Source organism: Euphorbia lathyris, chromosome 5, assembly GCF_963576675.1.
Source record: "Euphorbia lathyris chromosome 5, ddEupLath1.1, whole genome shotgun sequence".
Taxonomy (NCBI): domain Eukaryota; kingdom Viridiplantae; phylum Streptophyta; class Magnoliopsida; order Malpighiales; family Euphorbiaceae; genus Euphorbia; species Euphorbia lathyris.
Window position 1 is genome coordinate 22,134,273 of NC_088914.1, and position 71,515 is coordinate 22,205,787.

The 71,515-nt window shown below is 33.8% G+C and overlaps 6 protein-coding genes across 13 annotated transcripts in view; 3 read left to right on the forward strand and 3 right to left on the reverse strand.

Moving 5' to 3' along the window:
* Positions 1-3,500: 3,500 nt before the first annotated feature.
* Positions 3,501-4,457, reverse strand: LOC136230631 (uncharacterized). The gene is made up of 2 exons (XM_066019759.1): positions 4,134-4,457; positions 3,501-4,020 (listed from the first exon to the last, which is right to left on the reverse strand). The coding sequence occupies exons 1-2, from the start codon at positions 4,247-4,249 to the stop codon at positions 3,699-3,701; spliced, it is 438 nt and encodes a 145-aa protein (XP_065875831.1). The 5' UTR covers positions 4,250-4,457; the 3' UTR covers positions 3,501-3,698.
* An 8,741-nt stretch (positions 4,458-13,198) lies between these two features.
* On the reverse strand, positions 13,199-20,033 carry LOC136230556 (disease resistance protein RPV1-like). 4 transcript variants are annotated; one of them, XM_066019659.1, is made up of 9 exons: positions 19,472-20,033; positions 17,976-19,071; positions 17,604-17,876; positions 16,326-17,522; positions 15,648-16,258; positions 15,394-15,532; positions 14,557-14,634; positions 14,032-14,305; positions 13,199-13,941 (listed from the first exon to the last, which is right to left on the reverse strand). In XM_066019659.1, the coding sequence occupies exons 1-6, from the start codon at positions 19,927-19,929 to the stop codon at positions 15,460-15,462; spliced, it is 3,708 nt and encodes a 1,235-aa protein (XP_065875731.1). In that variant the 5' UTR covers positions 19,930-20,033; the 3' UTR covers positions 13,199-13,941; positions 14,032-14,305; positions 14,557-14,634; positions 15,394-15,459. The 4 variants fall into 4 exon arrangements, with proteins under 4 accessions (XP_065875731.1, XP_065875732.1, XP_065875733.1 ...); XM_066019661.1 differs by lacking the exon at positions 14,557-14,634 and having other exon boundaries at positions 13,201-13,941; positions 19,472-19,667; positions 19,761-20,033; XM_066019660.1 differs by lacking the exon at positions 14,557-14,634 and having other exon boundaries at positions 15,449-15,532.
* A 6,676-nt stretch (positions 20,034-26,709) lies between these two features.
* On the forward strand, positions 26,710-36,813 carry LOC136228597 (probable disease resistance protein At4g27220). Of its 4 annotated transcripts, XR_010688759.1 has the most exons (8): positions 26,710-27,137; positions 28,321-28,372; positions 29,317-29,779; positions 29,892-32,107; positions 32,227-32,520; positions 33,086-33,192; positions 33,357-33,429; positions 36,180-36,813. XR_010688759.1 is itself a non-coding variant. In XM_066017026.1 (7 exons), the coding sequence occupies exons 3-6, from the start codon at positions 29,356-29,358 to the stop codon at positions 33,173-33,175; spliced, it is 3,024 nt and encodes a 1,007-aa protein (XP_065873098.1). In that variant the 5' UTR covers positions 26,710-27,137; positions 28,321-28,372; positions 29,317-29,355; the 3' UTR covers positions 33,176-33,192; positions 33,357-36,164. The 4 variants fall into 4 exon arrangements, 2 of the variants coding, with proteins under 2 accessions (XP_065873098.1, XP_065873099.1); XR_010688760.1 differs by lacking the exon at positions 36,180-36,813 and having other exon boundaries at positions 33,086-33,279; positions 33,357-36,165; XM_066017026.1 differs by lacking the exon at positions 36,180-36,813 and having other exon boundaries at positions 33,357-36,164.
* A 3,884-nt stretch (positions 36,814-40,697) lies between these two features.
* On the forward strand, positions 40,698-41,752 carry LOC136230770 (uncharacterized). Of its 2 annotated transcripts, XM_066019945.1 has the most exons (3): positions 40,698-40,791; positions 40,999-41,272; positions 41,375-41,752. In XM_066019945.1, exons 2-3 carry the CDS (start codon positions 41,008-41,010, stop codon positions 41,602-41,604), a joined length of 495 nt encoding a protein of 164 aa, XP_065876017.1. In that variant the 5' UTR covers positions 40,698-40,791; positions 40,999-41,007; the 3' UTR covers positions 41,605-41,752. The 2 variants fall into 2 exon arrangements, with proteins under 2 accessions (XP_065876017.1, XP_065876016.1); XM_066019944.1 differs by lacking the exon at positions 40,698-40,791 and having other exon boundaries at positions 40,821-41,272.
* A 9,470-nt stretch (positions 41,753-51,222) lies between these two features.
* LOC136229712 (11S globulin seed storage protein Ana o 2.0101-like) lies at positions 51,223-53,970 on the reverse strand. The gene is made up of 4 exons (XM_066018617.1): positions 53,700-53,970; positions 53,323-53,525; positions 52,436-52,831; positions 51,223-51,615 (listed from the first exon to the last, which is right to left on the reverse strand). Exons 1-4 carry the CDS (start codon positions 53,968-53,970, stop codon positions 51,223-51,225), a joined length of 1,263 nt encoding a protein of 420 aa, XP_065874689.1.
* A 12,693-nt stretch (positions 53,971-66,663) lies between these two features.
* LOC136230579 (probable LRR receptor-like serine/threonine-protein kinase At3g47570) overlaps positions 66,664-71,515 on the forward strand; it is a 4,915-nt gene continuing 63 nt past the window's right edge. Inside the window, exons 1-3 of the mRNA XM_066019700.1 lie at positions 66,664-66,712; positions 66,848-69,705; positions 71,135-71,515. The exon at positions 71,135-71,515 is cut by the window's right edge and continues 63 nt beyond it. Coding sequence (XP_065875772.1) covers positions 66,855-69,705; positions 71,135-71,493 — 3,210 coding nt within the window. The 5' untranslated portion in view covers positions 66,664-66,712; positions 66,848-66,854 and the 3' untranslated portion in view covers positions 71,494-71,515. The remainder of the gene's footprint in view (positions 66,713-66,847; positions 69,706-71,134) is intronic.

Sequence of the window (71,515 nt, forward strand, 5' to 3'; positions counted from 1 at the left end):
CCAATAAAACTTTTTCCTTAATTTTATCTATTTTACATGCTTCAACAATTTGTTGGGTAAAAACTGTAAGGAATCTCGCTTTGAGCCATGAATTAAAGTTTCTTAAAATAATATTTTACATGTTTTGGAATTTTTTGATAATTTTCTGGATACGTTTTTTTATCCTACTTACGTTGTTCCAAATCAATGTACCATTTGTTCCAACATAATACTTATATTGTTCCAACAGAAAATTGTTTTATTTCTTTTCTTTAAAATACATTTTTTTGATATTTCTAACCTCGTTTTTTGAAAAATTTTATACTATTAGACTCGTCTAAATTAGACAGTCATTTTAAGATCCCTGAACCTCAAGTAAAAAAAAATCCGGTGAATGGAATCCGAGTGGGCGTTTTCTGGCAAGAAAAAAGTGCCCAGAAAATTCTAAAAAAATTCCAAAAAATGTAAAACATTATTCTAAGAAACTTTAATTCTTGGATCGAAGCGGGATTTCTTATGGTTTAGTCCCAATAAAATGTGTTCCTTAATTTTATCCATTTTGCATGCTTCAACAATTTATTGGGTCAAAACTGTAAATTGAGCCAAGAATTAAAGTTTCTTAAAATGATGTTTTACATGTTTTCAATTTTTTTGATAATTTTCTGGGCACATTTTTTATCCTACTTACATTGTTCCAAATCAGTGTACCATTTGTTCCAACATAATACTTGTATTGTTCCAACAGAAAAATGTTTTATTTCTTTTCATTAAAATACATTTTCCTGACATTTCTAACCTTGTTTTTCGAAAATTTTTATACTATTAGACTCGTCTAAATTAGACGGTCATTTTAAGATCCCTGAAGTTCAAGTAAAAAAAAATCCGGTGAACGGAATCCGGGTGGGCGTTTTCTGGCGAGAAACAAAATGCCCAGAAAATTCTCACAAAATTCCAAAAAATGTAAAACATTATTCTAAGAAACTTTAATTCTTGGGTCGAAGCGGGATTTCTTACGGTATAGTCCCAACAAATTGTTGAAGCATGTAAAATGGATAAAATTAAGAAAAAAGTTTTATTGGGACTAAACCGTAAGAACTCCTGTTTCGACCCAAGAATTAAAGTTTCTTAGAATAATATTTTACAGTTTTTGGAATCTTTTGAGAATTTTCTGGGCACTTTTGTTCTCACCGGAAAACGCCCACCCGGATTCCGTTCACTGGAAATTTTTTTACTTGAGCTTCAGGGATCTTAAAATGACCGTCTAATTTAGACGAGTCTAATAGTATAAAAATTTTCGAAAAACGATGTTAGAGATGTCGGGAAAATGTATTTTAAAGAAAAGAAATAAAACAATTTTCTCTATCATCTCTTTCATTTTATTTACCAATTTGCCATCTTGCCCTTTTTAATTATTATCAAAACTACGTAGTTTTGTTATGTCACACAATAAGCTCATTGTCAAAACTTAAGCTCTTGTCACGCTGGATCTCACCCCTATATATATATATATATATATATATATATATATATATATGACAACTTAGAAATTTCTTACTCTTTCTTCTTTTTCTCTTCGTTTCTTTCTTCGTTTGCGAACTTGACACTCCATTTTTAAATATTGAGTCATATATACGTAAAATCTTTCTTCTTACAACTTGGCACTCTGTTTTTTAGTATTTTGTACGTTTTCCCAGGATAATACTTTCCGCATATGATTTTACTTCGCATTTTTTTGCAAACTGCAAAACCTACGAAGAGAAATACTACTTCGCATGATGAGTTTGCTTCGCACTTTTCACAAACTGCGAAGCAAATTCATGTACTGGATTAGTATTTCTCTCGCAGTTTTTGCTCAGACTTCGCAGTTTGCAAAAAATGCAAGTAGTATATTTCGTTATTTGCCTAAAATATACAAAAGTAAACAACATGTATAGCCAAATGATATCAAAACATAACATTATCAAAATCTACAACAAGATTGCAATAACAATTCAACAATAATCATTGTCGTTTGAAATACAACTAAACCCTAAACGCCCTATATAATTAAACGGCATCAAAGAAAAACATTATCAAAATTTACAACAAGATTACAACAATAATTCGAACGCTAAACCCTAAGCTAAGTACTTCCATGGTTATCAGTTCTTGGATCAGTAAGTACACGAGCCTCATTGAAGGAAGTTTGAAGTTGATTAATGAATGTACCAGGGGTATGCCTTCTAGCAATGGCATGAGCACCAGTATACTACAGTAAATCCTAAGCCCTAAACCCCAAAAGACAATATTTGCTCTCTAGTTAATTTGGTCTTCACTTTCTTCATCACATCCCAATCACCCTCACTATGATTGATGACTTTGTATTCAAGCTAAACATATGCTTGAATTTGATGCATTTGTATTCAACTTCCACAAAAATTAAGTCATTTTAGGGAAATAATGAAAGGAACACTTCGCAAAAAGCGAAACTGCGAAATCTGCGAAAAGAAATACAATCTGACAAAGGATGATTTTGATTTGCATTTTGCGAAACTGCGAAGTCTGCGAAGTTATTTTCTAGAGAAAATACTATTTCAGAGGATGATTTTGCTTCGTATTTTGCGAAAATTGCGAAGCAAACTCAATCTGTGAAGTCCTTTTCGGAGAAAATACTTCAGTGGATGAGTTTGCTTCGTAGGTTTCGTAAAATGTGAAGCAAACTTATTCTGTAAAGTCATTTTCTGAAAAGAGATGAAGATGAACGCAGAAATACAGTAGATACTTACATTCTTTCCGCCTTTTGCTATTGAAATCGACAATAAATATATGACAAACGCAGAATAACGTCGAAAAATGATACATTCGATTCATACAAGAAGAAAGAAACAAAGAGATGAAGAAGAAATGAGAAGATAAAGAACCATGTATTCGATTCACACAATAAAAAGAAAGGAAGAGAGGAATACGAAAGAACTGAGGCATTTTAGAAAGGTCAATTACATGAATATCATAATTAAGTACAAAATTACAACTAAGTCATCACCAAACTTAATTCTTAATATGTCATTATTCTTTATATATTATGATTTTACACCATAATTTAAAAATTCTAAACTCAAATTCATAAATTATAAACCATAGAAAATATATTCTAGACTTCTAATTTATAAATTCTAATCCTTAAAATATATTAAAAGTACTGATTTTACTAGTTTGATATAATCCAAAATTATTACTTGATATAATTTTAAATAATTTTTAAAAATATGAATTTCTATGTAATTTTTTTTTTTAAGAAAATCACAAATAAATAGTCTAGATATGTAAATAATCCTTCCGTTTAACCCAAGTATTTAAAATAATTTGATCAGATCCAATCCCGATTTGAACTGGGCCGGTATTGGTATAACCACCAGTCTCTCAAAATACTATTTGGTGGAATTGATGACAGATTAGATTACCCATTATTTCAAAAAATCAAGATGAACATGTAGAAGCATAATTGCTGCATGAAAATAATGTATAATATATGACCATATTAATTACTGCAACAACAACCTCCAAAATATAAATGTATAGTCAAATATATATCCGTTTGAAAATTGTAATATTTGAATTCATCAAATCACCACCTATAATTCAAACATGATCCAGCAATTAGGCCTCTTTAGCACAAAAAGACTCAGACATAACACAATATTAATTAAGCAAAAAAGAAAATCAATTTTTGGTGATTAATATTAATTACAAGCCTGATTGGCACGAGAGAACTGTTTGGCTTGTTTGGCTGCAGCTTCCTCCGAGACTAATCCTTGAATAAGCAGTGTCTTCACTTCCCAAGCAGAGTAAGGATAATCCTTTCTAGAATAAGAATTCAGAAGCGCTGCAACAGCTTCTTTCAACAACCCAACGAAGGCGTTGTCATCGTCATTCCTAGCCGTTGATTCAAGTAATGTCACACCAGATCTATACCGTTCAAAAATTCCCGATCCAAACACATTCGAAACCGTTGATGTCTGCGGGACCATCCTCGGCCATGCCTCTCTTCGGCTGCTCCAGTACCTGCAACAATACACACATTATCAACAACAGTTCAAATCCACAGTGGCTGAGTCAACTCATCACTTCACCGAGTTTTCACTTAAAGAAGTACGAATGAAAGAGAGAATACTCACTGGGGAGTGCATCTTCCTCTGGTTCTGGTGAAGAGAAAACCAGGTCTGGAAGCTGATATGGTTGAAGCAAGAAGAATGATTAGAAGCAGAGGTGTGAGAAGGAAAGAGCTCCTCATTTTTTTTCGTTGGATTGATTTCCAAATCTAAGCTTCCATTGTAAGTTGTGTGGATTTGATATTGCAATCTGTAGTGAGAAAAGAGAAAAGGGAAAAAAGAATAAACGGGTGTGGAGTTTCAGAAGAAATTAGTAGATAGAGAGCACTCTGGCTTTTTCCTTCTGCATCTTCGGTGACCTGACTTCGTAATTCCAAAACAATTCTTGTTTATTCGTCGTCCTTTACAACATTACCCCTCTCTTTTGACGATATTTATGATTTTCAAATTTCATAGACTAAATTACACTTATGACCACTGAACTTTGTTCATTTTAAGATAGGATCATTTAATTTTAAAATATAACATTCTTAATGCATCATTCATCTTCTAAACTTATTAAAAAAACTTAGATTGATTTGCTTAACTTTCAAAGTATGGTAACGGCCCTTGTGTCAAAGTAGCATCGAGTTGCGCTTGGAAACCAGCAAGTTTATAGCTGCCAGATAAATGGTACCTTTAGAGTCCGGTAGGTCAGTTAAGACTCTGAACTTGCCTAAATCTCTTCCTTATCTGCCGCTTCGCCTTCGCCAGTATAAGTAGCAGAAGAAATAGTTTTTTAAGTCCCAGTAGGGGCATGCCCACCAGTCAACTCAGTGGTCTTATGCCCGTTTTCTATCAACCTGCATAAAATATTCAGTTAGCATCCTAAATTTACATAAAATATAATCAATTAATCATTCGTTTGCAAAAAAGAAAAAAAAAGTAAACTGCATGCAAAAAATGTGTTGCACACGTCTTAAAATGTTATTATATAATTAACAGAATAGATTAAAAAGGAACTTGTTACTTTCTCTAATATTAGAATCGCATACTCCGACCTTGGTCGTTTAACTTTTTTTAAGACGCGTGCGATACATCTTCCGCATTTAACTTACTTTTATTTTACAATTTAGTGATTAATTGATTACATTTAATGCAAGTTGAGAGGACTAATTGGATATTTATGCATTTACATCTTCCGCATTTAACTCTACTTGACAGGTTTGAGATTCAAAATGTGATTTCATGGTAAATATGGTTCTGAACAACTTTAATTTTTAAATACTTTCATTTTGAGGTCTTTAACGGTCATTTTGAGGAGTTAGTTAAAGTTAAGTGGTCACCGATATTAAAATGTGTAAAGTTCAGTGGTTGTATCGTTAAGAATTGAAATTAATAGCTATAATATTAAGTTCACCAAAAGAAAACAAAGGTTCACAAAAAAAAAATAGCAATAATATTAAAATAGATAAAGTTCAATCGCCATGAGTGTAATTTACCCCAATAATTTAGTGATTTACTAAACCCAGCCCTAATTTTACACTTCTAGCTCCGTGAATAGACCGAAATACCCTTTGCACTAAATTTCAAAAAACCCAAAACCTCTCAAGAAGCCGAAACGATTTTTGCTCAAATCCGGACAAATTAGTGAGCCGAATCATGGATGGTGATAGAAACCGTAAAGGAAAAGCTAAAATGGTACGATTTACCGCTTTATTTTGTTGATTTATGCATCGATTTGAATCTGTTATGGTTTTTAAAAATTTCGGCCGGAATCGCAGTCGGGCGTATGAACATCACGCCCGATCTGCGGTTCGGGCGTATGAGTATCACGCCCGACCAGTGGTTCGGGCGTGATAGCCACATGCCCGAACCAATGGTAGGGCGTGATGCTCATACGCCCTAACCACTGATAGGGCGTGATGTGCATACGCCCGATCAATGGTTCGGGCGTGATTCCCTTACGCCCCATTTTTCTTAATAAAAATTAATATTTTTTAAAATTTAGTATAAAAATTAATATTTTTTAAAATTTTAGTAATTTTAGTTTAATTTTAGTAAACATTTAGTATAAATTTTAGTATAAAAATTAATATTTTTTAAAATTTTAGTAATTTAGTGTAATTTTAGTTTAATTATAGTAAACATTTTAGTAATTTAGTGTAATTTTAGTATAATTTAGTATAAATTGAGAATAACTATATTATAATTTTATTAGTTTAGTAGTATTTTAGCATAATTTTATAAATTTAGTATAATTTACATTATTTACAATTTTATTAATTCAGTGTAATTTTTTTTGTAGACGGAGCGACCTACTAGGGGTGGGAAATCCATCCCGTCATTTGCTCGTCGTCTAGATATGGACGACGAGGATGATACACCACGGCATACGAGATTGCGTGGTATAGATATTTCTGGTCGTAGGCGGAGAGGGGCTGCGACGGAGCAGGTGAGGAGGGGGCCGATTGCGGATCAGGCCGATATTCATGGCTCAGAGGGGGCGACTGATTTTGATGACAGAGAGCCCGATAGAGATTCTTTTCAGGACTACCTGGATGTGGCAGCCCGGTCAGTGCGACAGTCTGCTGTTGCACATGATCGCGAGGTTAAAGAGAGCGATAAGCAGCCGACCCCGGGGAGACAGCCGACCCAGCGCGTAGGAGGTCGTTTTGCGAGTACATGTATTTTAGTATTGTTTAGTATTTTTTAATATTATTTAGTATAATTTTAGTATAATTTTAGTATAATTTAGTATAATTTAGTATAACCTAGTATAATTTAGTATAATTTAGTATTTTTTAGTATAATTTTAGTATAATTTAGTATAATTTAGTATAATCTAGTATAATTTTAGTATAATTTTTTAATATTTTTGAGTATAATTTAGTATAATTTAGTATAATCTAGTATAATTTTAGTATAATTTTTTAGTATTTTTTAGTATAATTTTAGTATAATTTAGTATAATCTAGTATAATCTAGTATAATTTTAGTATAATTTTTTAGTATTTTTTAGTATAATTTAGTATAATCTAGTATTTTTTAGTATAATTTAGTATAATTTAGTATAATCTAGTATAATTTAGTATAATTTTATAATTATCAGGGACAAGCAAACGTCCCAAAGGTAGTGAGGACGAGAGCTGGGTAGTTACTGCACCGGTTGATGGTGGTCCCGTTGATGGTTCCGTGATTCCTAGTTTTCTAGGACATGTTGCCTCACGGATGTTGGGAGGAGAGATTCGGTCTTTTCTGACATGCTACAACAGATCATCAGCATGCCGAGATTTGTGTCAGTGGTTTTCTGGTGCGTCACCCGAGGTAAGACTAATATAGTGTGTCAACATTTATTGTAATTCGTATTTTTAACTATAAACATACAAAACATTCAGTAATTGTATAAATTGTATATGTGTCATTTTACAGCTGAGGGAGATGATCGAGAGGACTGGTTTGTCTCACCTTCCACAGGCCATGTTTAAGAACCTCGACACTCCGCTATTGACTGCGTTCGTGGAGCGGTGGCAGCCCGATACGAACTCCTTCCACATGCCGTTCGGGGAGATGACTATCCAACTGCATGATGTGTGGTAGATTCTTCGGATCCCGATCGACGGTTCGATGGTGTCCGAGTCTCCCCTACTGACTCGCTTCATGCCATGTGCATGATGATGTTTGGGGTGAGTCAGGCTGAGCTTCTGTTGCCGACTAGTCATTTATGGGGAGGTGGAGGTGTATTTGTTGGGGCTGTACAGAGGCTACTCGCTGAGGGTAGGGATGACGCTACTCGGGCCACAGCGTGGATGTGGCTTATGCTTGGATCCACTCTGTTTGTTGACAAGAGTGGAGATAGGATTAGGCCGGCCCATCTTCATGAGGTTTACAGCGGTGTCAGCGGGACAGTTGGACTATCATGGGGGTCTGCCACACTAGCCATGTTGTACCGACAGCTGGGGATAGCGAGCAGAGGAGACTGCTCAGGTATATGCGGATGTTTGACCCTACTGCAGGTATGGATATATGAGTATTTTCCGGTTTTCCGGCCGCATAGAGGAGCTCACTTGATCCCAGCTGACCATGCCCGTGCACTGAGATGGGAGGTCGGGGTACCAGGCAAGACGACCGCCCGACTAGATACCTTTCGGGGGTAGCTAGATCGTATGACGGCGGCAGAGGTATTTTATAAAATTTTAGAATTTATTTAATTATTATTTATAGTATATTATTTTTTTTATTGAGTATTACTTTTTTCCAGGTGACGTGGTTGCCTTATGGTCCTGTCGCCGATGATGATCGGCTTCGAGTGTCCTACGCCGGTTGGATACGGTGTAGAGACATCGTCGAGCCGTATATGCCCGACCGAGCGCTGCGACAGGTCGGATATACTCAGCCTATCCCACCTGAGCGTATTAGACCTGATAAAGCAGTACGACCATGGAAGTCGTTATCGTACAGGCTCACGCATTCCTTAGTCACAGTTGAGGACACCTGGCGGAGATTTCCATCGGCTCGGGGCATTGATCGGAGGAGATGCCGACCAGTTGGATACGATCCCACTGCCTGTGATCCTGCTTATATGGATTGGTATAGGCAATATTCGCATCCCCATCTCCTTCATGCACCACAGGCTGGACCGGTACAGCATGCTCGCGCCAACAGCGAATTTGTAAGTTTATTATTATTTAATATTATTATTTAGTATTAGTTTATATGTGTTTAATTTTTAATATTTATTTATTACTTTTTTTTTTTGCAGTGGGTTAGCTGGTTGTGGCGTGTCACCCAACTATCGGCTACCCACCGATCTGACGAGGATGTTCCACGCATTAAGAGGGAGATGGATGAGTTTATGGATGCGTGGTGTCGGGCGAGCTGATTTTTTGTTGTAGACATTCATACATTTAAACACTTTTTATTGTAGATATTAAATTTACTCTATTACGTTTGTAAATGTTTATGTTTATTTTAATTTTTATGTTTTTAAATTTTTTTTGTTAAGTACATTTATGTAGTTACGGGCTTAACGGACTATTTACGGGTTTAACGGCCTATTTACAGGATTCATAAGCTATTTTTTTTGCTCTCTCGATACACGGGCGTGTGAAGATCACGCCTCCCCGTGTGGTCGGACGTGATAGCCCTACGCCTCACCGTGTGGTCGGACGTGATAGTTCCACGTCCGACCACACGGTGTGGCGTAGGGCTATCACGCCCGACCACACGGGGAGGCGTGATCTTCACACGCCCCACCATGAGGTGAGGCGTGATGTCCATACGCCCGTGCATCGAGAGAGAAAAAAAAATAGCTTTTTCCACCCCAAAACCTATGAAAGAGTAATTTCGTCCTTCCACGGGGCTAGGAGTGGAAAATTGGGGCTGAGTTTAACAACACCCATAATTTATCGTGAATTGCTAGGAGATGGAAGCCAATTTTGAGGGATATAAAAAGAAAATATCTAAATTGAAGGGAGATGAGAAGCCAATATTTCTATACAAAATGTTATAATTTTTATTTATATATGTATACTGACGTATCACCAAAATGATAATGTATTATCTTTATAAAACTCTATTTGAGTAATTTTTTTTTTAAGATTTGAGTACCTTTTATATTTTTTTTTGTTACACGAGTGAGACCACGTCCCAAGCAACAAAAACAAAGAAACAAAATAACTACGACCTAATCAAACAAAGGAAATTCGTGCCTATAAGATCGACATGAATAATAACCTGGATACTTAGAGGAGACACATCACACTCGTAAATATTCAAGAACAACTGCGTAGTTCCCCATCTATGGTTCCCTTTTCTATAGATTTGGCTCAAATTCACCTCCCAATCCTTAGACAACAACTCACAATATTTAAAAATTAACCAATAAAACACATGCCTATTTTGAGTTCCCTCAAAAACTAACTTGATAACAAACTGGGAGACTAACTCGAATACCACCCTCCAGAAGAATTTCTTCCAAGGTAACTCAAAACGAAATAACAAACTCCAGAGCGCAGCTAACACGAAAAAGCAAATAGCTAAATTCACCCAAAACCCCCAATCTAATCCATGTAAGGCCCTTGTAAGAGAGACCATCAGCTGAAGCAAGCCTCAGGTTGCCCTTGCTAGCTCTATCATAATTTAACTGAATCCAACTCGTATTTGGTGGCTTTCACCCTAATATGAATCTCCCTAGCCATCCGAGAGGCAACACCATTAGAAGATAAGAAAGCTCTCATAAATCCAAATTTTGAATCTCAGTGAACCCAATTTTATCCAAGGAGGCACATCAGTAGACTAAAAAACCTTATTACAACATCTCCATCTCTACTGCCACAGTCACCACACTACTATAGTGAAGATAATCGGCCAGGCAACCCCATTCCAAGAAATAGAAGCTTCCAAATTGAAGTGAATCCACTCGGCTAGCCCCAAACTATAGAACATCGCCTCTCACTCGATAGGAACTAACACACCCCACACAACCTTGACACTATGGAAATCATGGATAATGTGCACTATATCCTCCTGTAACGAATAAAAAGAACAAGCGTCTGAACTACTAAGGTGTCGATAAACACGATTGACATTAGAGAGGACCCTATTATGCGAGAAAAGCTAGAGAAGAATTTGATTTTCTTTGGAGCAACAACTTGCCAAACATGAGACTAGAGGGTCTGCCCCTCTAACGACCACTGTCGATTCCTCAATAGAGAAAACGCCACCGCAACAGTAAAACGACCAGAAGAGGAGGGACCCAACAACAAACAACATCCCCTAGTTGACATTTTATATAACTATATATATATTGTTAAATAGATCGCAACAAAATAGTTTATGGTTGGCTGGTCTTTTTAATATCTCCAAACCTAATTTATTATCCAATGGATTAAAGCAGTATTTAGTCCATATAGTATCTAAAATTTTGTCATTTGTTCCATGTGGTATTATATAGTAACATTTCTCCCTAAAATATTATCATAGGTGACATTTAATCCATTTTGAATAGAAAATTATTTGATTTGTTTAGTTTTTCATATGACATAATTTTCAACACGTGACAATTATTTTTAATTTTTTTCCCACGTAGACTTAATATGTGGATAAATAAGGAATTGTTTTTTTTCTTATTTATCCATATATTAAGTCATATGGAAAAATAATAATTAAAACAATTATCATGTGTCAAAAATTATATCATGTTGCAAGAATTAATAAATCGGTTAACTTTCATTCAAAATGAGTTAAATGTCATATATGAAAATATCTTAGGGCAAATGTTACCAAATGATTAAACGGTTTTGATATATAGGGCTGCATATAAGCATTAAATCTATAGAATATTCTAACCAATTTTTCCACCAACGATTATTAATGCTTCCTTGATACACATAATAACACGTGTAAGTAATAAATATTATTATTATGTTTTGTGTTTCAATATATATATATATTAAATAAGACAAAAAATAGATAGACATTGAAAATTGAAATGGATGAAAATATTCTATATATTTAATGCTTATATGCAACTCAGAGCATCTCCATTGTAAACACATTCAAGGTCGCCAAAACTTAACGCATAATATCAAAATATACTAAGCAATTCTAAAAGTTACCACTATAGTCCCACAAATCATTATTTTATATATAATTTGTTTTAATTACAAATATTACCATAAAATTCCACCAAAGCAATTAAATCATTTTTTATATTAAAAAAAAAAGAAAAAGTAACAGTGTCAAAATGGTACAAAAAAAAATTGACAACATTACTATAATCATTTAAGCAACTCTCGTTACTTTAATACAAAACACTATTTCAAGCATCGTCCACCTTATCAAACACCATTTCAAATATACATTTTGCATTGGCATATATCAAAACCTAATTTATTTGATTCAATTAATGCACATAAATAATAAAAAAAAGTTAGTTATACTGTAATCCTATAAAATAGTCATTAATCCTCTCTAATAAATGACGGCTTGAGAATACTGTATTTTCAATATTGGTTTCAGTCTCTCATCAATTTATGTTTTCTTCAAAATAAGCCAACACATGCTATTCACTAGAATCATTTGAATTGTCTTCATCCTCGTCTAAATCAAATTCAGTTTCAATTTCAAGATTTTTCGAGTCAGTTTGAGTTTCGGACGGATCTCTCCGTATATGTTTCAAGTCAGTTTGAGTTTCGGACTGATCTCTTCGTATATGTTGTTCATCATCATCAATAGGATTAGGAACCAATAATAATAAAAGTTACTAAATGCTATGCTTTTTTAGAAAACTTTTTTGTGCCATAATATATAACATTTTATATAACATTTTATTGCAATCCTTAATTAGTGGATGCAATAACAAAGTCTTTAATTAAAACTAATTAAGAGCAAAAAAAAAAAAAAAAAAGAAGTCATTCGAGGTAAGCTAGTACCACAGAAATCTTTCAATAAAATACTCATGAGAGGAGGCTCAACACACTCATGTAAACCTAATGGATATTTTCCTGGAAAATTCGTCATCCAGTCAGCTGCTCGATTACCTTTACGTTATGTATGGACAAAACGAAGGTTCCAGTTACGATGCTTAAACAATGAGCATTGGGATAGGATTCAAGTATACGGATGATGTTTGCCAGGTAAGATAGAACAACTTGAGAATCAAGTTCAATAACAATTTTATAAAAGCCCTTATCCCAAGTTGCTTGAAGCCCAAATGGCCGAACAAAAACCCAAATTGACGAGGAATCCACCTAACCAGATACCATTTGAATCTCGAATAACACCACCAGCAATATCCGCCCTGGATTGCTTTTGCTAAATCCATCGCAATTAACCTAAACCCACCCCAGTCAGGCGGATGCCACATGAATAATATCTCGCGCGTGGAACCACAACTCTTGAGGTAGGTAGCCTAAAAGATGAAGTAAAAACCTCAAATTGAGACCAAATAAAAACTACCTTATTCATATGAAAGCCCCTTCCGTCTCCAAAAATTCTATCATTACGCCGCCGCCAATGCTTGCTACCTCTTATTATGATTATGATAATTACTTCAATGTTTATCCCATCTTTTAATTCCATGAGAAACTCCATAAAGTTGCAATCTTTATATTCAATGTTTCCAAGAAAAAGTTCGAATCTTTCTTGATCTGAATTGAAAAATCAACTCTGGAATAGTAACACTCAAATCCAAATATCAACTCTCAAATGAAGGAAATAAATATATTAGTACCTAGGAATTTCTTTCTCACTTTGATGAGAGAAGCAGTCTTCATACACTCTTATTTATTGAAATAGCCTTCCATATTTGTTAAATTTACACAACTCTCGAGCTCTAACGTCAAATGATAAACAGCCTTTAGGATTTAAGTTCCCAACACTTGAATGTACAAGTGGTATAGATCGAAACATTCTGCAGGAACTTAAGTGAAGCAGGTCAAGATTTGGCAGATTGCATATACTAGTTAGTCGGTAAGCTTGTGAACTTGTTCCCACATAATTTCAGGTCTTTCATGAAACAAAATACACCAAGATCATCACCATCCATTATGTTACAGTACCCATCCAACTCTTTTAAAGAATATGCTAAAATGTTAATAATATGTCAACTGTTTTCAGGCGAAAAGACAAGAGGACTTCGAGCTTTTTCATTTTTCTGATGCTCCCAGACAGAGAATTTATATCGGTTTCATCAAGAATAAGAGCAACCAAGAATTCCATATTCCCTAGTTCATGTGGCTGTTCCTTGAGTTTTGATCAGCCTTACATGTTAAACCTTTGAAGTGATCTTTTAGCACCAGGTTCTCAAGACTTTGGCAGCCTCCAAATCATAGATTTTGACAAGCTTGTGAGAGTGGCTGGGGAGGTTAAGGAATTTCAGTTTTTTTGCGGACTGCAAGAAATAGAACACTTGAAATGTTAGTTTCTCATTCTCTAGCTATGCAAGTAACTGTCAGAAAAACTAAATGGTAATGTAATATACCTGTCCTGATTCAATAAACTTGTTTTAGGCTGCTCTGCTGCATATCAAGAACAATCAGATTTTCGAGACTGACATCTAAAGGCATAGATTCCGAAGGAAATTCCTGTCAGCACAACCACCTTAACTTGTTAGAGATATGCCCATAACTTCCTTTTAGGCGAACGTGGTTGAGCTAAAGCAGCCTTAGCATTTTCATCTTCTAGAAACTCTTGGCCATCCATGAGTGTTTCAATCCTGGTTCCTTCAAAGAAAGGCCTTCTATTGCATTTGTGCCCTGTTAAACGATATCAACCATACTAATATTAGTTGGTCTAACTGGTAGATGTATCAATGGAGGGAATGATAATGGATAACATGCATCAGAAGCTCTAGCAACCTTACTCTTACCATTTTATCTGTTAAAACATCAATTACATCTTAATAATCTCATAATCTACTACGTTTCTCGAACATTTTGAGGGAAATAACTGCTTACAAATTTATGATGGATGAAATTGTAAACCTTTTTTCCTATTGTAGACTTACCTATTCCTCCCATCCCGTATAGACCAACTCCGCGTATATCTTCCACCTCGTTAGCCATTAGTGAAATCACTTCTACAACTGAGATTGTAAGCAAGTCGGGTGGATTGCAACATTTAGAATTGTTGGGTTTACTCGTCTTGTTATCTCTTCAACAATATGATCGACATTTTTTGCCTCATGCCATGAAAATGTACTTACTTTAACAAGAGACATGGAATAAAATTGACTACTTTGATGACAATTGAGAAACAAAATCTGCCTGAATAACAGACAGAACTCAAAAGCTAGTCAACTAATTCATGTCTGGTGAACAACACAACGGTGAATTGTTTCCTCTCGAATCTTTGTTAACTTCTCATCACTTCAAAAAGTTGTTTGTTATTGTAACAAATGTCTAACTCACCCCAAAAATTGGAGGATTGACTCAAATGCATAAAGAGCCATATAACTCCCTAATTAAGCAACGTGTGACATCTAACACACTCCTCACGTCTAGAACCATCTAAAGCCTGAAACAAATATACCTCAAAGGAGGAGGATTGCCTCACATATATATAAGGAGCCATATAGCTAGCTAATTAAGTAATTAATTTGGATAGCTAACCGTTATGAGCCTTGAGCATCAAATTTTCTTCGCGAGGGGAACAAACCTTTCTTTTCTCTTTACATGTGGTTTGACTACCGTTATTAGGGGACTCAATATATGTGAAATTTAAAAATCAATAACTTAATGTATCTATTGGAAAGTTCAGGGATTTAATAATAAAAAAATTAGAAAAATCAGAAACCTAATTAAAAATATACTATAATCACTAATATAAAGGGGTGAATTAGTACCATATATATCAATCTACACACTCAAACTTGTCCACCAAGGCCTAACTGTGCTTACAGATTGGTGAGTTAGCATCCTTGAGAGACTCTCTTGTTCATAGATTCGACTTCATCTATTTTTTGAGAATAAAGATCATCCCACCTGTTAGGCAACAAAAAGGAAATGTAGAACAAAACTCTTATTATCTTCAGTTGATGTTCCTTGTAATGAAGAACCAACAAGGCAACAATTTATGTATAGATAAAAGACTGCTTACTCTATAAATTCCTCACTGGAGATAGGCATGCAATCATATTCTATTTCTCCATTGCTCTCTATTGTTAACAATCCGGGACTAGTGAGCGTGAACCTTCTACGATGCCTGGATGTTGCAGAACAAATGAGTGCAAGCTCATCCGAAACCAAGCCAGCAGGCTGGCAAAGCAAGTGGATGCCAGAGTTTTTAACACTGATACCGAAACCCATGTCAAATGAAAATTCCAGTTGGTCCCCTTGTTCTGTTTCGTCCTTAAAACGCCATCCTGTATCTAATTGATCAGTCTCTTTGTGATGATCATTGAATATCCAATAGGCCATCCAACTGATACCTTGCTGGAGACATCTTGAAAAGAAGACGATATACGGTCTATATAACCAGGTGAACATTTTGGTTCTGTTAGTGATTGTGATATGAGGTGCTCTATAGCAAGATTTAGAGCCTTGTTGCCACGCATAGGTAGCATATGTAACAACTCCAATTATTGTTGAACCTGGATCAATTCTAGGCACATGCAATGATACAGTATTACCGCCATTTCGATGGCTGAACCATGCTGGAACATCACCCTCTGGTAAGAAGATGCTGTATATACCCCTCTCGGAAAGAGCCTGCACAGAAAAAGAAAGACATCAAGAAAGGAAAAGCATGAGAGAAAGAGAGTGAAGGAATCATTACCTGCAAAGGAGTTGTCTTATTACCCAATGCATGTGAAAGAATCTTGCGCACGGAGAAGTTTCTGATGGAGTCTCCTATTGAGCTTCCCACAAGTTTTTCAGCAAAATCAACTTGTAATGGTTCCACGTGGAAATACCCTTCGAGTTGTTTTAAATTCACACACCCATTGAGCTCCAAACGTGAACCATTAGGAATGTTTTTGAGATCAATGCTTTCCAATGAAAAACAATCCTTAGCTTGCAAGTTTACTAGACTTGACTGAAGTTGCGGTATAGATTGAAGCCTTTCGCATGCGTTTACATAAAGCTTGTGAAGATTTGGGAGGCTACCTATGCTAGCTGGTAGGTTTGTGAATTTGTTTCCACATAATTTCAGCTCTTTCAAACAACAAAATCCTCTAAGATCATCAGGAATTACATTATCCATTATGTTACAGTACCTGAGATCCAAATCTTTAACAGAATATGGTAAAATGCTAATAAGTTGCGAATTGTTTGCAGGCGAAAAGATAAGAGGGCATTTGTGCAAACTTAAATGTTCAAGCATTTCCATGTTTCTGATGCTTTTAGGAAGGGAACGTAATCCAGTTTCATCAAGATTAAGAACAGCCAAGGATTTCAAATTACCCATTTCCTCAGGCAATTCCTCAAGTTTTGAGCAGCCTGACATGTTAAGCTCCCTAAGTGATCTTAGACCAAAAATGGTACTGCTGAAATTCTTTAGATTCTTGCAGTCTTGCAAGTTCCAGAAAAGAAGGGAATTGAGATGTCCAATATACTCGGGCAAATTCTCAAGCTTCGAGCAGCCTAGCATGTCAAGCTTTTCGAGTGCCTCTAGATTGCCGATGCTTTCTGGGAGACTCTTAAGGCCCTCACAGTTTTGTAAATTCAAGGAAAGGAGGCTAGACAAAAATTCAAATGATTCAGGCAATGCCTTGAGTTTAGAGCAGTGAGACAGGTTCATCTCCCGGAGCGATTTTAGATCACCAATACTTCCTGGAAGATTCCTAAGGTTCTCACATTTTGCCAAAGTCAACAAAGTAAGGTTAGTTAAAAGCCCAACTGTGTCACCAATCTTTTCCAATCTAATGCAATCTTTCAGCTTCAGTTTCTCAAGATTTCTGCAGCCTTCAAAGTCAGGGATATCAGTAAGCTTGTGAGAGTGGCTGAGGTCAAGGAACTTCAGCTTCTCCGCAGACTGCAAGAAACAAAACATTCAAAATGAACTATGAAACTTACTCTCAGAAAAATCTGATGATGTCCTAATATATGTACGTACCTGCCCCAATTCCAAAAATGTTTTCAGGTTGCTGTGACGCATGTCAAGCACAATCAGACTTTCCAGACTGAGATCAGATGGTATAGATTCCGAAGGTAATTCCCGCCAACACAACCACCTTAATTTGTTAGAGATATGCTCATAACTTCCTTTTAGGCCCACGTAGTTGAGTTGAAGCAGTCTTAGCATTTTCATCTTCTTGAATGTCTTGGCATTCCATGTGTGTTTTGATCCTGGCTTGTTCAAAACAAGGCCTTGTACGGCATTTGTACCCTGTAAAAGGATATCAACAGTATTAGCAGATTGTTAACGATAAATCAAAATGATAATTGATAATATGTATATCTGAAGCTCTAGCGGTAGTTCCCTAACCATTTTATTTGTTAAGGCATCAGTTACATCTTCATAATCCCATAATCTACTTCGCTCCCCATGATCTATGGCATTCTCTTGACGGACGATTTCTCGTCCCATGTCTCGAAGCAAATCATGCATCACCAACTTATCATTAGAGCCAACTTTCATAAGACATCTCCGGATGAGGGCACTAATGCCTTGAACTGGTAAGAAACCGCATCCATCTAGTATTTTTATGACGTACTCTTTATTATACCCTACGAAGAAACATGCTATATTGAGAAATATAAACTGTTCGGTTTCAACAAGAGAATCATAACTGGTTCTAAGTTTGCTTTGAATATCATCATTGGCAATCACTTTAAGCTTTTCCAATCTGCTATTCCACACTGCAACACTTTGGCCACACAAAGAAGAACCCAAAACTTCGAGAGCCAAAGGCATCCCCCTGCAGTAGTCTAGCATTTTTGTTGCACAAGTAACATGATCTTCATCTGGATGATCCTTGCCAAAGGCATGTAAACTCAGGAGTCGGAGAGAATCGCATTGGTCCAATCTATCAACCTCATATTGACGATACAACTCAGATGGTTTCAGGAAGTTCTCAATTCTAGTAGTGATGATCACTCTGCTCCTTGGAAAAAACCAATCACATTTTCCAATAATCCTAAATATGTGATCCAGTTCATCAACATCATCCAGTACAAGAAGAACCTTGCTGCGATATAGTTTTTCTTTGATCAAATTCAAGCCTATTTCCGGATTTTTGATCTTTTCATGTTTTTTTTGGGATATCTCAGACAAAAGTTGCCTTTGCAAGTGAGCAATACCTTTGGACTTTGATACTTCTCTGATATTTTCAAGGAAACAACTGCTTACAAAATCATGATGGATCAAATTGTAAACCTTTTTTGCTATTGTAGACTTCCCTATGCCTCCCATTCCGTATAGACCAACTACGCGTATCTCTTCTGACTCGTTATCCATTAGTGAAATCACTTCAGCAACTCGAGATTGTAAGCCAACCGGGTGGATTGCAACATTTAGCATTGTTGGGTTTACTCGTCTTGTGATCTCTTCAACAATGTGATCTATATTTTTCGCCTCATGCCTGCAAGCAAGATGAAGATTTACTAACAAGAATTAACAACTTATGTAAAATAATCTTGATTATGCATGAATAAGTCTTGCTATTAATACAAGTTCCACCAATCATTTCAAAGAGGCAAGGCAACAAACAAACTTGACTACTTTAATCCAAGAAGTAGTCCAATTAATTATTTCTGACATCAAGAAAAACAGTTAATCATTTAATTAACGGATTTTTCCTCGGAATAATGTTACAGTTTTTAAGGAAAAATCCTCGAGCAAGGCCAGGGTATATTATTTTCCGGGCCTAATGCTTCAGAGAGCACACACTAAACAGACACTGAAAATGTTATATCTAAAATATAAACTTCATGAAATAGTCTTAAAATCATAACAGAGAGGTGTCTGTGCAAGATACTTACCCATCTAAATGCTTAGATAGGTCAATACCCTTCAAATAGGAAACTTGTTGCAGAGCATCTTTCCATTGCTCCATGATCTCCTCCTTGAAACGTTTCTGATGCTCAACAAATGCCAATTCATAGCTTCCTTTGATCTCTTCAACATGAGATGGATCAACATCATAAAAGATGGGCCAAACATCATCTGCCTTCTTACCTTTAAGGATTTGAACAAGCTCATCCAAACAGCAAGTGGAGAACGCATAGTCTTTGGAAAGAAGGATAAGTGCTAATTTTGAGTTTTTAATACCTTCCAAAGATACTTGTCCAATTTCCTCGCCGTATTCCAGCTTTCCCTCGTCGACGAAAGTGTTGATTCCACTCCGATATAGAGCAGCAAAGAGGTGACCGGTGAAGCCTTTCCGGATGTCATTCCCTCCGAAACTCAAGAACACGTCGTAACTCCACCGTGAAGCCATGGAATCAAAGATGGATTCTTCTTTGTTATGGATTCAGACTTCTCACTTCACTCATATTCAACTTCAAGAGGTCACATTCAAATCAAGACTGCTGATTCATCTGCATAAACCAAAAAATAATATATATTTTTCGGTCTAAAAAAATATATTTCTCTATATCGTGTAGTTAGTGGCTAACTATTTTGAAATAATAGATTAATTAATTAATTAATTTGAACTGAATTGTCTTTTTTATAAAATAAATTCAATTATTCCACTTGAGATTCGTTGAAGCGAGCTAGGATAGGTCCGAGTGATAGGGGTTAAATCTCTATGTTTGAGGTTCGATTCCGCACAATTCGATCCCGCACAATGTCAAAATTTATTGGTTCGAGATTCGTCAAACACATTTCAGATAATCCTTGAAACTCTTAACCAACAAACTTTTTTTTTTGGTGCTACGGGTTTAATTTGTGACTCCGACATGCCTAATAGATTGAAGGGAAAATTCTACTCGCACGGCAATCAAACCATCATTGTTATATGGTACAGAGTGTTGGGCAGTGAAACATTGTCACATTCATAAGATATCGGTGGCAGAGATGCGTATATTGAGATGGATGTGTGGTCATACAAGAAATGATCGGATGAGTAATGAAATAATTAGGACAAAAGTAGGGGTTACATCTATTGAGAATAAAATGAGGGAAAACCGACTAAGGTGGTTTGGCCATGTAAGACGAAGAGCGCTTGATGCGCCGGTTAGGAGGACTGAAAAGTGGCAAAGGGATGTAGTGATGAGGGGTAGGGGAATACCTAAGCAAACTTGGAGAAGGGTGATCGAGAGTTATATGAGTTTATTGGGGATTGAGGAAAATATGGTAATGGATAGACTTGATTTCACGATTTTATACGATGATTCATGTTAGCCGATCCCGAATCATTTTGGGACTAAGACTTTGTTATTGGTGGTGGTGGTGCTACCAACCAACCTTAGTAATTAAAAGACAACTTTCTAAATAAAATTAAAAATGAATATAATGACTTAATAACGGAAGTAAAAAACATAATAAATTATTTAAAAATAACATTATAAATATATAATCTAAATTTATTTAATTTTTTAATAATTTATTTGATTTTTAGGTTTGAGGATGGTCGGACACATCTAAAATAATTTATTAATAATAATTATCTAAATAAAAAAATTACATTTTCAATTGTTTCCAAACCTTGATATTCCAATTTTCAAACATGCATATATAATTTGCATGTTTTAGGTGCTGTTTGATAAAACTGAAAATTAAGTGCTGAAAAAATAAGTAGTGAATTTTAAGTGCTGAAATATTGAATGACGTAACTTTTATAAAAAATATTAGTTGATAATGTTTAACTTAAAATGTTAAGTTAAATATTTTGACTTATCAAAATAAGTGGTGGAGAAACAACTATTATATTCGATAATCATTAAAGACAAAGAAAAAGCCTCAATCCATCCAGCCCCAATGTGATTCGAACACATAATCTCTACAGTCATAGGTAAGCTCTCAACCAACAGGTTAAGAGCTTCACCACAACAACCATAGTGGTTTAAAAGTTTACAAATAGGGGTCTGTAGATCCTTGTTTGCAAACTTTTAAACCATGAGAACTGTTTTTGCAAATCAGACAAATCACAAGGTTTATTTTTGTATTTTTCCATATATATATAATACATATTTGACATTTTACCTTTCCGTGAATAGCTATACTATAATACGATCATTCATCAATTATATTCAATTGTATCATATTCTGCTACTGAACTGGATTTTCATAAACTGTATCATTAATTGGTTTCCTATGAGATTCTGTTGAAAGGAAAGGCCTCTGGACCTATGGCCTTAGCCAATATTAGCACTAAATCTGGTCCTTAGACTATAGTTGCTCGATCTAGTAAAAAGAGGGCTCTATTTTATTTATGGAGATACTAATCAGTGTGCAAACAAGTGCAGTCAGAACAAGCGCAATAAGGGATCCTCCATGAACCGATCTCGTGGTCGGGGTGCCAATCCTCAGTCACAAGCTCACCTTGCTTAACAACATCACCAAGCACTTTATTTTGGTGAATCACAACCATCGTATCCTGATACGGGTGCTACACACTATATGACTGCTGATCAATCTCAAGTTCATAACCCGGTCTCTTATAATGGTTATGACAATGTTTATGTTGGTAATGGGCAATGTATGACAATTTCTCATTCTCGTACTTCTAATATTAAAAATTTCCAATTGAATGATGTTTTGCTTCTTCCAAAATTGACTAATTTGCTTTTTATACAAAAGTTTACTAAAGACAATTCTTGCTTCTTTGAATTTTGACCTAATTCTTTTTCTTGTTAAGGATCAGGAAACATAGGCAATCCTATTACGTGGTCCAAGTAAGGAGGATTTGTATGTCTTGCCATCAAATTTGAAGCAAGCCCTTGTTAGTAAGGCGGTTCATTTTGCAAGATGACATGCAAGGTTTGGACACTGCCAAAATTCAAGAGTTAGTAGTATTGTTCGTAAGAATAAACTCCAAGCTTTTGGGTCTCACGAGATGTGTGTTTTTTGTACATTCGGAAAGGCATCTCGTAAGCCTTTAATTTTAATTTGTAGGACTAGTCAATTTTCTTTGAAAAACATTCATGTTGATGTTTGAGGTCAGGCCTCAATTTGGGACATTGCTATTTTTTCATTTTTATTGACGATTTCATCAGATTCTCTTGGATTTTTTTTTGTGTTGAATCTAAAAAGTGATGTGTTTACAATTTTTCATGCGTTTTATGCTATAATTGTCAATCAATTTAATGTCTGTCTTAAGAATTTATATTCTGACTTTGGTGGTGAATTCCAAAAATTGCAATATTTCTTTAAACAGAAAGACATTTTACACAAAATTGCTTGCTGACACACTCATGCCCAAAACAACATTGTCGAAAAAACAACATTGTCGAAAGAAAAATTAGACACATTGTTGATATTCCATTAACTCTGCTTGCAAATGCCTATTTATCATTAAAAGTTTGGAATTATGCAAATTTACATAGTGTTCGTTTAATCAACATTTTTCCTACCCATGTTTTAAAGAACGAGTCCCCATCATTCCTTTTGTTTCGTGTTAATCCTAACTATTCCAAATTGCGGACTTTTGGTTGTGCAATTTATCCATTCTTACATTCTTATAACAAACATAAATTTGTTTATCGCTCTAAAATATGTACCTATCTTGAACCTTCACCCAATCATTCAGGTGGTTTGTGTTTGGATCTTGATTCTGAATGGATTTACCTATCATCTAAAAGTATTCGAACCACCCGATATTAAAGACCTTTGACAAGGACTTGCTCGTGATTTTGAAGATTTCCTCGCAAGAGATTTACAGATCCATAGTAGAGCGAGCGATATCAATCTCAAACTCGATCTGGTCGGGCATATATGAAAACTTTTCAGAGTCACCAACCTTAATGATTGATAATCATAAACTGTTATGTTATTTTTGTTATGAAATCTCGGGCTTTCAATTATGCAGGTTAAGTTTTAAACTTTTTTCTAATATACTTTTTTTCAATTAATAATAATTATTCAAAGAGTTTTTTTTTCAATTAATAATTATTAATCAGTCGACATTTTTTTAGTTCAAGACTTTTTATTCAATTGATAAATAATTATGAAGCACTCAATAACTTTATTCAATTAATAATTATAATATTTAAATAATAATTTTTACGAAAATAATAATAAATATTGAATTAATTATTTTATTAGATAAAAAATTATTAACTAAATATAAATAAAGTGAATAGGACATGTGAATCTCACAAAATTTGTAATAATTAATTGAAAATAATAATAACTATTAGAAGAGATTGTTTTTTAAAAGAAAATAAAAAATTTATTGATTACTTCTCAAAACCAATATAAGAAAGGGAGGGTAAAGCACTCCAATCTCTGTAATTTTACATAGAACAGTCGTTCTAGCTAAAGTATGAGGTACTAGATTCACAAATCTCTTGACAAACCGAACACAACAGTTATGATTTTTCGTTATAAGGGATTTACAATCAGAAACAATAAAACCTAACATATAATTCACATTCTCTTGATCGCGATAGAATTGAATAAAAGTTGAGAATCAGATTCCTTAATAACATTTTGAAAGCCATTATCCTTCAACCAGCTCAAAGCTTTCCGGGTACTAAGACCCTCACTATAAAAGGCAGACTGCCATTTCGAGCGTGAATAAAACCAACAGAGTCTGTTAAACCAAAAAAATAACTCGTTGAGAAATATGAAAAAGAGCAGTGTCAATATTACACTTAAACGAGCCAAAAGGAGGTGGAAATTATTTAATTGGAGAAGGTGGAGAGGACCCTAAAGGAGACAACGATGAATGGTAGAGAGACTAGGGAGAAAGAAGAGTAGTCGCCGAACTAAAAATCATACCCATTGGTGAAGGATGATTGTGCCAGACCATATGATTTCTATTTCGCCAAATCTCCAACAGAGAAAATCAGAGATATTCTTATGTTCCAAAATATAAGACTAGAAACCTACCAGATTAAAGAAAAGAGGATTGATATCGCCTATGGACGAAAAACCCCACATTTGTTTATCAATCGATCAAGTTATAAGAATGTGATAAGAAGTTTCATCATAAACACCAGAAAAGGACAAATCTCAGAGATAGGAACATGGTGTGATTTAAGAGCAGTTCTCGTAGGAAGACATGAAAATTTTGACCGCCAAATGATATCTTTAACTTGAGGGGAGGGGGAGGGGACTGCAATCTTCCAATTTTTTTACACAAAGCAGAATTAACATCACCTTATTCTAGAACTTGATTGGAAATAAGCTTATATCCCTTATTGACAAGGTAACACCTTTTTTATTATCTCATAGCTAATACCAAGCATTCGTACTAGCCTGTCTACTTAAAAGAATTTTTGCAAGCGACTCATTCATGGATTCCATGATCAGAGAAAGAAATAAGAACAAACAAAATTAGGAAAAGAAACCTCAAAGAAAAAAAACTCCTCAATAGCGAGACATTCTTAATCAAAACGACATTGGACATATATTATTAAAAACTTAATTAATCGCCATCGTGTTTCTTCAATTTGCATATGATCAGGGGCGGATACAGGGGGCCCAGGCCCCTCCGACCGCCGAAACTTCCATGGTTACGAGTAGTTTCGGCCCCCTAATATTAGTAATAGTCTATATAGACTCTATGTAGTAATGTTTCACTATTTAAAGGTAGATGAGATGGTTGAAAACATTTGCTTGTTTATTTATTTAAATTTTATTTTTCAATAATTATAAAATTATGTTACTATTGTTAATTAATTTATTTATTTTCATAACACTTTTGAACTCATTTTTATTATGTCTTTTCCATTAAAAAAATAATTTCTTATTTTTGAGACTCCAACAACTGAATTTCTAAATTAAATTTTAAAATTTTAAAACTAAAAATAAAAAAATGTAAAAATGTTATAATTTTTTTTAGAAACTAGCATTGAACTAATAAAAAAATTAAATATATCCCATTACGTGTTAAATTTGTCCAAAATTCAAAATTTCAATATTTTGGACCTATTAGGTACTCCATAAATCCAAATTTTTAATTTTTTTTTGGCTTGTTAGACCTTCCTAAAATCTAAATTTCTATTTTTTTTTTGTCTGTTAAGCCTCTATAGATCCAAATTTCTAATTTTTTTTTGCTTCTTAGGCCTAAATCCAAATTATTAATTTTTTTGGTCTGGTAGGCCATCTGAAATCAAAATTTTTAATTTTTTTACATGTTTAGCCCTCCCTAAATCCAATTTTTTTAAAATTGTACATTAATACTTAAAATTGGTTCTTGACCATTCAAATTATAACACATATATATACAAAAAATAAAATAAAATTAAACAAGTTCCATTTAGCAAATTTTTTTCCCCGAACGCACATGTAAAATCGGCTCCCCAATCGAGTAATCCTGTATTCGCCACTGATGCTAGTTGTTACTGAACTTTTAACCAGAAGAGAAAAAGCTCTTAAAACTAACTTTTCTGTAAAGTTATGTGTTTAATAATTCATGAGATTGGATTTTGAAATTTTACTTGGAGTGTTAAACCATATAATTAAAATAAGTAGAAAACACGATTAAATAAAAATATCCAAAAATAATAAACATAGTTCAATAAAAATATCATGCGACAATATTAAAAACTAAATTATCATAAACAAGAAATTATAAAATAATTAAATAATTAAAAAAGCGTTTTTTTTTGTTTTCACTGGTGTTCATGCGTCTCAGCCGGCCAAAACAAATAGTTAGACGGCCAAAGAAATAACCAGAAAGCTTATGTGAAAAAATCGCAAGGAATTTTCGATTTTTGAGCAGCTAGAAGAAACATATCCATTCCAAACAACATTTTTCTTGAACACTGTAGGTAACTCTTAGGTCATATTCTTTGTCACGTAATTTCAGTATCAGTAATTTTAATTCAGTTGCATTTAATTCAATTCAGTTTAGTAGCATTCGGTTTAGTTGGCTAATTTATCATTAATTATTATAATTATAATTATTTATATATAATTTATTATTATTTATACACCTTTGTGATGGGACATCTCCCCGTACTATCGCTCAGCCGGAACGCGTAATGCACCGGGCCGCTAGTAAGATTGAGTTGAGTTTTAAAAAACAGGACCTTAGACATTTGGCTCACTCATTCACTGGCCTTTTCTTTTCCCTCCTCTCTAACCCGTTTTTCAGCTCTCTAAACCCTCTGGATGAAGGTTTATGAGCTTCCTCTGCACAATAAGTGTTGGAAAAATGACATTTTATTAGAAGAGATTGTTATTTTGGAAGGTTACAACCAAATTTGTCAATGTGTCGCTACACTTGCTCTTGTTACACTCTGTTAGCAAAACAGAGAAAATTTCACTATGGTTATGGTGGAGCTACAGAGAAATTCGAGAAACTGGGCTAGGGTCGTGGGAGAAATTGTTAAGATTGAGAGAAAGATATGCCCAAAGCACGAATCTCTAGCTGTATTTTTCGATGGAGAACTGAACAAGAAGAATTCAGGGTTGCTTTACTTGGAGATTAATGAAGTGATGCCTGGTAAATTAAGCTAAAAAAAGGGGAGAAAGAAACAGAGAGAAATCTAAGGAGGAAGAACATGAACTTTCTATTAATCGGCATAAAAGGTACCAAATACAATATTTCCACTATATAGTCTTACACCTCGCATTCTTCCTAACAGATTAGCTAAACGATATAATGGACTAACGTACACGTGTACTTCATCCAAACAGACCCACTAATTAATTAACTTCAAAAACACAGACTAATAAGCTAAAACTACTTAATTGATATTTCCCACACATCATGAAGGTACTGCTGGATATGACAAGTATTGTTGGCCCTCTTCTTTGTTAGATTTTGTTACCTAGCTAAGCTTGCAGGTTCCTATCCTCAATCTTCAAGTCTGTTTATATAGTATCTTTAGCATTGCCCATAACCTGTTCGATGAAATTACCCTTAGAAGTATGTCAAAAGTTGAAACAAGTGAAATGCATAATTACTTATAAATTTGAAAGCTTGATCCCTGCATGTTTAACCTTCTATACAACAAACTTGGTTTTCAATTTGATGATTATAATTATGTTCTTTGCATTCTTTTGTTCAATTGATTTTTAAGTTGTTGGTTGAGTGCTTTAATCTCAATTTCCAATTTTGGCTTTTCCTTTGGGAATCCTTTCCTTTAGATCCAGTAAACGGATGATATAAGACAAGAAGAAAGAAATATATAAAGAAAAGAAAATGCATTAGTCTCAATTATTTGTAAATTAATAGGATATGGTCATTGCTTAGTCTATTGAACCAATAATTGACATATTTTTATCATTTCATATATATAAGTCAACTGTCAAATCGTTTTTTATGAAAAAAATATAATAATTGGTGCAGAAATCATTATACTAATAGCAAGTGTGAATCTTTAAATATGTAATTAGGTAAGTAGGAGATTGCTTCGCATGGAAAAACTTGTTTGCTTTGGAGTCTTAATTGATCTTTGCATAAAAAAACTGCTAAAATAAAACTTCATATAAATATAAAATCAACATGTGGGTTTGTATTTAATTAACAAGACTTTGGACTTATAACTTATGTAAATTTCTTTACAACGCTTAGAATCTTGCAATAATAAACCTAAAAGCATTCCTCTTCATTTACTTATTTTATCTTTGAGATTCTGTCTGATAATTTTGGAGAGTTTATTTGGTAACTAGTTCTATTTCCTTTTTGTGATGCAATATTACAAATTTCTAATGAACTTATATGTTGCAGCAACTTTATTTTACTTATTTATTTTTTAAAATATTTCAGGAGGTGGAATCACATATACTTTCACAAGAAAGTGCTATACGTGGATTGATTTGTAAGTTATATTATGTTGTCAATAATTTAGTTAACTTGGTACTAAAACCTGTTCTATTACTGAAAAAGAACAGAAGTTAGTTGAGCATTGCTGTAAGTTATAGTATGTTGTGTACTAATGTCCTAATTATTGATTTTATGGCTTTTAATTATCTTGTAAACTTATAGATAGTCATTAATATTTCTCCGGCTAATAGTATCTGGAGTTTTTGCTTACTTATTTTCTTAGCTTTGTTTTCTTCATAAACCAAAATGAACAATTTGTTTAATTCATTTTTGGACCAAATACATACAAGTTAATTTCTTTTCATTTGTTCTATAACTTCTATTTATTCAGTTTTAGCTTGAACTTGTCAGAGGTAATAATAAAAGCAATTTTTGGACTTTACCTATCACCTTAAGCTTTTAGGTAAGTCCTAAGAATAGCACTTTTTTAGGTTGGTTCTTTGATACAATATCAATGCTTCTTAGACTAAGTAGTTAAGAGTTAAAATCCAAACAACTCCATTTGTTAATGGAATTTCAACACACTGTAAGATGTGGCTGTGTAATAGACCCTTCAAATATGCATGGGTGTGTAAGAGGTAATAATGAAAGCTTTTATTGGGTCTTACCTATTATCTTAAACTTTTAAGTCAATTGGTCCTTCAACAAACCTTGATACATAAAATTAAAAATTTGTCATTCCCAATTAACATGGAATGTGAAAGACTTGTATTTGTTCACCTAAATATCTCATTAGACTTCATTGTTGTGATAAATTAACTCAAATTGTAATCATTGAGCTTAACTATTTGTTTAAGTTTTTTGGTTAATTGGTTCCTTGACATTGTATAGGAATCAATCGAGATAACGCTGTTTATTTTAAGAAAAATGATGATAAGACTATAATACATACATGTTGTTTTGTGAACTTAGCCTCATATTAAACAATTGGTGTTTCAGATCTCACAGTTTCAAAGACTTGGTGAGAGATTTAAGAAAATGGACCCTCTTACTGATTTGGGAATCGCAGTTGCTACTGAAGCTACAACTTCGTCGCTGGCCAAAATAAAAAAACACATTGGCTACCTCTATAAATACAAGCAAAATGTCAAGAGCCTAGAAGTTGCAGCAAAAAAATTGGATTCCAAGAGGATTGACGCTAGTCGTTTTATAGAAGATACTAACAGGAAGCTGAAAGATGTTAGCTCTACTACTGTTCATTGGCAGTCTGAAGCAGACCAGCTTCATCAAAAAGCTCAGAAAATATTCTCTGGAAATAAAATATCATGGTCGCGTTATTCCACAAGTAAACATGCTTGGAAGATGGCACAGAAGATCAATGAAGACATCCAAACTGCACCAAATTTTGGTACTGTCTTTGATCGTCCAGCACCAAAATTAGGACCTACATTCGACCTTAAAGGTTGGGAATTTACCTAGAATGACATAGTTTTAGAAACTTTTTACATTTACACCTAACAGCAGAATAACATATATATGTTTCTTAATTATGCTATTTTGACGATTACTGACAGGTTTTATGCATTTTGGGTCGAGGGCATCAGTTGTGAATGAAGTTTGGGAGGCATTAAAGGATGAAAAGGTGAGGATGTGTAGCATTTCTGGCATGGGAGGCACGGGTAAAACCTTGCTGGTAAAGAAGCTTATTCAGAGAGTAGAAAGTGATCATTTATTTGACAAGGTTGTAATGGTAACAGTGTCCCAGAATCCTAACCCAAGGAAAATACGAGGTAATATCGCGTCTAGCTTAGAATTGAAAATTGGAAGCGAAGAGCTGGAAACATCAAATAAGCTAATTGAATGGCTTTTGATTAATGATAAGAGCATCCTTTTGATACTAGATGATGTTTGGGAGGAACTGGATTTTGAAGCAATTGGACTTCCAAGAGCAAAATTGAAAATCTTGTTGACTTCCAGAAAGAAAGATGTGTGCCAGAGAATGGGAAGTGAGCCAAACTGTGTTATCAATGTTTTGACCAATGAAGAAGCTTGGGGTTTGTTCAAAGAGATAGCAATGGAATCTATTGAAAAGTTAAAGTTGCATGATACAGCAAGAAAGGTTGCAGATGAATGCGGCGGCTTGCCTATTGTCATTGTAACTCTTGCTACAGCTTTGAAGCACGAAGCCAAAGCTACTTGGAATGACTCGCTCCTAAAGCTACAGAAGTCGAATCTCCTAAGCATCGCAGGAATGGAGAAAGTATATTCTAGGATTCAGTTGAGTTATGATCTCTTGAATGATCACGAAGCTCAATCATGTTTTCGTCTTTGTTGCTTGTTCCCTGAAGATCATAATATTCCAGTTGAATACTTGGTCTGTTATGGGAAAGGGTTACAATTATTTGAAAATGTGGTAAGCATGAGTGATGCAAGAGATAGAGTTGAATCCATCATTCATAAAGTAAAGAAATCGTTTTTGTTGCTTGATGGTGAGGACGATGATAGTGTCAAAATGCATGATATTTTACGCGATTTTGCAATATCAATTTCTTCGAAAGATAGACATCCATATATAGTGGGATGTGAGCAGGTTATGGAAAAGTGGCCAGAGACAAGTCAATATGAAAATTGTAGTGCCATTTCATTTGTGTGTAACAAAATCAACGAGCACCCTCTTGATCTGAGATGTCCAAAGCTTGAACTGCTACACCTCATATTGAAGGATGATGGGGTTGGGCTCCCAATTGGCATTTTTGAAGGGTTGAAAGAGCTAAAAGTTCTAGTTTTGCAAGTCCCACTATTGTTCCAATCACTTTCTATGCTAACGAAACTTAGAACTTTGATTATCAACGAGATATCAAATGACTGGGAGGATTTTGAGAGATCTAAAATTGGAGATCTGTTAGGTCATGGTGATTTGAAAGATCTAGAAATACTTGCATTTGCTACAAATAGGTCTTGTTATGCTTTTCCAGAGAAGATAGGACTGTTGTGCAATCTGAGACATCTTAAATTCAGCAGAGTTGAATTTAATTATATGCCACCAGGTGTATTATCGAAATTGGTGAAACTAGAAGAGTTGGACCTGTCACCGAAGTTTACTAGCTGGGGAAGCGAAGAAGAAGGAGGAAGAAGGATGAATGCAAGCCTTGATGAGATAGAATCTCTTCCACTGTCTACATTAAAAATTGCTGTTGGAAAGTGTTCAATTTTATCAGAGAATTTAGTCAAAAGCTTAACAAGATTTCATATTTGTATGGGGACTTCTGATTGGAGAACTTACGATTCAAATGCAGAGTTGGAAGTATTTGATATGGATGCATCCGATGTTAGAGTGGGTTGGATTAGTGGCTTGCTGAGGAAATGTGAAAGCTTAAAATTGTCATATGTGAGAAATTTGAAGAATCTTATGTGTCTACAGTTTAGTGAAGACAATGGGTTTCCACAATTGAAGGATATGGACCTTTTTGGATGTAATGAAATGGAAGACTTGGTTGATAAAATAGCAGAGCGGATTCCATCTTTTTTCTTGTCTCAGCTGGAAACTTTGTGTTTAACAGATATGGATAGTCTCAAAGAAATATGGCACGAATATGCTTATTTCTCAAAGATAGAACCAATATACTTTAGTAATTTGAGTGTGATAAAGATATATGATTGTCCAAAGTTGAAACATCTGTTTCCGCTCTCAGTGGCTACCGAATTGAGGCAACTGCATTGCATACTCATTATGGATTGTGAAGAAATGGAGGAAATTTTGTACATAGACCAGGTTGATAATGGAAATCAGGTGAATTAACTAAATTTTCTAAATAATCGATTGAATTATTTTGCATAGGGTAAACAATTTATTAGTTCCTATATTGTTCCATAGTAAACTAACCAGTTCCTATTTGTGATTTTTGACAGATTATGGAAGAAAATATTGCAAAAACTGATGAGAAAGAAGTTGATCATACCATAATATTCCCTCAACTAAAAACTTTGAGACTCCGTGGTATGCTTAAGCTTAGAATTTTGTATGATGGAAATCATGCAATTGAATTGCCTTCATTAGAAGAATTGCTAATTGATCAATGCACTAGAATGGAAGGTCTCTCTTACGGATCATTTAACGCTCCAAGGCTTGAAGGACTACTAATAAATAATTTCAGCTATGATGCAGGAGGGGAGGATCTTAATGAAATTGTGAAGGAAATGGCGGTACAATTAATCTGTTCTTTAAACTTTTTACTTTATTGTCTTAATTACATTTTCTTGTTTTGTGTCTTACTGCTATAGAGCATCTAAAAAAAAGACTCTTCTCCACCCTAAAAAGAAAAAAAAGGGCGGTTTATTTGGCAAGAGGCCGCTCCTAAGACTCAAACCCGTGACCTCTTGATCACACGACAACAACGTTTACCGTTGCGCCAAGGCTCGCCCTCACTCTTCTCCACCCTCTAAAAATAAATTTGAGAAGTGACTAAATAATCAAATATCATCTTTCATTTTTAAATTAACAGTTGAGATTCGGACAAAATGACCTATTATTAGAAAATTCAAATCTTCAAAGAACTGGAAGCTTTGATTTCAAGGGAAATTCAGAGTGGCTAGTAGGTCATACTGAATTTGGAAGGAAAATTTATAATTGTACAAATTTTTTACCTATTGTAAATTTTGCTTCATCAAATTAACTATATTAATTGTATTATACATCTTTTCAAGCATAAAAATGTAAATTAATAAATTTATGATTTTATTTTATAATAATTTAAATCATGAAAAGCAGGGCACTGGAAATGACATTGAGGAGGATGATGATGATGATGTTGATAATGATAACGATAACGATGATGAAATCCATCAAATTACCAATTAAGCTAATGAAAATACACGGTGAGTGTCACGCGATCTTCTTCTTCTTCATGCAGATGAGTTTCACATTATGGTTTTGAAGCGTATTGATTATCATATAATTCTAGGGTAATTCTTTGTCTTCTGGGAGTTGTTTTCATTGTTAATTGAGTGCAGAAGCTTACAATTCTTTCTATTAATTGCAGGTTGTGTTGTAACAACTCGGTCTGGATTGGTTGGTGTCGGATTAGAAAGTTTGAGCAAGAAGCGGCATTAAAGGTGACACAGTCTTATTTGAGTTTATTGTAATTTTTTCTATTATACATGAATTGGATTACAATGACAAGTGGGTATTGGAACAATTGAGGTTGAATTGAGGATTGAGATTGAGGTTTTGTTTTTCTTTCCCAATTCCACCGAAATGTCCAACATGATTGACGAGACAGCAACAGTGCATCTTATGAACGCGGCCCAAAATATAAGATGCAGTCAGGTAGCGAAGGAAGAGGAGAAAAAATGCAAATTTATCATTCACTCTTAAGACATCTTCAAGCAATTGTGTGGTGTAAAAACGAGATGTCATGACTACCGAATACTCAAAAGCAAAATAGTCTAACATCTTCAATACCTATTAATCTCGAATCCCTCCCACCATTTTGCAAGACGGCCGATTTTAAGCACAAAGATGGCTATGATAATTAAAGAAAATACATCTTCTAAAACTAAAGGGTTAAAGATACGCTTGTTTGTTGTATGGAATACAAGTATTTACAAGATTTCGATACTTTTTTTTTCTAATTTTAGAGCTATCTTATGGGGTTTTTAGGTATACTTCGGGAATTATTTATTTGGGACAGAGAGTCTTGGATACTTTAAATTTTTGTAAAGTGTCCGGGACTTTAATTCCTAAACATGTTTTTTCGTACAGGAAAAAGAACTGTTATGAGACTTAGAGTACCGAACACTTAAAAAAAATTAAATTATTTGGGACTCTTAAGTCCTAGATGCGCATTGTCTGGGACGCGAAATCCTAAACACTTGTGCTTCTCCGACTTATTTTAGTTGCTCGATATAGTTCACCATATAAAAATGCTAAGCAAGCACTGTTAGAGATAATCTTCTATATTATCTCTCCTAATTATCTTCAGGATAATTACTCTCCTAATACTTGTAGAGTTATACTTGTATCATACTCTCAGAAGTATAGTAGGATTATACTGTTCTCATCAGTAGTCTATTAGGTTTACAATACTTGTCATATATATACAATCTTATCAATGAAACCCTAATCAAAGGACTTTACTCAATTACATTCTCTCTCTCTCTCTCTCCCGTCGACTTCTCTCTCTCTCTCTCGTCGACACTCTCTCTATCAATGTTCTATTTCTATCAACATGCTATCAAGAGCAACAACCGATCCTTCCATGTCCGACTCAATTCCGCTACAGACAACCATCTGAAATCAATCCGAATCTATTCAACCCGTCGCATCCGCCGGGAATTTTTTCGACCGTGGCTGCCCCTGCGGCTGCTTTTGCCGACGGTGATCAGTCGGTGTTTGGCACTGAATTTACAGTGGCCACTGCTTCCGCCTCGTCCCTTCAGCCCTCCTCAGGATGGAGATTCGAGTCCCCATTCACCACTCCGGAGCAATCATCCGTAACATCTACGTATTTATTTGATAACAAGGATTCTGGTGCTATTCCCCGGAGCAGACAGAATCATACGGCTCCTCCACTATTCCATCCACTAGGTAATCATTCTCAACAAATTATTAGACCTGGCTTTGGACCCCCACCCTCTTATCATAGTTCTCAAATACCCTCCTCATTCCATAATCATGCTTCCGATTCTTTTATTACCAATCCTGGACCAACCTTTAACCCTCATCCTAACCATGAATACCCTTCCTCATCCATGAATCCTGTTTATTCTAATTCCACAACGAATTCTGTTCACATGACTCATCCAGCTCCCACTCATACATCCACTCATATCAAATTAATACAACATAACTACAAAGCTTGGAGAATGGCTATTGTTTCCACTTTAAAATCCCATCATTAGTTTGAGCACATTATTAGCAATAATCCACCACCTCCAATTTTTTTTAACTCGAAGTAGCTTTATGTCTGGTCCTGATAATATGCTACTCAATCCTGCTTATATTGTTTGGGATGATCTTGAGAACACTGTTATGTCTTTACTGTTACATTCTCTTACTGAGGAGATCTATCCTTTAATCACTTGCTTTCACTATTCTCATGATATTTGGGTAGCTCTTGAGCAAGTCTATGGAATTATTACTGATTCTCGACAATTTCAATTAAGCCTAGAATTACAAGAACTTGAACAGAATGACATGCCTATCAGTGAATATATGCACAAATTAAAAGCCATTCTGGATGACATTGCTGCCTCTGGCAATCAATACCCCATTCACCTCTTACCCCCTTTGTTATACAAGAATGTTGGTGAGACATTCAAATCAACGATTCAAAATCTTATCACTCAAAAGGGCATGCATATATTAGTTTCTATGAATTATTGAGCAACTTGAAAATGGTTGAGGGTTTGATTCATTCAACAGCAAAAAAGGCAGAATTTCTATTACATACTCCCAGTGCTAATTCTCTTTAAGCACATGTTTCGACTATTTTACCTAATGTTGCTGCAAAAAGAAATAAAAAAAAGGAGGGGTGGAAAGTGTTTTAATTGTGGTGATCTTGATCATTGGGCTGACAAATGTAATCAAAGAGAGTGCTTTGAGAAAAACTTATGGAAAATAGGAGAAAAAAATTATGCATATGATTTTAAGAACTCACACTTTAGGCGAGTGCACTAAGATCTAACATTTGAGATTGCACTAGTTGAAGTATTAAAAGAGTATTGTATCATTTTGTTTTGTTTTTTATAAGCCCAAAATATGCCTAAATTAGCATGCATAAATGTATTCAATTTCATGTAATATATATTACTTATATTATTTTGTTAAGATTTTACGTTGGTATTTGTTATTTGTGTGCAAGGTATTAATTATTTGGAAAAATCCAAATAGGAGCTAAAACGGAGCAAAAACGAGTAAGAAATCATGTTTTTAGCAAAAGACCCGTACGGGAATTCAGAAACCGCGCCAAAGATTTTGGAATCAAATTAAGGAAGTGACATGAAGTGTTTGTCACGACCGAGATTCTCATTATCTCGGTCGCGACATGCTAACAGGAAGCCTAGCAACGCGAGTTTCTTCCATTCCTCCTTGTTCTCTATGTCGCGGTAGATATTCCTGAAATCTCTACAGAGACAGAAACTTTGCAAGACATATTTTACATGTGTTAATTTCCAAACGACACGTTCTTTCATCCGGATAGATGCGACTCGTCACTAGCGGATACAACCCTTCAAATACACCTTTTGGAACATTATAAATAGATGAAGAAATTCATAATTCATGTTGTTGAGTTGTTCTAATCTATGTTAGTTTTGTTATACAAACTTGTTATAAAGTTACAAGTTGTGTAAATAGTTTGAGATACTATATGTAGTTATTATAGTTGTCGTTTAGAGTTCGAGTATTGTTCGAAGATGAGTTTACACTCTATAGTGGATTCAGCGATCTCTATTTCGAGGATTCGGCGAGAAGAACCAGCGGTTGAAGCGCCCCAGGGTCTGACAAGCCTACAAAGTTTGAGGAAAGGATTGGCAACCCGGAACTCAAATTAGTTAAAATGCTATCCAAGCTTCTTCTCTGTTAACTTGATTCGATTCATAATAAATTAATAAGTTATCTTTTCAATTCAATTTATTTCTACTGTTGTTATTTTCGAGTCTGATGTAGCGATATTCTTAAAAGTAATAAACCGGTGTTTTCAATAAAAACCTTTTTACACAAATTACATTTCAATAGAAACTTTGTTGAACACTTAAAAGAATTAGGATTTATGGTTGATATGATCGATAGCTCAGCTTATTAAACATAGAACACCAATTTGATTAAGGTAGTAATCTGTTCCGACCGTAGAAAGATTGTCTGCAGTTCGAAGCCCAGTAATTGAATTAATCGATAAATTGTTACATCTTAATAATCTGATCAAAGTTATAAGTTGCTTTCTTGCTTTATGTAAACAAGTCTTGAATTCTTGCAATCTTAACTATAACCAAAATTAGGATTAGAAACCAATTTAAACCATTTTAAACCATTAACGATTTCCTATAAACCTCGAGAAAACGAATGTAATCAAGACAATAATTTCTAATCAAATTATCATATGTTCTTTGTGGGATCGATACAAGCGAAACCGTGCACTTGCAGAATTCGTCCAACAGTTATAAAATGTAAAAGTGCGAAATAATATTTTAAAAGCTAAATTAATATTGAATAGTATTTCTAAATAGAAATGAAGGCAAACAAATCACCCAACATAGGATTGTGTAAATAATGATAAAGCACATGGTAAAAGGATTAAGGATTGCCAAGACCATTTGAATAACTATTCAAAAACTTGGATAAACAATAATCCATGCGAAGCAATTCAAGATAAGTTCTCATTTGATATCTTTATGCAAATAAGATTGTAGATCTGACCTATAAACTATATCTCTATACATTTTAACAATCACTTAGTCAATATGAATTCACTTAGGCAATATGAATTACAACACTCACATTCTTGTGACAAGTGTTGTGCCTAATTGTAACTAATCAAACATCTCTATTATGATTAATTAAAACCTTATATAACCATTCGCTTATTACGGTGAATCTCCGATAAGAATCCCCATAAAACGGTGATGATAATATTTGTCCCTCGTTGCGCGGATAGGGAGGGGACGAGGAAAGGTATCCCCACCCCCAGCCAAATCCCCGATAGGAAATGCATTCCCCGTCCTATCCCGTCCCATTTATAATAGCAAACGATAGATAAACCAAATATCACTCAGTCTATTCTAAAATAAGTGTAAGTTAATTTTTTTAAGAGAAAGTGTAAGTTAATTGTGATTACTCAATTTTATAACAAATTTAAGCCAAATTAATAGCTCTTTAATGAGGGCCGGTCCTGATAATTTAGGGGACCTAGACAAAATAAGTAATAAAGACCTTTTTTTTTTTATTAAAGATTGGGTAGCGAGGGAAGTAATAAAGATCCTTTTAATGATAAAATTTTTATACATAACAAAATAGGCATTTTAATTTTTTTTACCAATGTGGTTTCGGAAAGAAATAGACCCTCCTATATAATTTTATCACTATTTATATTAAAAAAATTAGATTATATATATATATATATAGGAGGGCTCTTGTGAGAACCCTTTCTTAGGTGAGGACACTTGCTTAGGTGAGAACCACCTAAAACTACGTAGTTTTGAGTCTAAAAATTAAAAAAAAATGCTGCTACCATGGGGGTTTGAACCTTGGACACTTTGTTTGCATTCCTTATTACTTACCACTGAACTAATTATTTTTTTTGTGTGTTATGTCGCGCGCTGATTAATATACCACTGCACTTCTAGCTTCTATTATTTAATATTTGACGCATGCACTTATTAATATCGATTAAACGTGCATTATAATGAATTATTAATAGAAAAAAAAGAAACGTACATAATAATTAATCATTAATAGAAAAAAAATCCAAGAACATGCTCTAATTTCTTATTTATTTAATTCCTTCATATTTTTGTAATTTATGTTTTAAAATGTTAAGGACGATGTTCTAAATATTGTTTAATATTTGACGCATGCACTTATTAATATCGATTAAATATGCATAATAATGAATTATTAATAAAAAAAAAGAAATATGCATAATAATGAATTATTAATAGAAAAAAATACAAGAACATGCTCTAATTTTTTATTTAATTCCTCTATATTTTTGTAATTTATGTTATATAAGAAAATATACGTTATGTTTTTTCGAACATGAGTTATAAATTATATTATAGAACAAACACGAACTATAAAGTTTAGAACGTACGATATATTTTTTAGAACATACGTCATGTTTTTTTAGAACATGTGTTATGTTTTTTCGAACATGAGTTATAAATTATATTATAGAACAAATGAAAAAACGATCCAAATATCTACTAATTTTTTTAAAACATTATACTTAATTTTTGGAACATAAACTATAAACTTTAGAACATGTGTTATGTTTTTTAGAACATGCGTTACGTTTTTTCGAACATGAGTTATAAATTATATTATAGAACAAATGCAAAAATGATCGAGATATTTACTGATTTTTTTAAACATTATACTTAATTTGGAGAACATAAATTATAAAGTTTAGAATTATGTAACATTATTTAGAATTCCGTCCTTAACATTTAAATACATTGGAGCATGTTTTTGGATTTTTTTTGTTCTATTAATAATTCGTTATTATGCACATTTCTTTTTTTTTTCTATTAATAATTTATTATTATGCACATTTAATCGATATTTAATAAGTGCATATGTCTAATATTAAACAATAGAAGCTACATGGATAATGGTATATTAATCAGCGCGCTCCATAATGGATAAGGAAAACAATTGTTGTTTAAAAAAACAGTAAATATATGGACAATTTTTGCATTTGTTCTATAATATAATTTATAACTCATATTCTAAATAACATAACGTATGTTCTAAAGTTTATAGTTTGTGCTCTAAAAATTAAATATAATGTTCTAAAAAAATCAGTAGATATCTGGATTGTTTTTTCATTTGTTCCAAAAATATAATTTATAACTCATGTTCGAAAAAACATAACACATGTTCTAAAAAACATAACGTATGTTCTAAAGTTTGTAGTTTGTGTTCCAAAAATTAAGTATAATGTTCTAAAAAAATCAGTAGATATTTGGATCGTTTTTTCATTTTTTCCAAAAATATAATTTATAACTCATGTTCGAAAAAACATAACACATGTTCTAAAAAACATAACGTATATTCTAAAAAATATATCGTACGTTCTAAACTTCATAGTTCGCGTTTTAAAAGTTAAAATATATGTTGTTTCAAAAAAAAAAGTTAAATTATATGTTATAACGTATGTTTAAAAAAATATATTTTCTTATATAACATAAATTACAAAATATAAAGGAATTAAATAAATAAGAAATTGGAGCATGTTCTTGAATTTTTTCTATTAATAATTCATTATTATGCACATTTTTTTTTCTATTAATAATTCATTATTATGAATATTTAATCAATATTAATAAATGCATGTGTCAAATATTAAACAATGAAAGCTACAGTGCGATAGTATATTAATCAGCGCGGCACATATTACACAAGGAAAGTAATTGGCTCAGTAGTAAATAATTTGGAGTGTAAACAAGTGGTCTAAGGTTCTCACTTGATCCCTCCCCTATATATATATATATATATATAAGATATTTTTTCTTTTTTTTTTGGTCCCCTCCAGCCCGAGGCTCCTAGGCCGGTGCACCCCGGGCCTATGTCCAGGGCCGGCCTTGTCTTTAATCCCAACTAGAACAATGACATAAAATGGAATAAAGGAGTAATAAACATGACTTCTCAAGTTAAAACTACACTTGTTTACTAATGGAATAGCATCGGGTCTGATCTAAGCGGGTTTAACATTTAGTTATCTTATGTAGGTCGAGCCTAAGTTCCACTATATTCAGGTAGCGCCAATCTAAGGAAACTAGTTCTCAAACATCTAGCTCGTCCTTCTATATTTATAATAAAAAGATAAATTAAAATTTGCAATTAAAATATGACGATGAATAAGACTAAACATAGAATTCCTTTCAAAAAAAAAAAAAAGAAGAAGACTAAACATAGAATTTGGTTCCTTTATTTGACATAATTACTTTATTAATTTGGTTCAGTTGTCGCCAATGACTCAGAGAGAAGATGGAAGCAGCAGCGAAATCATGGTGGAGCTGCAGAGAACTTCAAAAAATTGGGGTAATGTTGTCGCACAAATTGTGAAAATGGAGAGAAAGATATTCCCAAAACACGAATCTTTAGCTTCATTTTTCGACAAAGAATTGAAAAAGAAGAATTCAGGGTTGATTTATTTGGAGATTAATGAAAACATTGTTGGATACGTGATGTATACTTGGCCTTCTTCTTTGTTCGCTTCTATCACTAAACTTGCAGGTTCATATCCTCTTCTAACTTTCTGTTCATCTCTTATTTTTAACATGCCCATAACCTGTTCGATGAAATTACTCTGAGAATTTCTATGGAAAAAAAAAACAGTGAAGGAGAATTACAGAAAGCAAGGACATGGAGAGGCATTGATGAAAGCTGCGATTGAGAAGTGCAGATGTAGAAAGGTACAGAGAATATCATTGCATGTTGATTCCTTGAATAATGCTGCCATTAGCCTGTACAAGAAGCTCGGTTTTCAAGTTGAGGAATTTGTAGAAAGTTATTATTGTCCTGATCGAAATGCATATAGAATGTACCTAGAGTTCAATTCTGATTAGGAGAGGTACAATCAAGTTATGCTGCCATTGTTTTAGGACTCAATTGTGAAAATGCTGTCAAGTTTATGAAAAGATTAACAAGTTTGTGAAATGAAGGAAGCAACAAAGCAACAGATATTATGTAAAATATAGATGATTTGGTTTTAGCTTTTTCCTTTTGAATAATCCCTTCGTTCCATTATATAGGTCATTCTAGCAAATTAGTTTTTTCCCTAAATATAAGTTATTCTAGGATTCCAAGAGCTTTTAGTTTAGTTTTTTTAATCAAAATATTAAATTTTTTATATTGGTACATGTGTTTTTTAATATTCCAATGCTTATTCTCTAATAGTGACATGAGAGAAATTTTTTTTTAGTTAACCAATATATTTCTTAATTTGTGTGAAATATCCTAGAATAACTTATATAATGGAATGGAGGGAGTACCATTTATGGTTAATGTATTTTTGGAGCTAATGCATATGGGAGGAAAATCGATTTAACCATTTTTTATTTCTTTTTAGGTAGTTCCATTCTTATCGGCTCATGCGTGGATACGATATAGTTAGAACTTTTTAAAATCACTATGTATACTAGTGTGTTCGCATCACAGATTAATATTCATAAGAAGCCAGTAGATAAACTCATAAACAACATAATTGAATTAGACTTAAGCAGTAGTTTAGAAATTTCTATTACCAACATCTCTTTAGCATAGAAACTAATGATCTAAATAGGCATAGGCCCTGTTTGGTAAAGAGCGTTTTGGGATAAAAATAGCGGTTTTGACCAACTTTAGAGGTTTGACCACTGAAACCGCTAATTGGAGTGTTTGGTGGAGAGAGGTTTGGAAGAGAGTTTTGGGATGAAAACGCTAATTTAGAAAAAGCTTTTAAAAGGAGCTTTTTCAATTAGCGTTTTGCAATATTAAAATTAATGGACTTCTTTAACCCTAATAAATAGACTCCCTCTTCTCCTGCACCAAAATTAATGCCCTTATTCGTCTTTTTGTACAAACCGCTATTATCAATCAGCTAATTTTTACCAAACAGGTCTACACAAACAGCTAGTCAAATCAGCTAATGTAATCAGCTAACAGCTAACAACTAATGTAATCAGCTAACAACTAACAACTAACAGCTAATTCCCAAACAGGGCCATATACTGTTAACAAGAAAAATAGAAATGATTAAATGCCTAATTAATTTCACAATCATGATTTTTCAGGCTTATACACACTAGATAATGGATATACCAGTTGAAAGTCTTAGGATTATTGTTGAAAACCCATTTGTTTATAATCAGGATATTAATCAACATATTATAAGTTGTAGACGAGCATTACAAATTATGGAATTAAAAGATAGACAATTAGAATTAGCACAAAGTGCTTTAGACGCTAAGCGTATTGAAAAGATAAAACTACAAAAATGAGTTTTAGACTTAGAAGATGAAGTAAAAAGATTAGAAGAAAAACGTAAAGAGCAAGAAGAGACAATAGAAATTCAAAAACAAATAATCACTGAAAGTTACAGACATATTCAAGCTTTAATAAATGGAAGAGAATAAAGAAATAACAGAACAAACCCATATAGATAATACTAATATCTATTATCACATGGATACTTATGAAGGTGGTATAACTCAAACTTTAAGTTTTAAACTAGATATTTATCAAAAAAATACAGGATGAAACTGAAGAGCTATCTGTAAATAAGATATTTAAAACTAAATGGTTTGATAGAAATAAAAATATAAGATATATTGTTCAGAAGCATGAGAATATTATAGATACAACTACTATAAATGGTAGAGCAAGGATAAATTTAATAACAGATGACGTAATAAAAATGGAATTGTCAAAATTATCACATAAAGAATCAAAGAAATATAGGAATATTTACTTTGGAGGAATATAATTCACTATAAAAGCATATTTTCAGAAAAAATATCGGACTCCTATTCAAATATATGTATTAGATGATCGAATATTAGATAATATACAAGATGCCTTAATATCAGTAGTAAGGGGAAATTTAATTTATCAGAAACTTAAATTCACAATTCAACCAGATTTTAGTGTATCATTAGAAGATAAGCATAAAGATTTAGCTTTAACTTTATATTATAAATTAAAAGGAATAAGAATGCCCTAGGAAGTAAAGCAATTAGTATAGAAACAAAAATGATATATGCCCTTACAGGTAATCATCATATAAGAAAACAAAATGATAGGAATATATTAGTACCAAAATTATACGAGGAAATATTAGAACCACTAGAACATAAAGAAAACTCAATAATAACAATCCCAGATGAAATATGTATCGATTTTAATTCTAGAAAAATACAACCAATCCAGAAATTATTACCTAAGATAGAAGAAGGAAGGTTAAGTTTTAAGAAAGAAATAACAAGATAACCGAGAACCTTAGATTTATTACATACATATTATGAAGATAAGTTAACGAATAAAAGTAATATTATTTAATGAGCTACTAACAACTGAATGTATAGCTGAAATTAATACTGGAACCAAAAGTTTAGTCCATATTAGCAAAATAAATGAGAATAAATGTGAACTAATAAAACCACAAACTTATAATTGTCCGAATAATACTAGAAAACATAACTAGGAGCATAAGAATTAGATTTAAAATTGAAGATCTAAAATATGAGATAATTTTAGGAGTAACATAATATGATAGTACATATACACTATTATTAGGATACGACTTTTTAAATAAAATAAAATATAAGATAAATAATGAAGGAATTATGATGGAAGACCAAAACAAAGTACGGTATATAAATAAAATATGAAGATACGACAACAACTTGATAAAAAAAAGAGAAAATTACAAACAATAAAAACTATTATGGCGGAAACAATAATAGAATCTCAACTAAAATATTTAGAAATTGAATCTAAACAGCAAAGGTTAGAGTTTGAGATCAAACAATTAAAATCTTTATTAGAGAAACCTAAGAAAGAATGGATCAAACTTGAAGACGGATGGATAAAAAGAATTTACATAGATGCTTGGAGACGAAGCAAAGAACCAATAATGATGGATATAAGTGAAATAAAATCTAAAATCCCTGAAAAAGTAAATAAAACCTTAGATCTTTTAACAAATTTACACAAATTTAAAGACAATTCTAATGGCAGAACAATAACATAGTGTAATAACATTTCTTAAAAATCATGCCCAAGAAATTATTGAACAAGAAAGATACAAGTATGAACCGCTAAAAAATAGAAAACTCAAAGAAAATGATGCGAAAACATCCAATATAGACGTAAGCACCGACATAGAATATCTTCAACTAAAAATAGAAAAACAAAATCACGAAATAAAAGATCTGCAAAAAGAAAATATAAAATTAGTCATAAATTCGAATACAGAATGGGTCGAAAAATATAAAAAATATAAACATAAGTTTAAAAACACTAAAAAAGAATTAAAAGAAACAAAGTTAGAGCTAAAACAAACAAAAACAGAGCTAATTCACATTTAAGATGAATTAAAAGAGTTAAAGGAAGAAGTAAGAGTCTTAAGAATAATGGTTAAAGAAGTAAAAGGGAAAAATATTCACAACAGTAATAGTAGTAGTGATAGTTCCGATAGTTCAGATAATCAGAGTGAAAATAAACTAAAAATCATTGGATACATAGAAGAAGAAAATAAAGATGAAACCAAATTAATAGAAGAAAATAACCAGATAATGAAAATATTAGAACAAATGAAAAACATTAATGCAATAATAGAAGAAGAACCAGAAAGTGATATAGAAAATAACGAATACACTAGGTATGAAGAATCAGATATAGGATCAGAAAATATAGTAAATGAAGATGCCGATAATTATCCAGAAGAAGAAATGATAGACCCCAATTTAGAAGTAGTAACTAAAAAAGCACATACAATTCCAAGACATATACATATAGGCCAACAAGAAGACTTTAAAGAATTTATAGGATATATGTCTGAAGGATTAAATCCAAATGGATATTTTTTAGACTTGGATAATGTCTATGATGAACAAGAAATAAGTAGACGAATAAATGATTGGAATTTAGGAATGTATATAGCCTTAATGAATTAATCTCACACTGAAAATTTAGATTATATGTATGACCTAATATCTAAAACATTGATATGAAAAGTAGGATTTTGGATGGAATCAATAACTCATCAGTTAAGACCACAAATAAAAGCTTGTGCTCATGATTGGAAATCAATGTTATTATTATTTGATAGGGTATTAAAAACAGAATTTTTAGGAGAAAGATGGTTAGTGGCTAGAGAAACAGTATTTGCTAAAAGAAAAGCTGAAATAATAATGAATTTGAATAACATGAAATGTTGTAAAATTAGTAAATTACCAGAATATACTATCAGTTTTACTAAGTTCTTTTATGAAGCTAGATTCTTACCACAAGAAGGATTGATATATCAACAACTATATTATGACCACTTACCAAACCCATACTACGTAGAAGTTTCAAAAGAATATACCCAATTAGAACTAAAAGAAAATATATTAGGAGAAAGAATTAGAGTGCTACGAGCTTACCTTATGAGAAAATGTGAAGAATATAGAGTTCAATAAAAGGTTAAAAAGGATAAGAAACTAGGATTACGAGAAATATGTGGATTCGCTGAAAAGCGGTTAGTTTTTGGTTGTGATGACAAAGTTAGAAGAAAATATAGACGATATAATCCTAATCGCAATTATAGAAATACTAAGCTTACAGAATGTAAATGTTGGAATTGTAATGAGAAAGGAAATTATGCTAATAAATGCCCTAAATTAAAACAAAAGGGTGTAAAATATACAGGAACAACATAATTTATAATGAGTCTAGAACAAATAAGAGCAAGTGATGATAAATGGTATAAAGAAGATGAATTTTATATTACTGAAACAGAAGATGATAACTCGGAATTAGAACCAATAGAATATGCAGATAGTGAAACTGATAACTAATGGCAACCATATATGTAGAAGCACCAGTAGAATATAAACCTAATAAGATTATAAAATGCCGCATGTTTATAGATAGTGAAGCTGATATTTGTTTAGCTAAGCAAGATGTATTAGTTTCCCATAAATGGAAAAGATCTAAAGGTCATAAGGTCAGAGTTACAAGATTTAATGAACAAGTGAAAGAATTAGATATTATAACCGAACATATGAGATTAATACTTAATAAGACAATTTTTAGTTTACCCATAATTTATCAAGAAAATAATATGAAACAACATATATTATTAGGAAATAATTCCCTTGATTTCCTTAAAATTCAGCTTATAAAACCTGAAACCATAAGTCTTTTAACTCCTTGTAATGAATGGATTATCCTTAAACGAGTCCTACCTTTATATCCACTAACAATACGTAATATCAAAACAAACAGAGATAATAATTTAGAAATTTTAAAACAGAAATATTTAGACCATTTAAAGATAAACTTTGGAGAAAACCCCATAACCTTGTGGGAAAAAGAAAAGATATATGCTAAAATAGAATTCATAAACCCTAATGATGTTGTTAGAACCAGACCAATAAGATACAGTCCTGATGATCAAAAGGAATTTGAAATACAAATAAAAGAATTATTAGACTTAAACTTAATTCAAGAAAGTAAAAGCCCTCTTAGTAGCCCAACATTCTTAGTAAGAAAACATAGCGAATAAAATTGATGCAAAGCGAGAATGGTAATAGATTATAGAGAACTAAATAAGAAAACGATTTTTGATGGATATTTTTTACCTTATAAGAGAAATTTAATTAATAGATAATCAGGGAAAAAGTGGTTCAGTAAATTTGATTGTAAAAGTGGATTTTGGCAAATTAAGCTTACTAAAGAATCAAGACCTTTAACAACATTTAGTGCACCACAAGGACATTATGAATGGATTGTGTTACCTTTTGGTTTGAAAAATGCACCCCAGATATTTCAACGAAGAATGGATACGATATTTAGAAAATTAAATGAATTATGTGTAGTTTATGTAGATGATATATTAATCTACAGTAATAATATAGCAGACCATTTACAGCACCTAGATGCATTTATAAAAACAGTAAGACAACATGGAATCCTTTTATCCGAAAAGAAATCAGAAATCTTTAAAAATAAAATAGAATATTTAAGATATATAATAGATAGTGAAGGACTACAACCACAAGATCATATAATAACTAGAATCGAAAATTTTAAAGAAAAATTAGATACTAAGAAAGAAGTCCAACAATTTCTAGGAATAATAAATTATGCATCAGATTATATAAAAGACTTACCAAAATTACGACAACCCTTGCAAGAGTTAATTCAAAAACATAAATCATTTGAATGGACGACAACTCATACTGATACTATAAGAAAAATAAAAGAAGCAGTAAAAGTTCTCTCAAAATTAAGACTACCTAAAGATAATGATCAATTAGAATTGTATATAGATGCTAGTGATATCGGGTGGGGAGCAATCCTCATCGCATATAGAAAAGAAGATATAAACAAAGAAACTCCTTTAATATGTGGCTATAGATCAGGAACTTGGAAACCATCAGAGAAAAATTATCATATTAATGAGAAAGAATTACTAGCTGTAAAAAATGGAATTAAAGGTTTTAGATATCATTTGTTACCCATAGAATTTATAATAAGAACAGATAATACACAAGTAGGAGCATTTATCAGAAATAAAATAGATCCCTACCAGAACTTAACAAAAGAAGACATTGACAAAGTTTTTTCAATTGCTATAATTATGTTGTTAAACCTATTTCTGGAAAACAAAATATCTTGGCTGATTCTTTGAGCATGCATGGAGATAATCTTCCAGCGAATATCAGAAATCAGAACCGCCAGATGCTGGCAATGATAAAAAAATCATGAGAACTTTCTGGACAACCTTGAGGAAGAACTCAAGAAACTCCAGTCTCAGAATAATCAGAATATAAGAACCATGACTCCTAGATCATCTTATGATTTGTTAGGAGATCTTCTTAAGAAGCCAATTGATATACCAACTTCATCGAGTGGAATCTCAGGAGCCACCACCCTGAACCATTCTAAGCTGGTTAATCAGAAGTCATCAGAAATCACAACCTCTCAGGTGTTACAATTTCCTCCCGAAATGACAGAAGCATATAAGAATATCATGAAATTTTTTACATATAAGAAGAGTCAGACTGTATATAGAACCATTAAGATGACCAAATACCCTAGGTATATATGCTCAGAAGACTGCAGTCCGGATGTTGTTCAGAAACTATTTAGATATGGATTTCTGGACAAAGTCATGACTGATGAGAGCCTTAATAGTGTTTCAAAACTACCATCTATAATACCTAGATCTATTGATGAACTTGGATTAAGATTTGGGAGAGGAATATTTTGTGTTCAAATTTTTGATACTGCTATGGACTTAGAAGGGAAACCCATAATAATTGCTCAGATCTTTAAAAATGGTAGGAACACTAAGATTGATGTAGATAATTCCGACCATCAATGGGAAATTCCATGCAAATTAGAAAGTTTTAAGTCTTGGTTAGGAGAAAAACGAGCACATGGGATCTATACGATCAAATGCAGACTAGAAGACTATATTAGAAATAAAAAGGTTGCGATAATCGCTATATCGAATCATGGAGAAGTTGAAGAAATGATAAATATCAATTATTTAATGGAAATGGGTGATGAAACAAGTCAACAGATTTTGACAGAAATGCATACGAAATTAATGGATAAGAAATATAAGCATAGTTCAGAAACATTGGCCCATTATGAATCCATATATGAACCAAGAAAATCATGTTTAATTAGAATTGGGCCAATAAGACCTAAGCCCATGAATATTGACTCTATAAGACCCAAAGAAGAAGCCCATCAAGGAAAAGAGGAGGATCCATTTGTTTAGAAAATGAGATAAAAATGTATAAGAAAAATAAGAAAAATAAGAATGAGGTGGCAATAACCAAGGATGAGGTGGCAATAAGATCAACACGTGGCAAGACATGAAGATATGAAGAAACATGTGTCAAGATAAGAAGCATGAGGTGGAGACATTAGAAATTAGTGGCAAGATATAAAGCATGAGGTGGAAGAGCAAGATAAGAAAGAATTAGACAAGTGTAGCCTAAAATTTTGTACTTTTAACTTTTGTAATGATGTAATCTTCCTTTTGGTAATTTAGCCTTTGATCTTGTACCTATATAAGGAGAAGACATATGATGTATGAGACATAACTTGCTTTGAGTAATACAATCTTTCTTTCTCTCTTTCCATGGTTTTCTAAACTCCCCCTTTTAACATTCATAGTTGTGAAATACTTAAGTTTAACTTCCGTATAGCATATTAGTTTGAAAAGACTAAGAGTGATCAAGCAACAATAGTTATTCTTCAGAAGAATCCAAGAGGTGTGTAGAGATGCTGGAACACAGCCATAACCCATGATGATGAAGACAGGGTGTCAGGCACAGTTCAAGAGTCTCCACTAAGGATTACTTTGAAAGGTATACTGGAGTTTCTCTCTAGCTCTTGTTCTAATTAAATTAATTTGTTATAATTAGTTAAACTTAAAGATTTAATATATTATGGATGTTAAATTTCATTTAAAAATATTTACTTCAATGTTCGTTTGTCTTCTTACCATTTTTAGGGTCATATGGTGTCACGAAGCCCAAAACCCATTCGAAATAATCTGAAAAAGGTTGTAAATGCATTTCCATGGTGAATTAGACGAGGAGATTTATTGTTTTTGAAAAATAAATTAAAATAGTTGTGAAACCTTCAGTTCCGGTCTAAAATGAATGGTAGAGAAGGAAGCAATTTTTCGGGACTTCTCGGAAAAATCTAGAAAAATTTGAGAAAATTTATGAAAATATTTCAAAGCGACATAAACTGGTATCATCTCGAAATAAATTTGGAAAAAGAGATTCAAATGGTCTTCAGTATGTGTTCAGAGTACGAAACTTCATCAAGAGCTTGTATTTTGATTTATTTGATGAAATCAATCACTAAGGCATAATTAAGTTAGAAATTAGACGAAAAATTATACTCAGAGTCAGATATACGAGTGGTGTGACATGGTGAGTTATAAATATCTATTAATTAATTGAAATGTGAATTCAAATTAAATGAAAATTTATTAGATTAAATTTATCTTGAATAAAGATTCCAACATGTCTTGAAATTTAATCTAATATAATTTTAATGATTCAGATCGATTAACATGTCATGGAACCAATCAAACTAAAAGATTAAGCTGATAGTTAACATTCAAGATAGTTTTTATTATTATCTATGATACCCCCTCACGCAAATGTCACGTGGGCTTGAAGTGTGTACAACACATGCACATCTTCCAAGTATTGAAATTTAATCAATGAGGTTGTCAAGATTCGAACCCTTTATTACTTAGTTTAAGCAACTCTGATACCATTCAAGTCTATTTTTTAGAGTCTCGATGACACTACCTCTTGCAAGATTCATTTTTGGCGTTATATTTCAACCACCAAACAATAAAGACACAATCCATATTAAAATATATTATTTATTGACACATGAAATAAAACATTATTCTATATCACTTGCAATGTTATTCATATTATTCTAGAAAAAGGTTATATGCCCTCATCTTCACATACATCGTCGTATGATATTTTAACTAAGGATGTCTCTTTACGTCCAAATTTCAAATTCTTAGCTTCTTCCTTGTTAATTCTGAATGTATTTATAAGAACTTCCAATGGCAAGCAATTAATGACTGAGTTTTGACCAGAAAGATCAGAGGTGATAGAGTTGGCGGTGGTCTTGAAGGTAACATATTCGAACATCTCACACTTTGCCTGTTCTGATAACACGTAGTACTTTGGCACTGGGAGAAGTTGTCCTTCCTTTACGATATCGTCGAATACATTATTTCCTTTGTCATCCACTACTTGAATCTGACCTTCACCTTTCACCACGTAAATCATGCTATAACCATTTTCCCAATGGGGTAATCTCATAGCATCCTGCAAATCAATATATACAAAGTTCACATCCATTCAACTCTAATAATTAATGGAAAAAAACATCATAAATCCCTGTTTTTTTTTTCAATTTTTTTTATTAAGCTCTTTCTTTTCCAATTTCACAAATAACATTCTTGATTAATTTGCATACTATTAGAGATAATAATAAAAACTATCATTCGATTTTACCTGTCAACTTAACCATTTAGGTCAAATGGTTCATTTATATGGTATCAAAACTTCTTAGACTAAGTGGGCGAGGATTCAAATCCGCTAAACTCCATTTATTAATTGAGTTTCAACACATAATAATAAGTGCATGTGTTGTACACGCTTCAAAACTAGGTGCATTCGTGTGTGGGTGTGTCAAATATAGTAATAAAAATCATTTTTTAACCTTACTTACCAACATAAGCTTTTCGGTCAAATGAGTATTTTTTATATACACATTAGGACAATTACTTCTAGGTAAAATTATGTTAATGCCTGATATTCAGTTTTCACTGTTTGAAATGAAACTTTACAATTTTACTAAACTTGCATCATAAATATAAATATGAACAAATTATTTTTAAACTGTTTAATATGTAATTTTAAATATACCGATATTTGATAATTACAGTTAACTTTCTTTTTACTAAATAGAGACTTAATTTATGCAATTATAATTAATTGATAGCTAATCGTATCAAAATAAAAAAAAATCAAAATCTTGCTAAATAACTAAAAAAAATATTTCTAATTTTTTTTCTTCACCAACTGGTCCTAAAGTATGTATCCGAGACCAGTTTGGACCAAAACCATAGTAGAAATTTTTCACCTTTAATAGAAGGTTGTAAGAAGCGCTCAGTTGACTCGACTCAAGAATAGGAAGTTGATGGACGTCGACGGTTATGAGATGGCCAACTTGTGGGATGAAAAGATCCGTGCTCAAAGGATCAAACATTTTCGCTATCCTCGTGTTAATGTTGCAGAAAGGCTCGTCCTTGACATTGTAAGTACGGTTTCGCTCTTGTTGGTCCTGTTTTTTACATGGTTGGGTAGTTGGTGAACTGGATAAATGAAGTCCACCACCAGTCACATAAATGGTTCTACCCCTAAGGTCCGTATTGTTTCGAATTTTTGTGGCCAAGTTATTATTGATGTTGAAAGCTTTAGTGATAAACTCCGAAGAAAATCCGCCCAATATATTTTCAGACCCCCGTATGTGGAATTTCTGTGACACATTAAATAGAAAAAAAAAAGATATATATGCATAGTTAGACCATAATAAAATAAAAGATGTTTAGGTTTCCATACGTTATTGAACTGAAAAAAAAACAAGTCTATCTTTTCTGTTTTTAATGAATATCATATATTTAGATATAATAGGTTTTCTTTCTACAGTATAAGATTCTTTAAATACATCTATTAGGATTTAGTAATGGTTAGTTAGTATTTCTCACCCTTTCATAAAGATGTTTTTAATAAAAATCAAACTTGAATTCTTTTTTTTTTTTTTTTTTAATAAACTTAGACTTTCATTGTTATCTATTCGGATTTTATATCAATGAACTTCATTACCAATTAAAACGAAAGTTTTTTAATGGAGAAAATAATTAAAAAACAAAACATAAAGTTATTCTCAAACCATGAGATTCTTTTTTATATATGTGTTGTTTAAATTATTTATCCTAATTATAATTTGTAAATTTTATATATTCTTACACGGAAGGGTTCAGGGCTGGGGAGACGAGCGATAACGATGGCAATATAAGTCTCATTTCCATCATTATAGAACCAAGCAACTTCTCCAACGGGAAAAATGAACACATCGCCCCTCTGAATACGAAGAATCTTTTGACACTCATTTGTCTCACCATATAATTTTTGAGAACATTCAGGAATGATCAAACCAAGTATAGCTTTGCCTGTATATCCATAAATACAAGATTTATGACAAGTAAAAGTAATTTAATAAATACTAAATTTGGTATTTAAATTTGATTTGATCAAGAATCTTTTGACACTCGATTGTCTCTTCATTTTAGCTTCAATGTATGTAAAATGATACCAATTTAGAATTATTTTATTAATTTAGTTACCTTGAACGATGTAAGACAATTCATCAGAATTGTTGTAGAGTGGTAATACAAGGCCATTGGGTTGAATGGTGTACCGAGCAAGCTGTACACCCGCACATTGAAAGGGATTCCAGAATTCGACAGTACCAGCTTCACTAGAAATATAGGTATCAGGTTCCCTCGCAATGAGACGATTAATCTCTTGGCACTCGGTTTTAGAACTAATAGCTCCGCAGCTGCAGCTATGAAGGAGAAGAAGAACACAGCAAAAAGAAATCCACGAATAAGCCATGGTTTTCTACGTTTATTAACTATGTAGCATTGGTATTTATACAAAAAAAAAAAAAATAATAATAAAAAGAATTGTAATATCTAGTTACGTATTTAGATACTATACTCTCAATTTTTATATTTATCATAATAAATAGAAACGAATTGTAATATATATGCATGAAGACAATATTATACTCTCAATGTTTATATTTATCATACACATAACAAGTCTTTCCATATTCAGCTTGCACTTGTTTTGTTTCTTTTAAATATCTAGTTAGGTATTTAGAGATTGTGTAGATATAATATATCAGTTTTAATAACTAAATTGACTTTACCAATCAATTAAATTGGATTGTGTGGTTAAGAGTTTTAAATTATTTAAGTTAGAGATTTCGAGTTTGGCTCCTATTACACACTAAACTAACTCGTGTTGTCCTAAAATACGAACACCAACAAATGAAATAGGTACAAACAATACAAAGATTAGTAAAATTTTGGACTTCACATGGATTTGAACAAGGAAAAGATTGCTCTCTTAAAGTACCCCAACAATGGTTCCGAAAAATAACTTTGTTTAAAAGGTGTTAGATTGTGATTCAACTAAGCTAGCATAAATTATCAAATATAAAAGTGAACAAACAGAAATGTTGAAATTGTAAGAGCTTAAGTCAAGATAAATAAGAAAAAGCTGAAGCAGGTGATACGGATCGGTTTTCGGGACGTGTTAGTTTTAATCTTAAACTAATAAAGAGGTTCTTTTTAAGCTAATTAACTTGAAGGAGTTAATCCCGAGTTTTACGGACTAAACCGTAAAAACAATGAAATACCCCATTATTGAAGGTTAAAACCTTAATAAAAACTTCATAAAGAAGATGATAAAATTGTATTGAAAAAAGTTAATTGGGTAAATTCCAAAAAAACCCCCTGTGGTTTGATGTTCTTCCAAAAAAAACCCTTGTGGTTTGTTATTACAAAAAAAGGACTGTGGTTTGCGCCGTTAACCAAAAGACGGAAAATGGCTTAACGGTGTTAAAATGCTGACGTGGCATAGGGGTAAGGTTGGAAATTCAAATTTTTTTTTATTTTTTTATATTTTTCCCTGGGTAAGGTTGGAAATTCAAATTTTTTTTTATTTTTTTATATTTTTCCCTCTCTCTTCTTCTTCTTCTTCTTCTTCTTCTTCTTCTTCTTCTTCTTCTTCTTCTTCTTCTTCTTCTTCTTCTTCTTCTTCCTCCTTATTCTTTCTTCTTTTTTTTCTTTTTTTTTAAGTTTTCGGAAATCTGGAAATTTCCAGATTTCTGGATTTTCCCCGGAAATTCTCCTCTTTTTTTGGAATTTCGAACATCAAACCACAAGTTCGAATTTCTGAACTTCCATTCCAAAAGCAAGATCCGTAGTCTCTCATCCGCATTTTATCAAACACCTTTCTCGCAGAAACCAAATCATCACACTTCGAATAACAAGTAAGCAAAGCATTCTCAACAAATACATCAGCAACAAATCCCCTTCTCAGAGCAAAGGCATGAACCTCCTTAGCCAAAATAACACAATCTGACAGAAAACTGGATAGTGACTTCAAGAAACATGTAATTGAAATATTATCAGGCGCTGCAATCCCTGAATTGGAACAAACTAACAATGAGAAAAGGCTAAATGCATATGCGTGGCGATTGTGTAGAGAGTAGGACATGAGCATCGCATTAAAAGAGAAGGTGTTCTTAAGGGGAATTCGATCGAACACTTGACGGGCATAAGCAAGATGATTGGTTTTGGAGTAGAATGAGATGAGCTTGGAAGCAATGTAATTATCAGGCGCAACAGAGAAGAGGATAAGTCGAGTGTGGAGTTGCTTACCTTGACGAGTTAGACGGAGATCGGATGAGTACTGGAGGAAGCGACCGTATAACCCACAGTCGAGGCCGGCGGCAGAGCTCAGCAGACGGCCGTCCAAAATTTTGCTCTTCATTCATTTCCAGATTTCTGGAAAATTTCCAGAAATCTGGAAAATTTCCGAAAATCTGAAAATTTCCAGATTTCCGGAAACTTAAAAAAAAAGAAAAAAAAGAAGGAAGAATAAGGAGGAAGAAGAAGAAAAAGGAAAAAGAAAAAGAAGAAGGAGAAGGAAGAAGAAGAAGGAAGAAAAAGAAGAAGAAGAAGGAGAAGAAGGAAGAGGAAGAGGAAGAGGAAGAAGGAAGAAGAAGGAGGGGAGAGAGAGGGAAAAAAAAATTCGAATTTCCAACCTTACCCCTGTGCCACGTCAGCATTTTAACACCGTTAAGTCATTTTCTGTTTTTTGGTTAACGGCGCAAACCACAGTCCTTTTTTTTTGTAATAACAAACCATAAGGGTTTTTTTTGGAAGAACATCAAACCACATGAGTTTTTTTTAGAATTTACCCAAGTTAATTTCATTCCAAAGAAAGAGATGAATTTATATTATCTCAAAATCTAGTTGCCAAATTACTTTTGGCTATGCTTACTTTGTTTTTGACAAAGTAAGCCTTACTTTGTTTTTTCCACCATTGGATGGTGATGAACTTTGACAAAGTAAGCTCATCTAATGGTGGAAAAAACAAAGTAAATCTTACTTTGTCAAATTACATAACTAATTAAAAAATATAAAGATAAGGGTAAATTGGGGTAAAGGTAAAGGGGTGGCAAGATTGTAAATATGTAGTGGTATGAGTTGTAATTAAAGAGTGACAGAGTTGTAATAAGGAGGAAGCTGGAATAATGAGCAAAGATGATTCACAAGGCTTTTTAAGTGAGTGCACGCGGAGCGTGAGAAAGGTCACTTGGAGCGTGGGTTAGCTGCCGACCCAATAAGTGTCACTCCCTCTGGATCAGATCATCCTCCATGCGGAGCGTGGGTTAAGACACGCGGAGCGTGTGAGTGTCTTTGACTCCTTTACTCACTTGATTGTTCGTGCATGGTTCCTCCTCCAGCTTCCATCGTCCGGCCTCGATCCTCGAAGGAAATGCTCCGCATCAGCACGTATAAGATTATCTTCTTATTTTATGCATACATTACGTTAAAAATGAAAGTGTGAAGCATCTTCTAATTTCTTCACTTGAGTCAAGCTTACATTTTTTTTGGAGTTCCTACAAAAACATCGGGTAAATTACACCAATGGCTACTGAACTATATCCATTTTTCACATTGTGGTCACTGAACTTTATTTTTTTTCGGTATGGCCATTGAACTTTATACTTTGTTACACCGGTGCCCACTGTGACCGTCAGCGTTTTTCAACCTTTGACTCTCCTTTTAACTGGCTGTCTCTCTTCTCTCACCCTTCTAAAACCTAAAATTCTCATTTTAGCCCTATATTCCTTCAACAACCTACTCTTTCTTCTTCTTCTTCTTCTTCTTCTTCTTCTTCTTCTTCTTCTTCTTCTTCTTCTTCTTCTTCTTCTTCATCTTCATCTCTTATAATGGAAAATTCATAAAGTACATTATGAGAAAATCAATCCACTCTTTCACTTTCTTACTTCTCTCCAAATCCTCTATAATTCAATCTTTCAACCAATTTCGCCAAATTTCATCTCCTTCTTTCTCTTCTGTTTTCTCCATTTTCAATCCCATTTTCCTCACCTATATGTGCAACTCATTCTTAATCGTCAATGCAACCGCTTTCACTTTCTTATTCCTCTCCGACAGAGAACGATCCGGCGGGTTTCTGCCACAGTGGTAGTGGTGTTAGCAGCTGTGGGTCAGTGATGATCAATTCAATGTTATCTCTCTTATTCCCACTCTCCATCTTCAATAACTTTATCTTCTTCTGTAAATTGAAGATCCAACAACCCTTTTCTTCTTCTTCTTCAATTTTTCTGAAATTTCAGCAATATAGCAGGTCTTCTTCATCTTCATCTTTCATATAAATACTTTTCCCAAATCCACCTTCATCTCCATCGATTCAAAAATCAAAACTTGATCAATTTTGGTTTGACTTTAAGTGGGTTTTAGATTTCATTTGAGCTGAAGAAGAAAGAGATAGAGGAATGAAGGAGTTAGAGAGATAAAATGGTATTAGAGAGAGAATTGATAATGGAGATGGAGGAGAAGAAAGAGAAGGGTGATATTTTAGATTTTAGAATAAGACAACGCGAGAGACAGCCGGTTAAAAGGAGGGTCACAGGTTGAAAAACGTTGGTCAACGATCACAGTGGCCAGCGGTGTAACAAAGTGTAAAGTTTAATGACTATACCGGAAAAAAAATGAAGTCCAATACCACAATGTGAAAATGGGTACAATTCAGTGGCCATAGATGTAATTTACTCCAAAAACATCATAACCAAGTTTCTTTATGTTACTCTATTTTTAAGCATTAAAAACAAGGAAACATTTTAACAAAACAAGTGAAAAAGCCTTTTCCTATTTCTAATCCAAGCATTCACGTGTTTAATTGTGTTTCTTCTTCCTAATCAAAATTTCCTTGAAGTTATTTGGTTGTATATGGCATTATCTCTTTTGTTCTAGAGATAAGTGTTATCTCACAAGTACATCAACTGAATGGAAATATACTATAAAAAGGGTTTTTTAGATTTTGATTATGTGTAATATATGAGGGTAAATTTCACACATGGTATACAACCTTTGCTCTAAATCACACTTTGGTGTACAACCTTCAAAATGTCACACTAATATGCACGAACTTAGGGGTGACCTCACACTGTGGTGTATAGCCGATGAGAATGACCGGTCAACCCTAGTCAACCCGCCACGTCGCCCATATCCCACTAATTCTAATTAAAAACGTGGGCCCCCTAATTGTGTATTGCCTAAAATACCCTCATTGGTTTTCCCTCCTAATTAATCACCTACCCATCTCCCAATACACGTCCCTTCGTTTTCTGATTCAACTTTTAAACAGAAAAAACGTTCTGGCTATCCATCATTTCTTCATTTGTTCGAACTCAAAGCTTTCCGTCTCTCTCTATCTCTTTCGATTTTGAAGGTTCCACTTCCACAACAAACCCTAGGTTTTACAGTTCTTGCTCCGTAAACAATTCGAAACCCATATCGCAATACAAGAAGAAGTGATCGCAAGAACGGTGTTAATCGCAAGACAATGAGAACTTCATCTATTTCCTCTTCGAATAAGGCAGAGGTAAGTTCACTACTTTTTTCGATTCCATGAAGATAATAACTCTGTTTTGCTCGTTTCGAATAAAGTTCGTATTTTTGCTCGTTGTTTAAAAGGATAACTGGATAGCTCGTGTTTTTGCTTTCTCTCACCATTAAAAGTCATATTGATTGAGGTTTTTGATTGTTGTTTAAAAAGGGTTTTTTTCGTCGTTTTAATGATCGTTTTTTCCGTCGTGTTAATGATCGTTTTTTTCGTCATTTTAATGCTCGTTTTTTCAGTTTAAATGTCTGAAGAAAGATCGTTTTTTTTGTCTGAAATCTCTGTTAATGATGTTTAAAAGCTCTCTGAAGAAAGCTCTTTTGTTGTTGTTTAAATAATTTCAACTGATACTTATGATTTTTGTCATTTAGTGCAACCGACTCCGTATGGAAGCGTAGTACACTGGACCACCACCGCTGTAAAAAAGAATCCGCAATGGCAAAGCCCTGTAAGTGTATTTATTAAGTGTTATTTATTAAGCTAATCTCATTTTTTGTATGGTTTGGTTGGGCAAAGTGTGATTTAGAGCAAAGGTTGTATACCATGTGTGAAATTTACCCTGGTTTGGTTTGTTGGTTTATTTGTTTATTTGATGATTGGGTTTATTGTTTTATTGCTTATTTGATGATTGTGTTTATTGATTTTGACTGTTTGTAGATCCTGAAGATGGATGTTTTGATATTTTACTGTATTACGATGGTAGATGGACAAAGCATGGATATGTAGGCGGTGACGCATTTAACTGGGAATTTTGTCACTGGGATACCCTGTCCTTAGTGGGGATTGCTGCCAAATTGGTCAGTTTGGAATGCACAGGTGTTTATCAATATTATTGGAAGTGTTACGACACGCCATGGGAGGATGGGCTAAAACATTTGAGCTCGGATGATGATTGTTACGAGATGGCTCTGGCTGGTGTTGAGTGTGGGGAGATTCACATTTTTGTGAAGGAGGTAACTGTAGATGACTTGGTTATCTTTGATGAACCTGGATCAGAAGACGAAGACGATGACGAGTTTGAGTATATACCAAGCTCTGTTATAATAGAAGAGATTGATGAAGATGTGCATTTACCTAAACAGGGGTGCCTAGAGCATACTGGAAGGAAGTTGTTTTTGCTTGAGTACAATAAGGATTCTGATGGGGATCAAACAACTCATATTGGTAGTGGTGATCAATTGACTCTTATTGCTGATGGGGATCAAGCAACTCATATTGGCAATGGTGAACAATCAGCTCCTATTGCTGGTGGGGATCAAACAACTCTTATTGGTAGTGGTGGCGAACAAACAGATCCAATTCCACATGTTGACCAAGCATCCCAAATTGATCATGAAGCTACAGCTGAAACGTTTGATTATGTTGGTGTAGATGATGCCCCCAATGCTGAAGAAGATGACCAGGAAGATGAAGGTACCTATGATGGGGGTGATCAAACGGTTGACCATGATGCTGGGGGAGTTGAGACTGTTGACCATGCCACTGGGGGTGATCAAATGGTTGACCATGATGCTGGGGGAGTTGAAACTGTTGACCATGCCACTGGGGGTGATCAAATGGTTGACCATGATGCTGGGGGAGTTGAAACTGTTGACTATGCCACTGGGGGTGATCAAATGGTTGACCATGATGCTGGGGGAGTTGAAACTGTTGACCATGCCACTGGGGGTGATCAAAGTGGTCCCCATGATGTTGCTGTGGACCATGTTGCTGGTGGTGAGAAAAATGCAGATGCAGGAGAAGAAGATGAAGACGATTTTGTTGACGATGACTATGTGTTGGAGCAGGATGATGATGATTTGGTACAAGGGGTTCAGAATGCCAGAAGAGGTAGACGTGCGACTGCACCATCTGTTCCCACGAGTGGTAGGGATCCAACACAGAGCTTCGATGTTCAGGACAATTCTTCGGAGTATGGGGACTCTGATGAATTATACTCGGAGTCAGACTCTGAGAATGAAGGTAGAAGGAGGTATCCAGAGTTCAATGCTCCTAGGGATATGGCTGATCCTACATTCAAGATAGGCATGTTATTCAATGATAACGAAGAGTTTAAAGCAGCATGTAGGAGCCATGGCATCAAGCACAGATTTCAACCATGGTTCAGGGTTAACACAACAAAAGGACATGCACATCACAAGCTACACAATCAACTGCTCCACATGTATTAGTTGTGTAATGTCCCTATATAATCTACATATCTGATATGGAACTAACTATTCTTCATATCTGTTTATTGTAGTCAAAGAGAGCCAGGACAACTCCAAGGCAAGCAACATCACCACCTAGAACTGCTACTGCTCCAAGGCCAGCAGCTTCACCACCCAGGACTTCTACTTCTGCAAGGCCAGCAACATCACAGCCCCCACCATCTACCACAGTCCGCTGGATGATGGATGTAAGTGGTGGTTTTGTTTCGATAATTACTCTTTTAATGCAGTTTGTTTCAAATGCTAATGTATATGAGTTGATCAGGGAACTAGTCAGACAGTTGCCTCAACTAGTCAACCAACCCAGCCAAGCAGAGAAAGAAGACAACCAAATACAAGAACCAGTGTTCATCCAGGAAGAGGACGACGTACAAGAAGTTCATCTGCAAATCAACAGAGACCATGGCATTAGGATAGCTTTGTTGTTGGGTGTTGAATTTGGTTGAAATTTTGTATTTTGTGCAGTGCCTATGTTGGCTGAAACTTTGGTCTCTTTGTGCAGTGCCCATGTTGGCATAACTTTTGGTCTTTTTTGTGCAGTGCCCATGTTGGCATAAAATTTGGTCTTTTTTGTGCAGTGCCTATGGTGGCATACCAAAAACGTTTCAGCATCTTGCAAATGTTGCATCAAAAACATCTTTCCCTTTCTAACTCACAAAAATTAGCAGACCAAATAGTTTATGAATTTGGCAATTCAATTCTTAGCAACATCATGTTCAATGTTCAATCTTGTTTTTTAGGTGTTTTTTACATCTTGGTAAAATATGTATTTCTTACCTTATGTGTTCCAACCAAATCACAAAAAACACAAAAAAAAAATGTATACAGCAGCAAGCCACTTAATTAGCATTAAGGCATTTAATTAACATAAATATGACCATTACAAGCCATAGAATATTTAACATAGCAATCCTCTGTTTTTACATTAGCACAAATCAACCCATAACACACAACATAAACAGAGCAATTATTACAACAATCACAATCCATATCCAACTGCAAATCCTTCCCCTGTTTCTTTCTATCTCAATCACCAGCTCTCTATTCTCTTGCAAATCTGCATCACAACGTCTTTCCCTTTCTAATTCACGTTTCACCCTGCTGGATTCGTTCTCAATCCTGTCTAGCTTCCTCAGTAATCCAATAATCACCGATTTTTCCCTACCATCCATTACTGGGTCCATCCACTCGAAGAAGTTGCAAGCATTTGATTTCTGTCGAGTATGCGATGAATAGCATAAACTAGGTTAAAATTCATAAAAAAATCAGAGTATGAGATGAAGAGAAGAGGATATAATTTCTTACCCCGAAATTGATACAGTTGAAGTATCTTCTTCCTGGATTTGAATCGCTCCATGAAGTTTTCAGCGGAGCTTCGATTCCACAGTGGCAAATCCTTCCGCTTCCAAATCGATTGATGCTATGCGTGGTTGAAGACATCACGAACACTGTTTCGTTTGTATATGTTAGGGTTTTTTAAAATCTTCCTCTGCAACCCAGATAATTTGCCAATATCGAAGAGAAGGAAGAAGAACGATGAGGAATGGAGAGAGAGAGAAGAACGAAGGGACGTGTATTGGGAGATGGGTAGGTGATTAATTAGGAGGGAAAACCAATGAGGGTATTTTAGTCAATACACAATTAGGGGGCCCACGTTTTTAATTAGAATTAGTGGGATATGGGTGACGTGGCGGGTTGACTAGGGTTGACCGGTCATTCTCACCGGCTATACACCACAGTGTGAGGTCACCCCTAAGTTCGTGCATATTATTGTGACATTTTGAAGGTTGTACACCAAAGTGTGATTTAGAGCAAATGTTGTATACCATTTGTGAAATTTACCCAATATATGAAGCAAAAGAATAGCAAACTGTTAGTTTCTATTTTATGATCAAGCATTAAGTAGTTGTGTCAAAGCTAAGAGAAAATATTGAATGAACGGAAACGATAGTGGGCCAAATATGCAGTGCCGGGATAATTTCTAGAGACTCATCAGGGAATATCTTAACCTTCAGCTGGTATGCCCATGTTCTTTGGTTAAGCGACATAGCTCCAAGTAGTTATTGTTAAAATAAGTAAGCTTAATTGTTTAAAATAAAATAAAAAATAAAATAAATCATTTATGAAGGTAAGAAAAAAATCAAACTAAGTGTTGTTAGTTGGGAGATGTGAATTTTGGAAGGCTACAATTAATGTTTTCAGTAGAAAACAAAAAGGATAGCATGAGGTTTGTAATTATAGTCCAAAAAATCAACTCTATGAATAAGAGTGTATTCTTAGAGCATTCACAGTCATCGTATCACTTTTTTCGTCTCACTTCACTAAAATACCATCTTTTTCAAAAAAAAAAATTAATACACTCAACCACATCTCCATTACACCCATTTTGTATCACTTTTCTATGTAGGTCCCACTTGTCATAAATCTCTTACACATTTCAAATAAACTATTATTTCTATCCACCAAACGCATATTCGGCATATTTCGGTTTGGCATTTGAAAAAGATTAGGGTGTTGCGAATCGGAATATTGATTTTTCTGAGTGGATTTTTTGCTACTTTGGCGTTTATCCATACCTCTAAATATGTTTGACGTTAAAATTTGTAAGATGTAGGTATATTTTTGTATGTGTAAATTAATTGGGTATTTATAAAGAATTTTTTTTAAAAAAATAGCTGTTATAGAGGTAATTATATATTATAAATATATTTTTTTTTGAAAACAATGACCAACATCTATTCAATAAAATTGAATAAAAAATTCCACTATATCTATACATATATATTAAAAAAATATTAAAAATAAAAAAAATAAAAAAGAAACAAATAGAGACATATCACAAAAGTGATGCAAATCTTCTCTCTCCTAATTTAACTCCCTCCATACAATTTTTTGTATCACTTTTTGCAAGTGATACACCCATTGTGGGTGGTCTTAGTTTTTGGATATGAAACAATAAGAGAAAGTGGGGAGTGTAGAGAAGGAAAGTATTGTGAGGTTATATTTGTATTAATTTATAGTTTTTATATTCGAAATACAAATCTAGTCCTTCAAAATTGCTTATTTGGTCCCTCTTGTTTCAACAAAGCGGTATCAGAGCCACGTTACGAGAGTCAGCCTTCCGCAAAAATAATTATACTATCTCAAAACCAAGTGTTCCAAAGACTCTACAAAAAATGTCAGACGGCTAGCTCACCAAAACCAATTATTCAAGTTGGTGCATTCGAATGAAGGCATTACTCAGATGTCAAGATGTTTGGGACATTATTGAAAAAGGCTACGTAGTCCCAGGCAACAAGTCAGTATTGCCACAGGCAGAAAAAGATACTCTGCAGAAAAATCGCAAAAGCGATCAAAAGGCGCTTACTCTCATCCATCAAGGTTTGGATGAATTAATGTTTGAGAAAGTAGCCGAAGCTACCACCGCCAAACAAGCGTGGGAAATCATACGAGTTTCTCTTCAAGGGGAGGAGAAAGTGAAAAAGGTTCGTTTGCAGATGCTCACAGGAGAATTTGAGATGATGAGGATGAAAGAGACGGAGGCATAGATTTAATCAATTAAATATATTTGGTAAAAATCAATTAATATGCATAGATTGAATCAAAACGTCATAATTTTTTTTCTTCTAAAAAGACAAATATTATAAAACAGAGGGAGTAATAGATTTTTCGCTTCATTAGAAAATATACTATATTAAATAATAAAGAAATACATCAATCACGTAATACATGAATCTAGTAAATATATAAATAAACAATTATTGTAAAAAAATTAAAAAATCCATATAAATTACATTAGGATGGGGATTCTCGATAGGAGAGATGTTTCTGTCCCCATCTCATCCTAGTTTTTGGAGAACTTTTTTTACATTTCGATTCCGTAGAAAAAATGGAGACTCCTGTTCAATTGGAACGAATCTCCGTTGGGGATATATGATCTCCATCCCATTTGCAACCAGGGATCGAGCCAGCTTAGAGCCCTCTAGAGGCTAACAAATGTTTGACGAGTGCATTCGCCTAAAATTAGCTCCTTAGGTATGAATTCCTTCCAACGGTCCGGGTAAAATTAACCTCAAAGTATGGATTCTCAACTCCGACACTGTTTGCAACCTTATATATGCTGACAATATATTTCCACTTGATTGATTTTTCAATATTAATTCTCCTTAGAAAAAGATATTTAATAGAAAAGGTAAATTAAAAACTTGAAACGTTAGTAGAATTCCTTCCACTGTTAACAAGTTTGAAGACTGATTCAAAGAGTGCCAAAGGCATTGTATTATTATTATTATTATATTATATTCTATTAATAGTGTTTGTACCGATGAAAAACAAAAGTTAACTGCTAAATATTGCTACGAAATTCCTTATCACCGCTTTTTTTTTTGGACTTTTTTACCCTTCTTATACTTTTGATCAAAAACTGAAAATTCTTTGTCCAAAATCATAAACCCGAACAACAATAATTAAAATTATGAAAATAATTGATGTGTGACAATCCGAACCCCGAAAATGGCTGATTACGAGTCGGAAACATTAAGATTTACATCTTTTTTTATCAAAGAACTCATAAAAATAATACATATTTTTCATGACGATTTTACATTTGTCACAAAAAATAGGAGAATTTTTCATTTTTCGTCATAAAAAATTGAATAATTTAGTATTTTTCGTCACTAAATTTTTTACGATTATGCATATTTCAAAATTTGGCCTAAACGGATGCGGCATACCGTTTGGGAACGGATGCGGCATACCATTCGACCTATGGCGGGAACGGATGCGGCATACCGCTCGCCCCATGGTGGGAACGGATGCGGCATACCGCTCGCCCCATGGTGGGAACGGATGCGGCATGCGTTCCCGCCATGGGTCGAACGGTATGCCGCATCCGTTTAGGCTAAATTCTTAATTTTCTCTCAAAAATTTTTTTACCCTATTTCAAATTTTTTTATGCCAAGAACAAAATTGTCCAATAGGTGCGGTGATAAAAAATTTGGTTGCGGTATTTAGCAAAACCCAAAAAGTCAACCGAGGTAGAGTCGTACCAGTACCACACAAATATGTTCAAACAGAATAACTGAGGCCTGCAGATTAAATTAGTAAAATGAATGACCAATTTTCAGTGACGTGTCCATTTTCTATTAAATTCAATTTGGAGGGAAAGTGAAATGAATAAAAGCTTTGTGTTTTTCCATTAATAATGGCATCAAAACTTGCCGGCAAACTTAAATTAAACGTAAGAAAGCCACTCTTTTTACTCTGAAATCGGAGAGACGACTTAGAGCGATACCTTATTAGTAAACCGCTTGAATTGACATCAAACAATTGTTTTTGTATCTCAGAGAAGAATCAAACAACTATTCTTTGGAGCTAAATTCAACTTCTCTTCATGCGCTAGCTATTTTGTTCGGATTCAAGTAAGTAAGCATGAAATTACGCGTCTAATTATGTTGATTTTGTCTAATCAGTTATATATATATACATATATGCATTATGTGTTTGCTTCCATATTGAAAAATGGGAACTAATCAATTCATCGTGATTATAACCAGACTTTCAATGGTGATTTTGTTCAGCTTCAACTTCCACTTCGCAACACCAGCAAAAACAAATAACCTCACTGATATATCTGCCTTGCTTGCCCTAAAATCCCAATTTTCACTTCAACCAAATCACACATTATCATATAATTGGACCTTGAATTCATCTGTCTGCGATTGGATTGGGGTTTCTTGCTCCTCCCGCCACAATCGTGTGTCTGCCTTGAATCTTTCTTTCATGGATCTTCAAGGTACGATCTCACCTTATATAGGTAACCTTTCATTTCTCACCTCGCTCAACATTCAAAACAATAGCTTCCACGGACAGTTGCCGGAAACAATCGGCCGATTGCGGCGATTAAAACTGATCCATGTGCGACGTAACCTGCTTGGAGGGAGCATTCCCCCAAGCCTAGCGTTGTGTAAAAAACTAGAAAGTATTTACCTCGGATATAACAATTTTGAGGGTACAATCCCTGATGGGATTGGAGATCTTTCAGTTCTGGAAATATTTCAAGTTCGAAATAACCATTTGACAGGTGCATTTCCCTCTGTTATACTCAATATTTCCACTCTTCGAGTTATCGATATAACATATAATAATCTTGTTGGTGATATTCCTGATGACATTTGCTTTAGACTTCCAAAACTTCAACTTCTGTTTTTTGCCATGAATCCTTTGGGTGGTCAAATTCCAACAAGTCTAAGCCAATGCAAAGATCTTACGCTAGTCGAATTTGTAGGGAATAGACTTACTGGAAGCATACCAAGTGACATTGGCAATATATCTCAACTTGATCATTTCAATTTGGGGGCAAACAGATTGACAGGCGTTGTTCCTTCTTCTTTGGGTAATTTGTCTAGGCTTTTTCATCTTGAGCTCAGAGAGAACAATCTATGGGGTGAAATTCCTGCAGATTTGGCTAAACTTTATGGAATACAGAAATTAATATTTACTTCTAATAATCTTTCTGGGAGGTTACCCCAATACATTTTTAACTTCTCTTCTGCTCTTGAAATTTCCTTTGCCCAAAACCATCTAACAGGCAACATCCCAGAACTGAATTCTCTTCATAGTCTTCAGCTTCAGAAACTCTTTCTTAGCTACAACAGATTAGATGGTAGAATCCCAGTATCTATATCAAATGCTTCACAGCTCACTCTCATTGAATTGTCAAACAATTCTCTAAGTGGGCAAGTACCTTCTTCTTTTGGCAATTTACATCTCCTTGAAACACTAAATTTTCTGCACAATCAGCTCACCGGTGATCCTTCACAAAGAGTGCTTCATTTCTTGACTTCTCTGACAAATTGCAGGAATTTGATAAATTTGGTTATAGGACCCAATCCTTTGAATGGAGAATTACCAAATTCCGTTGGAAATCTATCAAGCTCTCTCCGACGTTTCGTTGCATTTTCATCGCCAATTAAGGGCAGCATTCCACCATCTATTGGGAACATGAGCAATTTGTTGATTCTTCTATTATATAGTAATAATTTAACAGGAGTAATACCCCCTTCAATTGGAAACCTGAGCCGGCTTCAAAGACTTCATGTTTATGGAAACAATTTAGAAGGAAGAATTCCAACTGAGCTTTGTCGATTACCATTCCTTGGAGAATTCCTTTCTCATGGAAATCAGTTGACAGGGCCAATTCCTGATTGTATTGGGAATCTTAGCAGAATGCTAATACTAACATTGTCTTCTAATGCTTTCGAGTCCATCCCTATAACCTTGTGGAGTCTCAGTGATATGTGGTTTTTAGATTTGTCTAATAATTCATTACATGGCCATCTTCCTCCTGATATTGAAAAGCTTACTAAAATAGAACTCTTTGATCTGTCAAAGAATCAACTCTCAGGAAATATTCCAGCCTCGATATCAAATTTACAAATGTTAAAGGATCTAAGGTTGTCCAACAATTCCTTCGAAGGTAGCATTCCCGAAGTCATTGGCAAGTTGGGCAGCTTAGAGATATTAGACCTCTCCTCAAACAACTTTTCAGGAGCAATACCAAAGTCTCTGGTTGAGCTATCTTATCTCAAGTTTCTGAATCTGTCATATAATGAGTTAAGCGGTGAGATCCCTAGCAGAGGCATCTTCAAGAACCTCACCGTTCAATCCTTTTTAGGCAATTTGCCAGAAATCCGTGTCTGTCAGAGCCCTGATCTTCCAAGATGGAGGAAGCTGTCATTTTGGCTCAAATATATATTTCCTCCAGTTGTTGCAGTGACTATACTTGTTATTTTTGTGATAGTTTATCACTCAGTAAAGAACAAAGAAAAACCATCTTCTGTTGAAACTTCAGACACGGTGCACCACAGATTTATTACGTACAATGAGCTTGTTCATGCCACTAATAACTTCAATGAAGAAAACCTGTTGGGAGTTGGGAGTTTTGGTTCTGTATATAAAGGGACTTTGTCAAATGATGAGCTAATAGCAGTAAAAGTTTTCAATATGGAAAGCGATGATGGATTCAAATCATTTGATAGAGAATGTGATGTCTTGAGGAATGTTAGGCATAGAAATCTTTTGAAGATCATTAGCTCTTGTTCAAATCTAGATTTCAGAGCATTGATCTTCCCATTCATGCCAAACGGAAACCTTGAAACGTTGTTATACTCCGAGCAGCCGTTAGACTTTCTTGTCCGGATAAATATCATGATTGATGTAGCATTGGGGATTGAGTATCTTCACCATGGATATTCACATCCTGTGGTACACTGTGATCTGAAGCCCAACAATGTCGTTTTGGATGAAGAAATGGTTGCACATGTAGGTGATTTTGGTATTGCAAAAATATTGGCAGAGTACAAATCTATGACACTAACTGGAAGCCTTGGCACTGTTGGTTACATTGCACCAGGTATGCTGATATACAATTGCTCTATTCAGCTTTTAGTTTTAATATATTTATCATTTTCTTTTTAGGGATAAGGGTCTTTATTGTACAAAATAGCACGGTTTTGCTCCACCGACAGAAATTTTAGCTTAATTTTACCCTCATGATGAAAATTTAGTTGAATTTTACCTTTTCCTGAGTAAATACCACCGCAAATTAGGGATAGAATTCCTTAAATTTGGTAAAGCTAAGGTACAATATCTATCATAGGGACAAATTTGAATCATTTTATATGATGCCGGCAAAACTGAACTTCTAAAATAATCTCGGAGCAAAATTGACCCTTATTCCTTCTTTTTATGTATTACTGTGTAATTTAAAAGGATAGGTATAAAGATAAACTTGTGGTTTTATGTATTTGTAAGCACGTCCCCGTGGTTTAAAATAAACCTATTCACTGGCCCAAGTACCTGTCCGCTCCGTCCAAGCCCGTGAACAATGGGCTAGGCTTAGATAGTAGAAAATAATATTAGGCCTCGAGGCTCACTTATTTTTGGATAGGGTTGGAATTCATAAAAATAACACAGAACAACCCGGCCGGGTTCCGCTATTAAATTTTTATATATATATATATAATGTTGTGGTTTTTAAACAATGAGCTAATTGGTTCAAAAAAAAAAAAAAAAAAAAGCTAAGACTTCCTAAATCCAATTCAGTGTGGTTAACTTGTCTAACAGTATCAGTAGCTGCTAAAAAAGCTTCATATATTGTAGGAACTTTTCAAATATTCTACAAAAGAAAAACAAACAAAATTTAAACTTGATTTCGAATTATAGTTTATATATAAGATTTAAATTTAAAAATTTAAGCTGCATAATATTTACATCTATTTTAAGTTTTGGAGATTTAATTTTATCATTAATATGGGTTTATATGCGGGTGGGCTTGGGAATTTATTGAGAAATTTTGGATAATTTTTAGTGAGAAATTTTGTCTAAGAAACCTGAAATCAGTATTTGCAAACTTTTAAACAATACAGACGTTTACCATTGGATGATGGTGGACTTTAATAATAGAAGTTCATCTAATGGTGGTAAAAAACAAAGTAAAATTTAGCCTAACCCTTTGTATATGTACTTTGTGTTGGATCAAATAAATAAACTTTCACAGGTAACATAGGAAGAGTATAATTGCTGGAAGAAAATTCTCTTGTCTTACTACTTGTCTTGATAGCTATTTATAGATTACAGACATGACTCTTAGTAAACAATAATAACTCTATAAATACAGATGACTCTTTGTGAAACAATACAACTCTTGATAAATACAGAAATGACTCTTGGACAATACACTGAACCAAATTAAAGACTATTAATTATAAGTTTATTATTTCAACATTTTGCTCTAATTCATATGTATTCTTCTTTACATGTATGTATGAATGACCGATCAGAGTATGGTATGGGAGGAAAAGTGTCGACAAAGGGAGATGTGTACAGTTACGGTATCATGTTGATTGAAATCTTTACCAGAAAAAGACCTACTGATGAAATGTTCGGCAGAGGGCAAAGCTTGAGGCAATGGGTGATAGATTGCTTTCCTGAACAAGTGATGGAAATTGTTGATGCTAATCTTTTTATAAAAGAAAACAGAAATGCTGAAAGTTCAGAAAGGCAGCATCTACAACTGCAGCAGTGCTTGTCATCTATCATCGAATTAGCTTTATTATGTTCCAGTGACTCGCAAGAGGACAGGCCTAATATGGAAAATGTCGTTGCAAGACTCACCAAGATCAAACAGCTATATTTTTAGGTTTTCACTTGTTTTTTAATAG

Coding starts and splice junctions, on each gene's coding strand:
- LOC136230631 (XM_066019759.1), bottom strand. CDS start 4,249: ATGAGGAGCTCTTTCCTTCTCACACCTCTGCTTCTAATCATTCTTCTT. Junction 4,021..4,133: donor AGAGGAAGATGCACTCCCCA/GTGAGTATTCTC, acceptor GTATTGTTGCAG/GTACTGGAGCAGCCGAAGAG.
- LOC136230556 (XM_066019660.1), bottom strand. CDS start 19,929: ATGGCTTCACGGTGGAGTTACGACGTGTTCTTGAGTTTCGGAGGGAAT. Junction 19,072..19,471: donor CTATCTAAGCATTTAGATGG/GTAAGTATCTTG, acceptor TCTTGCTTGCAG/GCATGAGGCGAAAAATATAG. Junction 17,877..17,975: donor ATGCCTTAACAAATAAAATG/GTTAGGGAACTA, acceptor ATCCTTTTACAG/GGTACAAATGCCGTACAAGG.
- LOC136228597 (XM_066017026.1), top strand. CDS start 29,356: ATGGACCCTCTTACTGATTTGGGAATCGCAGTTGCTACTGAAGCTACA. Junction 29,780..29,891: donor ACCTACATTCGACCTTAAAG/GTTGGGAATTTA, acceptor GATTACTGACAG/GTTTTATGCATTTTGGGTCG. Junction 32,108..32,226: donor AGGTTGATAATGGAAATCAG/GTGAATTAACTA, acceptor GATTTTTGACAG/ATTATGGAAGAAAATATTGC.
- LOC136230770 (XM_066019945.1), top strand. CDS start 41,008: ATGACTCAGAGAGAAGATGGAAGCAGCAGCGAAATCATGGTGGAGCTG. Junction 41,273..41,374: donor TTCTATCACTAAACTTGCAG/GTTCATATCCTC, acceptor AAAAAAAAACAG/TGAAGGAGAATTACAGAAAG.
- LOC136229712 (XM_066018617.1), bottom strand. CDS start 53,970: ATGGCTTATTCGTGGATTTCTTTTTGCTGTGTTCTTCTTCTCCTTCAT. Junction 53,526..53,699: donor ATTGTCTTACATCGTTCAAG/GTAACTAAATTA, acceptor ATGGATATACAG/GCAAAGCTATACTTGGTTTG. Junction 52,832..53,322: donor CCAGCCCTGAACCCTTCCGT/GTAAGAATATAT, acceptor AATGTGTCACAG/AAATTCCACATACGGGGGTC.